Genomic DNA, 72,089 nt, shown 5'->3' with positions numbered 1-72,089 from the left:
TGTGGGGGACACACCGGCGTGGCAGGGCACTCCTTGCATGCATCAGCACTGTGCATGGGCCATCTCCACACGGGTCAAGGAGGCCCAGGATTTGAACCACAGACCTCCCATGTGATAGATGGACACCCTAACCACTGGGCCAAGTCCGCCACCAAAAAAATGCTTTTTGACCTGAATAAAAGGGGGAAATGGAAAGGACAAGGAAGTTTATATGGCTATGAGTCTCCAAAAAAGAGCTGGGAGGTTATCAGAGGGGTTGTCCTTTTGCACACCTGAGCAGAGTCCCAGAGAAAGATAAAGTAGCTACAACCCCAGGCATTGGTTCTTCTGAGGGCTACAGAGACCCACAGGTTCTATGGTCATGGCAGATGGAGCTCAGTGCCATCTCAGTTGGCCCTATTTTGGAGTTTGTGTTTCTGTGTGATGGAGCTGGAGTTAGATGTGATCTTTGTCCACAAGTCTCTCCTGTTACTTTTACCAGAACTGTAGTTGGTGCTGGGGTTTATTGTATACCCAGGGGACCTGAATCTCTGGACTGACCATGTGAGAGCCAGGCCCTGAGCCTTAACAGACTTGCAACTCCTACACTCCGGTTTATTGGACTTACCCCACTCAGCTAACATGGAGTTGAAGAAGGTCAACCACCACACCAGGGAGCCAAGAGTGCCTACAAATGAAAGCAGGAGAATTGCATCCAGCATCCATGTGGAATCTAAGCACCCTCTTGATATAGATGTGGAGTGGACACAACCATTCCAGGGTCCACAGGATGGAGGAATAGTGTATGGATTAGAGTGGACTTAGTGATATTCTATTCATGAACTATTGTGATTAGTAATCGAAGAAAATGTGGCATTGGTGTGGAGAAAGTGGCCATGGTGGCTGCTGTGGGTCGGGTAGTGGGAGGAAGAGATGTGATGTGGGGGTGTTTTGGGGACTTCGAGTTGTCCTGGGTGGTGCTGCAGGGACAGCTACTGGATAGTGTATGTCCTCCCATAGCCCACTGGGTGAGTTGTGGGAGAGTGCTATGATGTGGACCATTGACCATAAGGTGCAGTGGTGCTCAGAGATGTGTTCACCAAATGCAATGAATGTCTTATGATGATGGAGGAGGTTGTTGTTATGGGGGGAGGAGTGGGGGGTGGGGGGGAGGAGTGGGGGGTGGGGGGGAGGAGTGGGGGGTGGGGGGGAGGGGTCTATGGGGACCTCATACTTTTTGAATGTAACATTAAAAAAATAAAGACAAAAAAGAAAACTAGGGCAATATCTTCAAGATCTTATGGTAGCTGGTGGTTTCTTGGACCACACACCTAAGCATAAGCAATGAAACAAAAATAATAAATGCAACTTTCTCAGAATTAAGCCTTTATATTTCAAATGATGTTGTTAAAAAGACAAAAAGAAAGAAAGCCTAATCAATGGGAGAAAATCTTCTGAAGCCACATATCCAACAAGCATTTGATATCCATGTTGTGTAAAGAGATCACACAGCTCAATGATAAAAAGGCAAGCAAACCAATTAAAAAATGGTCATAAGAGTTGAATAGACATTTCTCCAAAGAGGAAATACAAGTCGCCAAAAAGCACATGAAAAGGTGCTCAACATCACTAGCTATTAGGGAATGCAGAGCAAAATTCTAGTGAGTATTATTTCATACATTATAGAGTGGCCATTATTTAAAAGAAAAAAAAAATACTACAAGTACTGATAGGATGTGGAGAAATAGGCACACTCGTTCAGTGTTGGTAGAACTCTAAAGTGGCTCCGTTTCTGTAGAAGACAGTTTGGTAGTTTCTCAGGAAGCTAAATACAGAAATGACATAATATCCAACAATCCCACTACTAGGAATATTTTCAGAAGAACTGAAAGCCAGGACATGAACACATGTTAGCACACTGATGTGTGCTACTGATGTAGCAGCATTATTCACAATTGCTAAGAGTTGGAAACAACCTAAAGGTCAGCCAACTGATGAACAAATAAAATATGGTATACACTATATGTTGGATTACTATTCAGCTGTAAGAAGAACTGAACTAGGAAAGCACTTGACAGTATGGAGGAACCTTGAGGCGTTAAGCTGAGTGAAATAAAGCTGATACGATAGGACAAATACTGTGAGGTCTCACTGATATGAACTAAATGTGATGAGTAGACTTAGGGAGTTAAACTATAGAATACAGGTTATTAGGACACAGAATGTGGATTGAGAAGGGGCAGCTGGTACTGAATGTGTATAGAATAATAAGGTCAATTTTATTTATTTTTTAAAAAGATTTATTTATTTTTAATTCCCCCCCTCCCCCGGTTGTCTATTCTCTGTGTCTATTTGCTGCGTCTTGTTTCTTTGTCCGCTTCTGTTGTCAGCAGCACGGGAAGTGTGGGCGGCGCCATTCCTGGGCAGGCTGCACTTTCTTTCGCGCTGGGCAGCTCTCCTTACGGGGTGCACTCCTTGCGTGTGGGGCTCCCCTACACGGGGGACACCCCTGCGTGGGGCGGCACTCCTTGCACGCATCAGCGCTGCGCATGGGCCAGCTCCACACGGGTCAAGGAGGGAGCACCCCTGCGTGGGGCGGCACTCCTTGCGCGCATCAGCGCTGTGCATGGGCCAACTCCACACGGGTCAAGGAGGCCCAGGGTTTGAACCGTGGACCTCCCATGTGGTAGACGGATGCCCTAACCACTGGGCCAAGTCCGTTTCCTAATAAGGTCAATTTTAAATGTGAGTTAATGGATGGAGTTGATGGTACCATATTATAATGCATATAACAAACATTGCTGATTTAATTCCTCATTGCCTGGGAGGCTCTTTCCCTGAAGTCATGTTCCATGCTGGAGGAAGGTAGTGAGTTTATATGCTGAGTATGGCTTAGAGTGAGGCCATATTTGAGCAACAAAGAGACTTTCAGGTGCTAACTCTTAAGCACCATATGACACTAGTCTAAGTTTCAATTTCACAAGAAAAGATTGTTCTTACCTACTTTTTTTTTTTTTAATAAGTACAGCCATCAATATCAAGGGCCTGGTGTAATGATCTGTCTTCCTTCACTAGGCACTGCCTTTGTACTTGTGGGATTCTTGCCTTTCTATTAGAGAATGTAGCAGGGCTCCCCAGAATAGAAATTCAACATTCTTTTGGTGATAGTGTGGGTCTCCACCCATCAAGACAATGCTTTTCAAACACTTGAACATATTCATATGACTGAAAGGCAGGCCCCAGCTACTTACTCATGTTTCTTTCCAGTTTGCTGGATTAGTCTATTAATGCTAGTATTTTGGTGTGGATTTTTCATTATATTCTATATTTGGGATCATATCATCAGCATGTATTACTTGCATTTCCCTTTCAAATTTGGATGCCTTTAATTTCTTTTGCTTGATTAATTGTTCCAACTAGAACTTCCAGACAATGTTAAATAACATTGGAGAGAGTGGGCAGTCTTGGCTTTTTTTCTGATTATTTATTTATTTATCCCTCTCTATCTATGGTCTGCTCTCTGTGTACATTTGTTATGTGTTCTTCTGTGTCTACTTGTCTTCTCATTAGGCTACTCTGGGAACTGATCCTTTGACCTTCTGGAGTGGGAGAGGTGATCATTCACCTGTGCCACCTCAGCTCCCTAGTCTGTTGTGTCTCTTATTGTCTCCCCTCTGAGTCTCTTTTTATTGCATCATCTTGTAATGTCAGCTCTCCACGTGGGGCAGCACTCTGTGTGGGCCAGCATTCCATGTGGGCCAGCTCACCACGTGGGCTATCTTGCCTTCACCAGGAGGCCCTGGGTATCAAACCCTGGACCTCCTATATGGTAGACAGGAGCCTAATTGCTTGAGCCATATCTGTTTCCCTTTTTCTGATATTAAGGGAAATGCGTTCAGTCTTTAAAAACTGACTATGATATTGGCTGTGGATTTTCCAAATATGTATTTTATCATGTTGTAATAGTTTCCTTCAATGCCAATTTTCCCTGTTTTTTCTGCTTAAAATGAGATGATCATGAGGTTTTTTTTTTTAAGTCCTTTGTTTTGTTAATATGGTATGTTACATTGGTTGATTTTCTTGAGTTGAATGATACTTACATATGTTACATAAATCCAACCTGGTCATGGTGTATAATTCATATAAGGAATTCTATTCAGTTTGATAGTATTTCATTGAAGATATTTTAATCATTTTTAATACAAGATATTGGCCTTGAATTTTCTCTTATTCTGCTATCTTTCTCTGCCTTTGTTATTGAAGTGATAATAGCTACATAGAAAAGTAAATAACTTTTCCCTCCTCTTTATTTTTTGGAAGTTTTTGAGTTATATTTGGTGTTAATTCTTCTTGGAACATTTCTTAATTTCACCAGTTAAACCTTATGGTCCTGGGTTTAATTTTTTGGGGTGGTTTTTGATCCTTGAGTTAATCTTTACTTGTTATTTGTCTGAGGGCATCTATTCCTTTAGAGTTTGTTTATGTGTTTCTAGAAATTTGTCCATTTCATCTAGTTTACAAAATATATTGGCAAACAATTGTTCATAGTAGTCTTTATAACATTTTAAAAAAATCTATTTATATATACCGCTTCAGTTCACTGTACAGTGTCCTTTCCTTTCAATCTTAAGAACTCCCTTTGGCATTGCTTGTATGGCAAGTGTCATAATGATGAACTCGTGTAACTTTTTATAATCTCCCCCCATTTTTGAAAGACATTCAGGCCATATATAAAATATTTGGTAGGCAAGTGTTTTCATTTAACACTTTAAATATTTTCTTCTTCTGCCTTCTTTCTTCTATGGGTTCTGATGTAAAATAACTACTTAATTTCATGGGAGATCCCTTGTACATAGAACATTACATTTCTTTTGGACTTTTCGGAACTCTTCCCAAGTCCTTGTCATTCAAGCATTTAACACAATGTGCCTGGGCCTTCTTTTCTTTGAGTATCATGCTTAGGATTCATTGGAGTCCTGAATGTGTATATACAGGCCTTTTGTAAAAATTGGGAAGTTTTCTGGCATTTTATCTTTTAATATTCTTTCTGCCACTTTCCAGCATTCTTATAATTCAGGGAACCCTATAAGGTGAATACTGGTGTGCATAATATCCCACAATTGTCTTAAGTTCTGTTCATATTTTGTCATGCTTTTTCTTTCAGAGTCTGTTTGAATCATTTTAATTGTCTTGTCTTGGGACTCACAGATGCTTTACTCTGCCATCTGTCTCTGCTATTGAAAGCCTCTGGGAACTTATTATTGCAGTTGCTTTTGCCTTCAAATATTATGTTTGTTCCCTATTATAAAATCTGCCTCTTTATTAGGTCTTTCATTTTGTTTATTCATCATTTTCCTTCTGCCCTTTAGTTCTTTCTCTAAATTTTATTTTAGAATTTTTAAGAATATTTTTATAAATCTTGACTGGTATGAACAATGTCTTGTATTTTTTCATTGACTTTCTCTGATATTTTATTTTTATCCCTTGGATGGTCCGTAATTTCCTGTTTTGCTTTTTGTCTCATAATCATTTTTTTCACACTACATTTGAATATTTTAGAGAGTTACCTCTGGAAGTTAGTCTTTGATTTGTCTTATCTTTAAGTTTGTATCCAGCTAGTAATATGATACAGATTTCCTGCCATGCCAGAAGATAAACAAAACAAACAAATCAATGCAAATAAATACCTTTCACTGTGTTGACGGGGTGGCTGGTGGTCTCCTTCAAAGTTATCCTTCTTATCAAGAGGATCAGCCTGAGGAGAAAACATGATGCCTTCTCAGTCATTTCTGAGCCTGAATCTTGTCTTGGACATGTGCTCATGCCCTTAGGAATTCCCCTGTTTTGAGAATTAGACATTCCATCTTACCTATGTGGAATAGATTCCTCCCATCACAATGGATGTTTTTAGGGGGAATCTTTGGCCCAGTGGAACTACATTTTGGTTGACTTTTACACTGCTTAGCCCTGTGAAAGCTGCTTCTGCCTGTGGGGCAAGTATTTGGAGGGATTGACAGAAATGAGTGTCCTAGTTCAATACTTCAGAATGGTCCATAGACTGGCACCAGAATACATGCACCTCAGTCTATATATAGGTGAATACCTCCCTCTGGAACATGGTCAGGGGCCCACAATGAGAGCACAGGCAAGTTTTACAGCATGCCACAGAGGAGTGCAGGAGACCAGGAAGGTCACCACCAGCCTCTACTACCATTTTTAAGTGCTAATTGTATTACTCAGTGCTCACTCAGTTAATGCATCCCCTATTTGTATTCCAGAGGAATACAAAAGTGTGGAAGTAGATGCTGCCAGTTTTTGATAGTTTTATAAGTTTCTATGGGAGAGCAGTAGGCTAGAGCTTCTTACTTTGTGCTCTTGGTTGCCTGCTCAATATATATGTTTTGGAGACAACATCTGTCAAACAACAAAGTTTGACTAGCTGTCTGTAGATTAGTAAAAACAGTTATTTAATTCCTGATATTGGTACTTTTTTTCATTCTCTTATTATTTATTAACTAGGTAGAGCTCATAAATTTGGTTGATGTACTGAAAGAAAAGCTTTTACTTCTGTCACTTTTTCCATTTGCTTCTTTAATTTGAATATCATTGATTTCTACTTCTTTCTTTATTAGTTTTCCCTTTTACTTACTTTTAGTATAACTTTGCTTTTCTTTCCCTGGTTTCCTGGATTGGAAATTAGGTAATTTGTTTTTAAATATTCTTCCTTTATAGTATAAACATTTACAATTTTAAAGTTTGCTTTATGTACTTTTTATTTCTATTCTATCACTTTCACTCTCATTCAATTTCAAATTTAAAAAAAAGTGGTAATTTATTTTGATTCGCAGATCAACTGTTTTTATTTTGCTAAACAGTTGTTGTTAATATCTAATTTAATGCTATTGTTGTCTAAAAACACACTTTGCTACATGAAATCCTTATAATCCACTGGAATTTCTTTAATGGCTTAGTATGTAGTCCTTCTTGATATATTCTGAAAGAAAATGGTAATTGAAACCAAAAGTATATTTTATTTCGCACCTGTAAAATAGATAAATGAACACATCTAACAACTAAATATAATGATGATTATGCTTAAACTAACTTTTCATGATTTTTCTTGGTACTGTTCCATCATACCCATTTTGCAAATGATGAGTAGTTTCTTATAAAGCTAAACAAAACTTATCTTTTGAAGCTGTGAATTATCTTCATTATTAAACAAACAGGACGAAAACTTATGTCCAAAGGAACTTGTACAAGAACTTCCAACAGTTTTTTTCTAAGTAACTAAAATATGGATAGGGCACAGATGCCCATTAAAGGAAAATTGATAAAGTTGGAAATGCTTACAACATTTAAAATAAGCAGACTACTGTAAACCCAACATTGGTGAATCACATAAACATCAAGTTTGAAAGAAGAGCCTTGCACAAAAGATTAAAATATGGACCAATGAATAGAGTAGTGAGGCAGACTAGTATATGAAATGAGGGAAGGCAGCTGGTCAGAATAAAACAATAACAGCAGTGTCCCTACTGATCAGAGCATAGATGCCACCCAGGAACACCCTGAGGGAAGGCAGGTGCTTGAGAACAAAGCTATGACCATTACAGCCAAAAATCCTGCCAGGACCCTGGTCATGAGGGCCCATTTGAAACTCTTGGCACAAAAGAAGTTCCAGATAACTCCAAATAGAAAGGTCTCCCTATTGTTTCCCTAAAAACTAACAAGTGAAGGTAGAAAGGCAAACAACAGAACAGCAAAGAGCTGAGATCCCTCCTTGATATGGGGAGAGGAGAGGAGGAAAGGTCTTAAAAATACCTACCCCAGGTCTCCATGTTGCATATCTTACCTTGTAGCACCCCCAAACCCATGTCTGTGGTATGTACTTTCTATTTTCTCTCATTTCTCAAGGAATTCTTTTTACTGGCTTTGTTAAACTGGCACATCTCTGAATTCTTTCTTGTAATAAAGCCAAGAACCTTGAAACCCAGAACCCAGAGTGTTCTGCTACCATACTTGGTGAGCAATCCAGGAGACAAAGAGGCAGGTAGCTCTCCCAACATCTGATAAAACCTGGTGAGTCTAGGATTTTAATTAAAGCCTGTCTGTGCCCTCTTTTGTCTTATTAGTGAAAACCCCAGACTCCCAGCCTTGGTAGTGTCCAAAGGTTGCTCCTTCCTCAGACCCCTGAAGGCCCTGAGATTCCTGTTAACCCATTACTCTGTGGGCCCCAAGGCTGTTTGCTTGCAAGCCACAGAGCAGTAATTTTATAGCTTTTTAATGTGCTTGTTAACATCTGGTTTAAATGCAAAACTTGGTCACTGGCAGTGGCCATAAAATGAGATCTGTTTCACAGCCATTTACTAAGACCACTACACAAGTAGGTCAAAAGTAATATCCTTAGCCAGTACTATTCCTAGGGAGGAAGTCCAGCTTGGTAGGACCCAGATGTCTTCTAAGACCTGTAAGGCTCTGGAAATACCCAGAGACAAGAGACACCCAATCTCCAGAACACTGGAGTGGCGAGTAGGGCTCCCAATCCTTAGGACACAGGGCAATTTCCATTCAGTCAGGTCTAGGAATGAGACTCCACTAAGACTGACCAATGCATTTATCTTCCCCTAGAATAATGGGTGGCTTCTCCAGCATCCAGCAGACTTCCCATTGGAGTGCCTTCTCGGGAATTGGGACAACCTCCCTACTGATAGTCTAAAAAGGAAGAGGTTACTATTCCCTGCCACATAACATGGATGTAATACAAATTAGAGAACAGCCAAGTGTGGCCTCTGTATGGACGATGAATTCAAGTAAACCTCCTGTATAAGAGGGAAGGAGGGGACAGGCTGATCTGAGTGCCAGAGACCATGTGGCCATGCATCTACTCAAAGGGATTATGAAGGGCACTACCAAACCAGTCAACCAAAATAAGCTCAGGAAAATTGCTAAGGAGCAGAATGAAAATATAGACTTACTTTAGAGAAAGCTGGTAGAGTCAATGAAAAAAATGCCCTCTGGTAGGTGTTGACTCTAGAGAAGAATAGATCCTCTTGGAATTTGCTTTATTAGCCAGTCTGTCTCAGATACCTGTAGGAAGCTGCAAAAACTTGTCCTGGGTCCCCAAACTTCCATGAACTTCCTTTTAGAAACAGCATTTAGAGTTTTCAACAACTGAGACCACAGTGCTGAGAAGCATGAGGAGAGGCAGGCCCAGGGCCCACGGACAGGCTCTCCTTTTAGCTATCACTGTAGAAGGCACCCTGTTACCTTGGGGCCACCAGAATCCAGGCTCCACTTTGGCAGGAACCTGCTTCAAGTGTGGAGGGTTGGGCCCCTGGTCCAAAGCTGCCTCACTGCCTGGACCTGCCAAGGCCTTGTGCCAGGGACAGATGGAAGGTGCCAAATCCAGGAGTGGCTCTCTGGTTAACACTGCAAACCATCAACCAGGAGGATCCTGAAATGACCCTCAACTTGGCAAGTTAGACTCTTAATTTCTTAATTAACTTGGGAGTCACTTAGTCCTGACCTGCCACTCTGGACCTCTCTAATCTCAGTTGGGCCTAAGTAGGGGAGTGAAAGGGGACTCAAGGTCTAGGCTGTTTCCTAAACTTCTCCCCTATAGAATAAGTAACTCCCATATGAGCCATCATTTCAGCAGTAACCCCTCAAGGAGAAAGCTGTTTAAGTCCTTTGGCCATTGATTAAAGTTTCATGGAGAGTTATGAAGTAAGTAAATAATTGGAGAACTAGACCATATTTATGGAATGGAAGATGCAATATTATAAATTGTCTGTTATGTTAATTTATTAATTGACACCTCTATAAAAATCCCTGAAGATTTTCTACAGAAAAAAAAATAGACAATTTGGTCCTAAGGTACTGATGAAATCCAAATAGTATAAACATAACTAAGGAAGAAAAATTTTAATGGATTTTCTTAATATTGTGTTTTGGTTTAAAATAATAATCAGTAAACATTGTGTCATGGGGCAAAAAACACCAGCAACAACAAAACACACAAGTAAAAAATGTGAAAGAGTAGATTTATGCTGGTTAGAAATCCCTAAGTTTATTGACTGACCTAGCCTAACTCATGAAGGGAACACTAATTAAAAAAAAAAACAAACACACACACACACACAATGACACAAAAAAACCTCAGTTAAATCAGTATAGAATTTCATAAATAAAATAAAATATAAAATTATAAAGAGACAATCAAATGGACATAGAACACTGTTAGAATTTTATCAAGATATTTAAGAATTAGAAATCAATGGATCTATATAATCTATATATTCATGATAATAACTTGGACAGTAATTTCACATATAAATATAAATTGAAATGTAAGTCTGGAGGTAGTACAAATAAAGGCATAATCCCACATGCAAAGATACAGAAATTTGTCTGTAAATATACATAACAATATGTATATAAAATATATACATTTAAATAAGTCTGTTATTGAATACGAAATTGGACAGTGCTTTTTTCCCAAAGAAATAGTTGCATCAGAGATCTGGGTAGTAATGAATTATATTGAAAAGAAACATGATGAATTCTTCAATAATTATTGAAAATAAAAGGATATAACTCTGTCATTGGAGGAATAGGGATTCATTTCAGAATTTTACCAGTATTATATTTGATGATAGACTTGTGATATTCATTCATTACTTTTCAAAAAATCTGAACAGCACACATTGAGCATAATGAGCACAGTTTTTCTGTTTACCAGTTGCAGGTTGCAACCTGATGTTATAAGAGAATTAGGTCCTTAACACTGAAAATTATCAAGATAGGGATTCTTCATCAGATTCAACTATAAAATATAAAATGATAAATTATGTTAACCATCAGAATGCTGGCTCAAATGTGAGAATCAGGGAAATAAAATTTGTTCCATAGGGCTTTTTTAATGTTTGGGTGGGGAAAATGTATCATATAATATATGAAATATATAGTATTATGCACACAAAATTCAATTCCATTGCTTTGCTATGTCTCAATCCACTCCATAACTCTTCTACATCAGGTGTAGAACTTAATGAGCTTGTCATGCACTTTTCAGCAAGATAAGAGAGAGAGAATAAGGTTCCAAATGACATTCTGTGTTGAGTGCCATGTTTTTTTATAATCTGCTTTTCAATGAGGGAACCAACTTTAGCGTGGATCTCAATGTTATATACTTATGGTGTGTCTGTAATAGTGCAGCTGTGTTGCAAGTCTAACTTCTTTATTGCTTGGCACAGATGTTTGTATAAAGGTGAATGCTGTGACTAGCAATGGAAGAAAGTATATCATTGATGCTGAAAGCAGGAAGAGGGAAAAAGAGGTGTGATATGGGGGCATTTTTGGGACTTGGAGTTGTCCTGAATGATATTGCAGGGACAGATGCATGACATTATATATCCACCATAACTCACTGGATTGGGAGAGAGTGTAAACTGCAACATAAACTATAATCCATGCTGTGTAGCAGTGCTTCAAAAACGTATTCATCAAATGCAATGAATATGCTACACTAATGAAAGAAGTTGTTGATGTAGGAGGAGTGGGGGGTGGGGAATGCGGTATATGAAAACCCCTTATATTTTTTAATGTAACATTTTGTGTGATCTATGTATCTTTTTAAAAAAGATAATAAAGTCTATTTCACCTAAAAAAATTTTTTATTTGAATTCTCTAATCCAAAACACTAAATCATCTCTTTCGGAGTGGCAGTATCCTGTACCTTGAAGTTCTCTCAAATGTACAGGCAGCTATGGAAACTCACTATTGCTTCTGAATTATTTAGGTGTCCTTTACAAGCTAGTTCAAGTTATATTTCATTCTTAGTCCTTGCACCAGCTAAATTTCTCAGTGATTTCTCTACTATTATATTTTCAATATTTAAAATTCATTCTACATAGAACATACATATCATAAGGTACCATGTTTTAAAACTAATCACCAGTAATAAAGCCAGAATCAAACATTCAGACATACCATGAGTATTTATCTATAATACGGGACAGAAATAATTAAATATAGTAATGATCTTTAGACACATCACAGCTATTATCACTATATTTTTCATTAGCCATTTTAAAGACATGCATAATGAAAACATACAGTTGGGAAGCAGACTTGGTCCAACGGATAGGGCATCTGCCTACCACATGGGAGGGTCACATTCAAACCCCGGGTCCCAATGATCCATGTGGAGCTGGCCCATGCACAGTGCTGATGCATGCAAGGAGTGCTGTGCCATGCAGGGGTGTCCCCCACATAGGGGAGCCCCAAGCACAAGGAGCACACCCCATAAGGAGAGCTGCCCAGCGCAAAAGAAAGAGCAGCCTGCCCAGAAATGGTGCCACACACACGGAGAGCTGACACAAGATGACACAACAAAAAGAAGCACAGATTCCTGGTGCCGCTGATAAGGATACAAGTGGTCACAGAAGAACACACAGTGAATGGACACAGAGAGCAGACAAGTGGGGGGAGGGGACAAAAATAAATAAAAAATAAATCTTAAAAAAAATAAGGATATATCTTCTCTAGCTCACAAAGGACACTCTTACATCTGTCCCAGCAACCACAATTCTCACCTACCTCTTGGTTTACTGTGTTTTTCAGTCCCTAGATTATTTTCTAGCTTTCTTTAATTGGATTATTTTCTAGCTTTCTTTAATTGGCATTTACATCCCTATACTACCCTTTCCAGGCACATTATCATTTATAAATCAGCTCTTACTCACTATAATGTGTTACCATCAATTCTATACAATCCCACACTTTTGCAGTAGGATTAATTAAAACTTCTACATACATTAAGCAGCAGTAATCCATCAGCCATCCTCTCATCTCTCTTATGAATCCACCAGGACTTGAGATGTTCTCCTACAATTTCTTCTAGAAGCTTTATGGTTCTGGCTTTTATATTTAGGTCTTTGATCCATTATGATATAAATAATAATGTAACAATAATAGGTTGGGTTGGGGGAAAATACACCAAACGTAAGATACTTTGGTTAGTAATAACATTTTGAGTATGTTCTCTCATCATTTGTTAAAAATGACTTACAACAATTCCAGGTAATGGTGGTAGGGTGTATTGCCAATCACTAGCTGGTGATGCAACTAGAGACAGTGAATAAAAGTGTCAACTCAGATCAGCAGAATATCTCAGCCTACATGTAGGAGCTCATGTGTTAAAAACTGCTTTTTGACCTTGAATGAAAGGGGGAAATGGCAAAGACAAATGAGTTTATATGACTAAGAGGCTTCAAAAGAGAGTTGGGAGGTCATCAGAGGGGTCATACTTATTCACACATCATCAGGACCCCAGAAAAAAAGCCAAAGTAGATACAACCCTAGGTTCTGGCTCTCCTGAAGGCTACAGAGACCCACAGGGTATATGGTCATGGTAGATGGATTTGGATTTCTGTGCCATGTCAGAGAGCCCTACTTTGGAATTTGTGCTCCTGAGTGCGGTGGAGCTGGACTCAGATGTGACCTTTCTACACATGCCTCTTCTGTCACTTTTACTGAACCTATGGTTCACACTAGGAATGGTGTATACTCAGGGGACTTGAATCTCTGGACTGCCCATGTGCCAGCTGGGCCTTGAGCCACTGCAGAGTTGCAACTCCTACTCTCTGGTTCATTAGACGTACCCAGGTCAGCTAACAGAGAGAAGATGGTCAACCACCACACCAGGGAATCAAGAGTACCTACAACTGCATGCAGAAGAAATGCATCCATCATCTATGTAGAATCTAAGCCCTCTCTTGATGTAGAGTTGGAGTGGATATAACCATCCCTGGGTCCACAGAATGGAGGAATAAAATATGGATTAGAGTGGTCTGATATTCTACTATAAAAATATTGTGACTAGTAGTAGAAGAAATTGTAGCATTGATGTTGGAGAAGTGGCCACAGTAGTTGCTGAGGGCAGGCAGAGGGAAGAAGAGATGTGATATGGGGACATTTTTGGGACTTCGAGTTGTCCTAATTGATATTGCAGGGTCAGATGCTGGACTTTATATACATCCTGCCATAACCCATTGAAAATGTACTGGGGGAGAGTGTGAAATACAGGGTAAACTATTATCCATGTGGTGCAGCAGTGCTCCAAAATATGTTCACCAAGTGCAATGAGTGTGCCATAATGATGGGGGAGGTTGTTGGTGTGGGAGGAGTGTGATGGGGAGGTGCGGGGTATATGGCAACCTCTTATTTTTTTTTTTTTTTTATTTTTTTTTTTCTTCCCTTCCCCCACCCACCCCGGTTGTCTGTTCTCTGTGTCTATTTGCTGTGTCTTCTTTGTCTGCTTCTGTTGTCATCAGCAGCATGGGAATCTGTGTTTCTTTTCCATTGCATCATCTTAGTTATTCCAAATTCTGTGACTCTGATGATGTTTTAATTTATTTCTTTCACTGATCCATATTTTACTGTTTCTTTTAATTTTTTTTGCCATATCTAGGCATCTCACTATCTTGTTGATTTTTCTGTGATAGTCAGTTTCTCTTGCATAGTCTTTTACTGGTTTTGTGTTAAGGCTCTTATTTGACACTTGGTTCAACTTATTCTAAATCTTTAAAAATGCCTTTTTAACTTATCATTTTTGTATTTTTCAATGAGGACTGCATCTCTTCTTAGGTTCCAAATTTAGTACATGTATCAGAGTTGTATTCTTAAGTTGTCCTCTGTGTGTAGTTGTGCCTCATTTCTAATTATTTTAATAATTGTCCAGAAACTCCTGCATAGGAGTGAATATAAGGAAACCAAATTAAACATTAAATTTTTCTAACCCAAAACAGTCAATATTCTCTTCTAGGACGGCAGTACACAAAAATGTCTCCAAAATGATAGGCAATTTTCAAGGTACTCATACAAAAGGCACTATCTTTTCCACATGATGTTATTCGTTGTCTTTAGTTTAAAATCATCCCATATATTTTCCAAAACATTTAAATGTGGAAATTGTTTTTCAGAAACATACATGAATTATACAATGGTGGTATTGAGTATGAAAACTACAACATATATATATGAAATTCACTATCACTTATGCAAAAAACCACGAAATATATAAAAACAACACTATATATACCCAAGAATAAGTTTAAACTGAAATGATAATATAATAATAAATTAAATACCTTTCAAATTTGATTTTTATGTATATTTGAGAAATTGTTACCAGAAAAATTGGATTAAAATTTTGGAAAGTATGAAATTTCCTTCTTATCTTGCAACCTCTGCAAAATCAAAACTAAGTGGATTATATAATTAAATTTGTAAAACAATGTTATAATTTAAAATATATCTTCAGAACCTTAAAATATAGAATAATTTATGAAGTGAACAATAGGTGGAATAAGAGTAGTAGAAGCATATGAAGAGCTGATAATTTTTCAAAGTATTGGGTTATATATATAGTTTGCTTAATATGAACTAAAAGAGAAACACAAAGAAATTATTTTAAAAATATACAGAAATGGAATTTAGTATTATGTCAATAAGCTATGTAACAAAGATAAACCATACATACACAAAAAGAAAATAATATAACAGAAAAGAGCGACAAAAAAGACATAAGACATACAAGAAATAAAGTACAGAAAGGCTTATAGTCCTGTCTTTTACATAATTAAATTGAATGCAAATAGATTAATCCCCAAACCAAAAAAATATTTTGGCAGAATGACTAAAACAACATGAGAGAACTTAATGTTGTTGACAAGTGACTAATTAAAAGATGCAAAGACACAAGCAGGTTGAAAGTGAAAGAAAGGAAAAAATATTTCATGCAAATAGAAAACAAAGACAGCTTGAGGTTCATACACCAATATCAGACAAAATAACATTTAAGTAAAAAACTGGTATGAGAGATGATTTCACTTTCTAGTATTGAAATAAGAATTCTTCATAACATAACTCATAGGATAAATCCCAATTTCTGATAAAAATGTAACTTTTTCTACAACTTCCTTTATTATCTTACAAGCAAAAGATTAATAAAGAATTTAAATAAAAAATATCTTAATGTAAAAAAATTCACAACTTCATAAACAATATGGCAAAGTTTTAAGAGTTGGAAAATATGCATTGAATAAATAAACAGAAAAAAGAGGTATAACAATGAGTATTTCATTTGAAATATATTTGTCCCTGATCACATATTTTAATCATGATATTTTAATCTAATATCTTCAATTTTATAAACATGTGGAACTGACATAATCACCATGCTTTTCAGTTTTCCGAAATTTTTTACTTTTTACTGTTTTCTGTATTACTGATTTTGAAAATATTATGCTGCTATAGAATAAAATTTAATTCATCCTTATTTTGACTCAATAATCATAGTCATCTATAAACACTTTAACATATTTATTACTTCTATATAACGATCATCTATATTTATCTAGTTATTTGTCTATTGCACATACAAATATGGATATTGAGTGAGTTTGAAAGTCTTGCATGAAGTGGCAGAGTGTATGTGCTTATGTTTTAGTAATGGATCAATTTTATTTTTCTAGACTCTGAAATGTTTTGAGAATAGAAAAGTTTAATGGAAAAAATCACTGAATATATGCTTAATATGTGGAAATAAAAAACATGTGGTGAGACATGAAATGTTTGGCAGAAGAGAATGACTTGACTATATACATGAATATTGAACGAAAGGTTAAATCTTTTAGAGGACAACTTCTCGTCTCTACATATTAGCATAAGACATGACTTCAAAATCCAAAGAGCACCAGACAATATCCTAAATAAAGGGAAAGCAAAAACTAAAAGGGAAGACTATTGTAATTTTCTATTTGTGTGTTTGTTTTCGAGTGTTTATTAGCTCTTCTCATTGGATATTTTTGGGAAACTCACCCCTACCCTCAAATCATTTCTGCTAGTTTAGAGTTTCCACATATAACTTTGCTGAAAACACAAATTCGTTATAATGTAAGTATAAAATGTATTATATTATATATATAAATTCGTTTCCATTTGGAAAGCAGATGGAAATAGATACAATCCAAAGAGAACTAATTGATAGCAGTACCAAATATGGAAAGAATCAGAAAACGGAGAAAGTGGGGAAGAATATTAAAAGCTACTTTTTGCAAAGGAGGATGGGGTATTAAAAGAAAAAATATAAAGCTACACATTTAATTTGCTGTTTCAGAGGACAAAACATAAAGCAAAGATCCTGCAGAGAAAATCTCAAACAGGAACACATGAAACTGATTGGAGGACCAAAAGAGTAAAAAATATCACACACTGGACCCTTCAACGCCCACCCGCCCTCTCTCAGGTCCCTGATGAATTAGCGGCGAGCCTCCCCTTTAGGGCGCTGGCGCGGGAGCCTCGAGGGCGCCCCGGGGCGGCTCCTGCGCGGGGCGCACCGCCCGGGCCCTGCCGCCCCCGCCCTCACCCCGCAGGAGCGAGGCGGCGCCAGAGCCGGATCTGTGCTTTTTGCAGGCACGGACCGTCCGGAGCTGACCCCCGGAAGGGCTTCCCAGCCACGTTCAAGTTCTCTCCCCAAGCCTCGGAGGCGAAGACCGGCTCCCTCAGGCCGGCGCTGACGACGCTCGGGCAGAAGGAGGCCCGCGGAGCTGAGAGGAGCGCGCGGGGGCGGGGCAGGGGGAGGGGCAAGGGGAGGGGGAGGGGGAGGAGGACGGAAGAGAGGGGAGGAGGGGGAGGAGGGGGAGGAGGGCGAGGAGGAGCGGGAGGAGGAGGGGGAGGAGGTGGCTCCCGCGCGGCGCCCGCGGGTCTCGCCGCTGGAGGCCGGGAGCAGCCGCGGCCCCTCGTGGAGCGTGTCTCCCCGGAGCCCGGGGTCGTAGTGCGCACGTCTAAGCAGCGTTTCCCTTAGGTCTAGAGGAGCGCACCTGTCAGGCCCCGGGGGTCCCCGTCGAGCTCCCCGCGGGCCGGGCTCCGACTGGGCGCAGCCTCGCGCCCAGGGCTCCAACTGCCCGCTGGAGGCCGGGCGACCGCGCGGTCCTACCGCCCGCTGCAGCGGGGCCGCTGCTTTGCCCGCACCCCCGCCCCAACCTCAGACCTGTTCTGTTCGTTTCTTTTCCTCTGAACAGGAGCAAAGTTATACTCTAGACTTCAATATTCCATTTTAAATGGGGTCTTCCCTGAGGACATCTTTTGCATTTTTTAAGAGCTCACCGCCCTCAGGAAAGCCAAATTTAAATTAGGAGCAGAGTGCCAGGATGCCTAATTTTGGGAAGTGTAAATTGTTCTTTCCTTATTAAGGATCTATTTTCACTTAGAGACCAGAAGAAAAAAACTGCAGAAAAATTATCAAGAACCGAATCCACGTTACTGCTGAACGTTGCATGTTGTTAAATATGAAATTTTACAGAGGTCTTTAATTACAGAAGAGACGTTTTAAACCAAAACACAATGATGAGCACATCTTTTAAGTATGTGTGTGAACCCCTATTAAGTGAAATTTCCAACTTCATCATTAGGACTGACTTTAACTTTTAAATACGTAATGTGCATTGAGTGGAATTGTCATTTAGAAAACACTTAAGTTTTGCTTTTAAATCTTAATGTGAAAGTTTGTTGTTGTTGATCCTAATTAGATGATCTATTCTGAGCTTTAGTGGAGTTAGGCCCTTCTTAAGGGTAGAATTTTTTTATTGTCTTCAGGAAAATGAACCTGTATATTTAGGAGCCTTTTCCTTTTGAAAAACTAAGTGGGACTAAAATGATTCTTTTAGTTTATTGCTCCAAGGTAAAGGGAGAGCTGCATCTTCCCTAAGTACTGTGGCATAATTTTTAGCACTCACTCTACTAGCTCTGTAGGGGTATTGCCCTCTACTTTCAACAATTAAGCATTTTAAATCTAGTTAAGGTCTGACCAACATAGTGAAATACAAGATGTAAAATATGTTAAGATTTTGCTGACTTTTGAATTCAAAAATTAAGTTTTAACATTATCAAACTTTAATTACTTGAAGAATTTAATTACCTAGTGAAGATTCTGGTTCTAATAAATGAGTATCCATGTTTAATATTTTTCATTTTTCCACACTTTTTAACAGTGTATGCAACAAGTAACATGCTTGCCTTAATTGAGGACATAAAAAATTTACCCAAAATGACTTAGAACTGTCTTAACTACTCAGAAAATAACTTATAACTGACCACTTCATAGATAAATGTTTTATATTATAAATGGACTTCACCAAGTTTTATTTTTTTAAAACTGATATCTCATTCTATGGGTGGCATACAAGTATATTAATTAGTTCTTATAGTTTTAATGATGCTAAATTAAAGTGATCTTTTTTTCAGTGAAAAATTTAAAAAACAGTAAAGGATGGTAGTTGTGCATAAGGTATGTAATCTCAACCTTTTGATTAGTAAAATTAGTAAAGGAAGAGTGGAAACTGTAGGAGAAAGATTATCAGGAAAATGGATTTTGATGTAATAAATAACTATAAGTTCAAGAAACATGGTAATTTGATAATAAATTAAGAGGAATGTAAAATCCTACAAAAATATTTGATATAAAAAGAAATGTTACATTTACATCAAGTAATCATTTCCTCAGGGTTCTACATGGATTAAAATTAGAGTATTAAATATAGTAATCCTTGACATAGCTAAGTAGAAATATTAGAAGATCATTACCATGGAGGCAGAAAATATTTCTATTACAGTAAAATACTCACTCATGATGAAAATTTTTTCACAAAGATAAGAACTGGTCAGTCCTTTCTGTGAGGAAATGTAACACTAAAAATGCAGTATTCCTAAGTCAAACAACACAGATCTTAAAATATGGATGCTGGAACCTTTTGTTGCTGGAGATCCAGACAGGTAAGACCACTTACATCACCTTTATAGAGCAATGTTGTGAGGCAAGAAAAGGAAAATAGTATGTACCAGAATTTCAAGAGGAAAACTCATTGCCATTAGCAGCAAATAAAATTGGTAATAGGGAGGATTATAAAAATCTACACAAATAATATGAGAACATTGTTTAAATAGGGTTTGAGAAGGCAATTATTTGAATCAATACAACAAAGAAATATCAAACATATTAAAAGAGAAATAAAATGAAACTTTAGAAGAAATGCAATAGTATGATTTAGCATGTATAAATATATGTGTGTACAGATATGTAGAATAGATATATCATAACTTGTGGAGAAAATTAAAAATTGTGCAAGGTTTAAAAAGCTAAATAAATGGAGAGACAGACTACATTTATAGATTTGTTTGAAGACTCAGTTGTATAAAGATGCCAATTACATATTTTATTAAATATAACGCATAAACAATTTCAGCATATCTTTTGTAGAAATTAACAGTTTCGCTCTAATATTCGTATAAACCCAAATAACATAAACACATCTTAAAAGGACAAAAAGCAATTTCCTTAATAGACATCATGCTATAAAAATTAGAAAGTATACATTTGGTGTGGGCTATGGGTGGGAGGCTATTTATCTCTTCGTAGATAACCTGAGTTGTGCATGTGAGACAGTGAGAAGCTGCAGCCCTGCCCTTGGTAACAATGGCAATGACTCCAGTCCTGGGAAACAATTTAGCAATGCAAACTCTGTATACATACCAGTCAGTCCACAGAGACTGATAATAGTGGTGCCAAAGCTTAAATAAACTCAAACTTGGCCTCAAGGGGAAATATAATTTAGCCTGTGCATGAATTCCAAATTATCTAATTTTGTATCCAAGCGTGCCTAGAAGTTCAATTAAGTAATATAGGCCCTTTAGACTTTTAATGTTCAGAAAGGATGTGTATTCAAGGTTGCATCCAGATGGAATGTGGGCGATATATTAATTCAAAACCTATCTGGTACTCAGACAAACACTTAACTAACAAAGAAAGTCATTTTCTTTCATAAAAGCACCATTTGACTCCCCACCCTGTATAAAAGGAACTTGAAAATCTTGTTCGGGGCTCGGGTTTTGAACAGAAAGCTCCCGAGTCCAGCCAGCTGTAAATAAATCTTTCTCCTTCCCAAAATTATTCCTGAGTCCTGACCTTCTATATGCAAATAATTGAACGTCTCTCCACTTCTACAACACATTGAAGCATGTGGCAAAACACACAAAGAAAGCAACAGAATATATAGTACATAGGACTATTCAAAAATAACATATGCATTTTGGTACTACTTTGAAACAGCATGAAGATTTCAGTAAATGTTACCAGAAAAATTGGTTTATAATAATATTCACATAAAATATGAAATTTTATTTCTATTTTGCAACCTACATAAAATCAAAAGGAGAGCACTATACATTATTGAATAATATAAGAATACTTCACTAGAGTTGGGATCATAGCATTTAGTCATTAAAAGGAAAGAATGTGGTTAAGAGGAAGAGAAAAGATACTGAATGCCAGAGGGTTAATATAGGGTCAGGGAATTCAGAATAGGTGGATATTCCCTGTTAAAAAGAACACAAGTAAATGTTTTCTTCAGACTAGGGACTGTTTTGGGGAAGTAATATTTGGGAAGAATGCACAGAGTTGGAGAATATCATGAAGAAAATTTTACATTGTTGCTGCCTTAAAATTGTGAATTACATAAGCAGTGGTCCTGAGAGAAACTTTTGGATTTCTAGAGGTGACAGGATGAGAAAAGTAAGTTAGAATGGTGAGTAATACACATCAGAATTGACAACTTTCTATTCACACTGAATTCAAGTGCTGAGCTTCAAGAAGCAGCAAGGCTAATTTCAGTGATTAATCTGGTAAATTAGAAAAAAGCAAAGCAACAAAAATACAGGGTACCTGATAAGAGTTGTGTCTGTGAGTGTGTGGTAGTAGAGGAGATGAAACTTGTAGTTGTGAACACGCTGACTTTATCATAATAATCAATGTTAAAAGGAATTAGATATAAAAAATCGGAGATACAGAAAATTAGTACTCCATTTGGAGGGACATAATCATTTAAATAAAACATTAATAAAACATTTAAATAAAACATTTAATAAAAATATTAATGTGTATATTTTAATGCAAATTAAATTTGGCTTATGTAATGTTAATAAATCCTAGTTCTTAGTATCTGAGTGTGACACCATAAACATATTTGCATATATATTCATTTTTCCACTTGAAATGTACATATTTGACCATATGAAATTTCAAATTTATATACGCTAGCACTTATTGGTTTTATTTACTCTTGTTTAAATTTGTATTATAATTCAATATAATAGCCCACATCATCGCAATGTTTATGATTATTTACAATAATAACTAATTGAGGTCGGCAAATTGATTTGTAATTAGTTTTTTCTGACACTTCACAAACTAATTCCTTCTGTTTTTAAAAATACCACATGTGCATGATAGAAATTTTTTTTGAAGTGAAAACAGAAAAGCGGGGTTGACTTAAAGGAACATAGTGGAATGGACCTGGAACGGGCTCCTGACCCTCCAGGGGGCCCGTAGGGCTCACCCCGGCCGGCCGGGCAGTCCCCGGCCGGGGACGCAGGGTCGAGCTGCCCCGGGCGGCAGGCGCGGGCTCCCACCCTCTCCCTGGGTGGCTGGGGACGCAGAGCAGGCTCCCACCGCGTCCAGCGTCCCGGCTGGGCTGCGGGGCCAGGGCCCCCTGAGCCTGCTCTGCCGGGGTAACCCCACTCCATCACGCGTGAGGAGGTGGCCCGTGCCCAGGTGCCCCCTCCAGCAGGGCTTGTGGCTGGACCGAGGCCCAGCCCGGCGCTGGACAAAGCCCCGCAGCTGGGGACCTACGCGGGGGCTGCTCCCCGCCGACGGGAGAGGGGCGGGGAGGAGCCGGGAGGGGGGTCGGGGAGGCCTGCAGCCCCCCTCCCACCCCGACCTGTCCCAGGAGAGACCCCCCCAGCCCGCGGAGCCCTGCCCTGGGGAGGGGACCACCCCGCCCCCGCCCTCTCTTCTCCGCCCTCCTGCCCTCCCTCTGCTTCCTGCTTAATCCTGCTTTTCTTTCTCTGGGGCTATCCCTTTCATCAAGTGGGGTTTATTGTTTCTGGGTTTTCAAATAAAGTCTAAAAAACGACACAAGTTGCAGGTGGCTTTAAACAAGAAAGTAAATCGTCTGGCGTCACGGGGTGGTGGAGGAAGCAGGGCAGTGGGGGATCAGCCTCTGCTCGGAAAGGGCTGGATTCTTGGTGGCCCAGGCTGTGTGACCCCGGGCAGCTCTCACACCCTCTCTATACCCTGCTCTGGAAAGTGAGATGTCCAGCTCTAGGGGTTGCTGGGAGATAAAGGCGAAGTGGGCTTTCATCAAATCCCAGCTTGCCTCCCTCCCTGACCCCCTCCCTCCACCCCCCAGGCTCACCCGATCCAGCACTGCCTGCCCCAGGAAGCCCACCAGTGTCCAGCCTGCTCCTACCTCAGGGCCTCGCACGGCTGCTCTCTCAGCCTGGGACAGTCCGCCCTCAAACTGACCCGCGGTGGCTCCAGAGCATTCTTCCCTCGGCCTCATCTCCTGCAGAGCCCTCCCAGGTTACCCGACTATAATGTGCCCCCCACCCCCCCACCGACTTATCCTCCTCCAGTGGGCTGGGCTGCCTCCCCCTCAGACTGTGACCCTTGAGTGTAAACACCATTTGTCCTGTTCTCCTGTTCTCCAACCCCCGGCTCACAGTAGGTGCTCAATCAGTGTTGAATGAATAAATGAGTTATCCCTAGTTTATTTCACAGTTGATGGGTTTAGGCTCCCCCTTGCCCTGGTAGGCCTCAGGCGCACCCGCGAGGAGCCCCCAGCCTGAGGGGACAGAACAGGACACAGCTGCCCCCAGCCCCCAACTTGCTGGGGTCAAGGCTGAGCCAACTGGGAGGGGCTGGGAGGAGGACTCTTGCCCCTTGAGGAGGAGGGGGTGGGGAAGGGCAGCAGGACGAGGGGAGCAGCCAGGGCAGAGGCTGTGGAGGAGGAAGAGGAGGAAACTGAGGCTCACACACAGAAGTGACTGGCTCGAAGTCACACAGCCAGGAAGTGGCAGAGAACTGAGGTAGGTTTTCAGGGCCGAAACCCCAAGGGCAGCGCAGCGCCTGCCGCCCACTCGCCCTCCCACCTCCAGGAGAGACACGGTCGAGCAGACACGCGGACCCACCAGGACAGATGCCCTCACGGGTACACACGCGCACAGAAAACCCTCCTGCAAACTCACACGTGGACAAACGTGCACCGGGACCTACACACGTGAACAAGGTGGACACGCAGACACACGGGGCCCAAAGCCCCCTGCCCCACAGGCAGGTGCAGACACAGCCCCTACCTGTCTGGTTGCAAACCAAGCCCGCACCCCCACCCCTCTGCCCTCCAGCCTTCCCCCTAACACAGTGCCCTCCTGTGCCCCCCCAGGCCCAAGAGTCCCAGGGACCCGCCCTCTGGGCCACAGATCTTCTCCGAAGCACCTGGCAGGGCAGAGGGTAGTGGGTGCAAAGGCCCTGGGGCCAGGACGAGCTGGAAGTTCAGCCGGGAGGCCATGGATTGGGGGGGGGGGGGAGGGGGATCGGGGGCACACAGGACTCAGGGGAGGAGCTGGGGTTCCTCCTGGTAAGACGTCAGACCCCGGATCCCGAGGATCTCAGGGGTTTCTCGAGGAGGAGGGCGGCCCCTCCCTCCCACTTCCACTCCTCCCCACACCCCTCCCAACCTGAACCAGGGCTCCTTTAGCCCTGGGAGCCAGGACACTGAACTAAGCAGGTATTAATTACAGCTGGGGTTCCTGCCTCGCTGCCCAGCTGGAGACGGCGGGGCAAGGCGGGCCCAGACAGGGGGCCCCCAGCGCGGGGGCCAGGGCAGGCGCTGGCAGAGCCAGGGTGCGCGCGCGGCGCCGGAAGGACGTGGCTGCCCAAGGGTCCGGACGCCCGGGTTTCCCCGGGTGGTTAGGAGCTCAGGCTTAGTCCCCGCTGCGGCCCAGCTGCCCTGTGGCAAGTCGCCCCACCTAGCTGGGCCTCAGTTTCTCCACTGCAAGACAGGAAGGTGGGCTCTGCGCACCCAACCCCGCCCAGCCCCAACCCAGCAAGAACCAGCAGGACTTCCGGCAACCTCCGCTCCGCTCCAGGTCTCTCTGAGCTTTCCACCACCTCCGGGAGGCACCAGGGCTGTGATTGAAATTTTGAAGAGGAAACATATTTAGGAAATAAAATGCAAAACTAAATTTCTATAGTTTGCCTATGCCGACTCTCCACACCTCATTGCTTATACCTGCTGGAAATTGCTAATGATGTCATTATTCAATTCAAATGCGCAGCATAAAAAATCCAAAGGGTATGTAATTGTTTCTTTAAACCAAAGAAATTATCATTTTCTGCCAAGTTATTTCATCCGGAAAGATTTAAATGAGACTCGCTGAGATTAACTGGAAGATATTTTTATTCTTTCCTTAAAAGCGCTATGTATATTTCAGTTCTTTCTTTCCCTTAAATAGCACCAGTTCTATGACATAATTGAAAAAAATAAACTTTAATCAGTGGTGTTCTCTAAATAATGAAATTTTTGAAGGAAACTTTTATATTGGCACAAAATGCTTTGATAGCATTATTCTTTATTCAGTGAGAAAAATTTTTGTTAAATATCTAGTGATAAATCTCAAGTTCTCAAATATTCAAAATGATATGAAGTATTAAATATTAATACTTTGAAAAAATAGTGGATAGAAAAGCTCAAAGTCACTTTTAATTACAAGAAATATTAATATTTTGAAATATTAAATATTAAATTTTATACTCAAAACTCATTTTCCTTTTTGCCCATACTAATTTTACTTATTTTTTCTTAAAATTGATTATGAGACATACCTTCTGATAAAAACATCTAAATGGATTCCACATCAAACTACATGACCAATGTGCATCATAAAGAAATTATAATGAATTTACTAAATTTTGCCCTTGAAATAAGTCAAACTTTGGTCTTGACACATACACCAAAAAAAAAAAAAAAAAAAAAACCCACACAATTTGTTCATGTTTGAGAGAATTTATATTAACCAACGCTTCTTTTTTGAAACAAACTTAAATAAATCCCAAGTATCTGTCCTTATAATTAGAAAAATAGAACTGATATTTTTAAATAATATATTGTTGAGGTAAATATCTATAATCTTCCTTCTTAATTCATTGGTTCAATAGCTTATATGCTCTAGAATCAGAAAAGTCCTTAAGAAGTTCAATCTCCCAACCTGCTTGGTGAGATTCCTCAGTGTAAATATAAGTATATGAGTACATGTATCATATCTTCTGAAATCAACTTTATTCATAGTCATAAACAGTCAATCATCTATGAGGGTCAAGAGCAAGGAACATATGGCTAGGATTATTCCTACATTGGAAATCCAGCAGAAATTAGTCTTCTTATTTCCGTGACTTACAATTTTATATATGGTCAGAGGCAAATATATCATACATAAAGATGCTCTTTGTAGCAAATGTTTACTTCAAGTTTCCATAATATAAAGAAAAAGAAAACAAGTTCATTAAGAAAAATTATCAGTTATTGTCTTAGATCCTAAGATGAGTCAAAATTTATAATAGCTTTTTTTGGGGGCGGGAGAGGGCGCAGGCTGCAGCTGCTCTGGCTGCTGCCTCTGCTGGTCTCAAAAACAGCTTTTTGAGCGTTAGAAATTCTTCAGGACCAGGCTGTTTCGGGATTTTGCAGGGCAGGAAGTGTCTGGACATCGATTTCGTGGGAAGGTAATAGAGAAAATTCATGTTAACGATAAAATTGAGGCTCTCTTAAACGGAGGTGGGGGCTGCGCAATGGGAGCTCCCTCCTGGGGTGGGCGGAGCAGCAGCACCCGCTCGGGCTGCGATTCCTGGAGGCTCTGCGGTACTGGGGAATTCGTAAGCCCTGAGTGGCTTTTGGGGGGTTAACAGGGCAGGAGGCCTTCCCAGACCGATTTGGGGAGATAGATGGGAGTTTTATTGCGAGGCGGGGAATTTTTGATTGCAGACACAAATAATAACGCTTCTGGCTAGAGCCACGCCCCCAAGGCCGCCTGCCATCTGCAGAGGCCTTAAATCAGGGCAGCAAAGAGAAGTCACCAGGAGGCTATTTCAGGAGACGGGCAGGGTGGGAGGTGGCTGGAAGCCGATTAGGGGAATTTTTTGAGAGGCGAGGGATTTTTGATTCCGGACACTCCTACGGTGCTTCCGGCTACAGCCCCGCCCCCTAAGCCTAGCTGTGGATCTACTGAATCCTTAAATTGGCTGCAATACAAAGGCGCCCCCAACTGGCTGTTTCGGAGGCCTGCAGGGCGGGAGGTGTCCTGAAGTCGAATTGGAGATACAGCCACAGAAGAGACCCTAGTGAAGGGGGGAATTGCAGGTTTCGGAAACATAGGTCAGAGTTTGTGGACGTGACCGCTCCCATAGAGCTGGCACCCAGCTGCGGTCATCCCTGAAGGCTGTGTTGCAGTGCGGAGCTCCCAGATTTGAGGTTGCCAGGTCTGTGTCCCTTAAACCCTGGTGGCCCACACCCCAGAAACTCACACCTCTTGAGTCTGCAATATCACAGACTTTCCATCCCTGAATCCACCACACCCTGAGGCCCGTCTGAGGTCCTGGATTGTCCTAGCCCTCAAAGTTTGCGTTTTTTTTTTTAATTTAAATTTTTAATTTTTAATTTTTTATTGTCTTGGTTGCTAATATTGCATTATTTCCTAGTCTTTTCTCCCATTGTATCCCCCAAGGTCTTTTTCTTTTTTCATTTATTTAGGGTTTTTTTTTGTTGTTGTTGCTGCTGTTGGTGTTCTATACCTCCTTTTCTTTTCCTTACTTGTTCTCCTCCCTTTTCTTTACCCACCCTCCCTTTTTCTTTCTTTCTTTCTTCTCTCTTTTTTTTTCTCTCTTTTCTCTTGTCCCTCATTTTCTTCTTATTTTATTTTATCTTAATTATACAATAGGTGCTGCAGGGAACACCTCACATTTGCTGGGTTTCCTCATCCTCTGTTGCCTCATTTCTGTGTGAATTGATTTTGGCTACCTACACTATCCCCTTTCCCCCACATCTTGATATCCTCCATTATCTATGGTCTCTCCTATATTCCACCTCCCTTTCTTTGACCCCCAAATCGTCTAACTCTTAATTTCTAATACCTTTGTATTGTTTCCTGTCTTTTATCCACTCTTGAAACTATTGCCTTTCTTTTCTCTTTCCCTCTCTCACGAAAACACTAGCTTATTAATTCATACCACATTCCTCCCATATTCAGTCAACTACCTCATTATAGGTACTCTACTTACTGCTATAACTCTACACAACTTACATGAATCTAGTATCCATCTCCCAGATCTCATATTGTTGCTCTGTTAACATTTATCACACAATACTACTTTACACTTTTTCCTTGCTTACATAATTGCCTTTCCCTGGCCCTAATACTTTCCTTTAAAGTGAACACAATGAGCAATAAGAAATTAGAATAAGAAAAATGAAGTGACAAAGAGAAGATATAACAGTTATGCAAAAACAACAGCTAATTAATCCCCAAGACGAGACAAAGAAGCTAAGGAACTGATTAAACCCGTCAAGATAAAATGATGAACAGACAGCAACAAAAATCTACAAACCAAACCAGTAATCAGGAAAACATGGCTGAATCCAATGAACAAACTAAAAACCAGGAAGGGGGGCAGAACTTCGCACAAGTAATTAAAGATCTCAGAATATATATCACAGACAAATTTAATGAAGTAAAGGAAGAAGTTAACAATATGAAGACAATACTTGGAGGGGAAATTGCAGACAGACGCAAAAAGATAACAGATATGATGGGAATGAACACCACAGTTCAAGAAATCAAAAACACACTCACAGCAAATAGCAGAATAGAAGAGGCAGAGCAGAGAATTAGTGATGTGGAAGACAGTACATCGGAAATCAAACAGATAGTAGAATTGATTGATAAAAAGGTAGAAAAAATCTAGCTAGGACTTAGCAACCTGAATGACAATGCAAAATGCACAAACATATGTATTATAGGCATCCCAAAAGGAGAAGAGGAGGGAAAGGGATCAGAAGGAGTGTTGCAGGAAATAATGGCTGAAAACTTCCCAAATCTACTGAGAGAGACAGATATACATATCCAAGAGGCACAACGCACCCCAAACATCATAAACCCAACAGGCCCACTCCAAGACATATACTTGTTAAATTATCCAACACTCAAGACAAAGAGAAAATTCTAAAAGCAGCAAGAGAAAAGAAAACCATCACATATAAGGGCAGCTCCATAAGATTAAGTGCTGATTTCTCATCTGAAATCATGGAGGCAAGAAGATAGTTGTATGATATAGTCAAGGTACTAAAATAAAAAAATTCCAACCAAGAATACTCTATCCAGCTAAACTAGCATGCAAAAATGTTGGAGAGTTCAAAATATTCACAGATAAACAGAAATTGAAAGAGAATGCCAACAAGAAACCTCCCTTTCAAGAAATTCTAATGGGGGTTCTGCAGGAAGAAAGGAAAAAACAGGACAGACAGAGTTGGAGGAGAGTGTAAGAGCAACAAAAAAGACAAAAAGAGAGGAAAAAACAAAATATGACAAACACAAGTCCAATCAAAATATGGCTAACATAAATAATTCCTTGAAAGTAATAACACTGAATGTCAATGGATTAAACTCACCTATCAAAAGATTCAGACTGGGACATTGGATAAGGAAATATGACCCATCTATATTCTGTCTACAAGAGACACATCTTAGACCCAGAGATTCATGGAGGCTGAAAGTGAATGGTTGGAAAATAATCTTACAAGCAAACAATAACCAAAAAAAGGCAGGAGTAGCAATATTAATATCAGGCAAAATAGACTTTAAATGCAAAACAATTGTGAGAGACAAAGAAGGATACTACATATTAGAGAAAGGGCCAATCTCTCAAGAAGAATGAACAATCATAAATATTTATGCTCCTAACAAGGGTGCCTCTAAATACATGAGGCAAACGCTGGAAAAACTAAGTGAAAGAACAGATGCATCTACAATTATAGTGGGGGATTTTAATACACCACTATCAACTCTGGACAGAACATCTCCAAAGAGAATCACTAAAGAAACAAAATATTTGAACAGTATATTAGAGGAGCTGGATCTAATAGACAAATACAGATCATTATACCCAAACACAGCAGGATATACATTTTTCTCAAGCACACATGGAACATTCTCCAAGATAGGCCATATGCTAGGCCACAAAGAAAGGCTTAATGAATTCAGAAAGATCAAAATCATACAAAATAATATCTCTGACCACAGTGGAGTGAAACTGGAAATCTGCAAGGGCCAGAGGCCCAGATTTCACACCAATATATGGAAATTAAACAGCACACTCTTAGAAAAACAGTGGGTCAAAGAGGAAATCTCAAAAGAAATCAATGACTACCTTGAAACAAATGATAATGATAACACAACATACCAAAATTAATGGGATGCAGCAAAAGCAGTACTGAGAGGGAAATTTATAGCCATAAATTCATACATCAAAAAAGAAGAAGGGCAAAAATTGAAGAACTGACTCCTCATTTGGAGGAATTAGAAAAAACAACAACAAAGTAATCCCACAGGAAGAAGGAAGGAAATAACAAAGATAAGAGCAGAACTAAATGAAATAGAAAATAAGAAAGCACTTGAAAAGATAAACAAGACCAAGAGCTAGTTTTTTGAGAAGATCAATAAAATTGACAAACCTTTAGTGAGACTAACAAAGAAAAAAAGAGAGAAGATGCAAATACACAAAATAAGAAATGAGAAAGTAGATATCACCACTGACCCCAGAGAAATAAAGACTATCATAAGAGGATACTTTGAAAAACTATATTCCAAAAAACAACAATTCAGAGGAAATGGACAAATTCCTAGAAACACATAAGCAGCCTATATTGACAAAAGCAGAAGTTAAAGATCTCAACAAACCAATCACTAGTAAAGAGATAGACTCAGTCATTAAAAACCTCCCAAATAAGAAGAGCCTAGGGCCAGATGGCTACATCAGTAAATTCTACAAAACATTCCAGAAAGAACTAACACCAATCCTGCTAAACTCTTCCAAAAAATCAAAACAGAAGGAACATTGCCTAACTCATTCTATGATGCCAACATTACCCTAGTACCAAAGCCAAACAAAGACACCACAAGAAAAGAAAATTACAGACCAATTTCTCTAATGAACCTAGATGCAAAAATACTTAACAAAATACTTGCTAATCATATTCAACAACACATTAAATGAATTATACACCACGACCAAGTGGGATTCATTCCAGGTATGCAAGGATGGTTCAAAATAAGAAAATCAATTAATGTAATACACCATATAAACAGATTGAAGGAACAAAATCACATGATTATATCTATAGATGCAGAAAAAGCATTTGACAAAATACAGCACCCTTTCTTGAGAAAAACACTCCAAAAGATCGGAATACAAGGAAATTTTTTGAACATGATAAAGAGTATGTATGAAAACCCACAGCCAACATCGTTTACAATGGAGAAATCTTAAAATCCTTCCCTCTAGATCAGGAACAAGACAAGGATGCCCACCCTCACCCCTTCTGTTTAACATTGACTTAGAAGTACTTGCTCGAGCATTGTGGCAAGAACCAGATATAAAAGGCATTCAGATTGAAAGGAAAAAGTCAAAATTTCATTATTTACAGATGACATGATCCTGTACATAGAAAACCCTGAGAGGTCTACAACAAAGCTTCTAGAACTCATAAATGAGTTTAGTAAAGTCATGGGTTATAAGATCAATGCTCAAAAATCAGTAGCATTTCTGTACACCAATAATGAGCAAGATCAGGAGGAAATCAAGAAACAAATACCATTCATAATAGTAAATAAAAAAATGAAATATTTAGGAATAAATTTAACTAAAGATGTAAAAAACTTATACACCAAGAACTATACAAGACTGTTCAATGAAATCAAAGAAGACCTAAATAAATGGAAGAATATTCCCTGTTCATGGATAGGAAGACTAAATATTATTAAGATGTCTATCCTACCATAGCTGATCTACACATTCAATGCAATCCCAATAAAAATCAACACAGCATTCTTTAAGGAACTAGAAAAACTAAGTATGAAATTTATTTGGAAAGAAAAGTGGCCCCGAATAGCCAAAGACAAATTGAAAAAGAAAAACGAAATTGGATAAATCACACTACTGGACTTCAAAACATACTACAAAGCTACAGTAGTGAAAACAGCATGGTATTGGCATAAGGAGAGACACACAGACCAATGGAATCGAATTGAAAGTTCTGATATAGAACCTCATATATATAGCCATATAATATTCGATAAAGCCACCAAACCCTCTCAACTGGGAGAGAATGGCCTATTCAACAAATGGTGCCTGGAGAACTCGATATCCATATGTAGAAGAATGAAAAAGGATTACCATCTCACACCTTATACAAAGATCAACTCAAGATGGATCAAAGACCTAAATATAAGAGCCAAGACCATAAAGACCTTGGAAAGCAGTGTAGGAAAACATCTACAGGACCTTGTAATAGGAAATGGCTTCATGAACTTCACACCAAAAGCACGAGCAGCAAAAGAACAAATAGAAAAATGGGACTTGCTCAAAATTAAACCCTTCTGCACCTCAAAGGAGTTTGTCAAGAAAGTAAAAAGAGAACCTACACAATGGGAGAAAATATTTGGCAACCATATATCCGATAAGAGACTTATAACTTGCATATATAAAGAACTCCTATACCTTGAAAATAAAAAAGATAAACAACCCATTTAAAAAATGGAAAAAAGATTTAAACAGACACTTCTTCAAAGAAGAAATACAAATGGCTAAAAAGCACATGAAAAAATGCTTCAAGTCATTAGCTATCAGGGAAATGCAAATCAAAGCTACAATGAGATACCATCTTACTCCCATAAGAATGACAGCTATGAAAAAAACAGAATACAAATGCTGGAGAGGATGTGAAGAAATGGGAACACTCATCCATTGCTGGTGGGAATGCAGAAGGATCCAACCATTCTGGAGGACAGTTTGGTTGTTTATCAAAAAACTAACCATAGATTTTCCATATGACCCAGTAATACCACTGCTGGGTATATACCCAGCAGAACTGAAGGCAGGGACACAAACCGATATATGCACACCAATGTTCATAGCAGCATTGTTCACTATCGCCAAAAGTTGGAATCGACCCAAATGCCCATCAACAGATGAGTGGATCAATAAAATGTGGTATATACATAGAATGGAATACTACTCGGCTTTAAGAACAAATACACTACAAACACACGTGATAACATGGATGAATCTTGAGAACCTTATGTTGAGTGAAGCAACCCAGGCATTGAAGGACAAATACTACATGACCTCAATGATATGAAATAAGCAAGCTGCCTCAGAGAGCTAGAGACTGGAAGATAGGCTTACAGGAAATCGGGGGGTAGAGGAAGAATATAAGCTGATAACTACATGGGTGAAATCTATGATAAGCTGGAGGTAAGTATGTGTACAAGGAAGGGATAAAATGGGGGCATAGGGTTACCTTTGGGTGGGGCTTTGGGGGTTTGAGGGGGCCTAGGGATGGGCAGGTGGGTAATATTGCCCAAGAAATTGGGGGGAGATTGGGGCAACACATGAACATAGGAGATTGTCAGGTGTTGGTTGAGAGTATAATGCTGAGAAAACATTTTCAAAATATAATTAGGAAAGTTACCTGTTTAAGACACTCAAAGGGGATAATCTGATGCAGGACAGACTCCTAGGGAATATGTGAATGCTCATTTTGCCAGAGTGGGTTATACCATTGGGTAGAGACCCATATAATGAGAGTGAAGGTAGACCCACAACCTGGGGAGGACTAATGCTATCAAATAGAGGGAACTGTATCTATCAAGAGAAATGTTGGCTCCCAGGGCATTAGGGCAGTTGAGCGGGTCAGGCGCTCAGCACTGTTGCAAGTATCTCTGAACGTGGCTCCTCAGGAAATGAAGATTTACTGTCACTGTGGGCCCCAAGGGGAGGGGGAAATAGATATTGAATAGATGGAACCAGAGTAAATGTGAGGGCAAGGGAAGTGTTTCACAAGAGTACACAAGGATGGATATAAAACATGTAATATTACACCAAAAACATATAGGGGATGACAGACTAATAATGTAAACCATAATGTAAAACATAGGATAAGTAAAAAATTTAGAAAACTGTATAGCCTAGAGTATAAACCACAATGTAAACACAAATGTTGCCTTCTTTGAAAGCTATTGTCTCAATATCTGTACATCAGTTTCAGTAAATATGAATAAGCTAAAAGATTATCTCTGTGGAAGGGAAAAGGTTTTATAATGGATATGTGGGACTACTGTATATTGTATATTTGAATTACTGTGATCTAAAACTCTTGTGAAGAGAAGCTCAATAATTAGGGGAAAAAGAAAAGAAAAAGATAGGATGCAGAATTTTTCCAAATCAATATATATTCTATATCTAACCTTTAAACTCACTGTTATATTCCATTTTACTAGTAAGGGAACCTGACATTATATTGGGCTTCACTTTTCAGGAAGTTTTGGATCACAGAGTGGTTCAACAATCACAGCAGAGGGATACTGGTATGGGATGTTATTGACAGGGGACATATGGTTGACAGGGAGTTAGTTATACAGGGCATGTGTCCATGTTGCATGGAAATGTTTGGATATACTCATAGTGGAAACAAAAACAACAGCTGGGCAGGTACTGGGTTCCTAGCTGGGGGGCGGGCTCTGTCGTGGTCCCTAGGGGAGCAGTGGCAGTCCCCCAAGTGCAATGGCAAGGACCAGGAAGGAATGAGGATCCAACAGTGAGCCCCTGATACTAATGACTATGCTTGTGAGCCTAGACACCTGAAATAAGAACAAGGCCTAGAGCAGCACTGTGCCTAAGAGTTCCCTCCTGACAGCCTCCGTGTTACTCAAATGTGGCCAGTCTCCAGACAGGCTGGAGGGCTGCCCTAGAAGGCAGGGAGGGGAAGGCTGGGCAGGCTGGCAGGCAGGAGAAAATGCTGAACATCTGTGCTGCCCCTAACTGCACGCAGAGGCACACAGTTCAATATGGTCTTCTTCGGGTTCCCAAGGCACCCAGCCAAATACCAGAATTGAGTCAAGAATTGCAGGAGAGCAGCCTTAGATGATAAAACAGTTATGTTCTAAGCACTTTGAGGCCTCTGTGATCTGTAGAACTGATCCATATAGGACAGTTATTCAAGATAATGCTACACCAACAATACTTGATCTTACCAGTCATTTGATCAATTCACATAGTAGGCACAGAAAATAATAAAAGAATTAAGTGAAGAGAAATCAGGACACTGAAATAGAAAAATTGATGGAGTTTCTGAACACGAACAAAAACACATACTACCATCCCCACTGGTGTAGGACACGACTCCTGAGATAAGCCTCTCTGACAGTAAGTGATTATTCCCAAGTGCAAACTAGCAATACATCTGGAAAAAGGCCTTGACAAAAAGGGGGAAATATTAAACACAAATGAGTTTTAAGGCTAAGAGATTTCAAAGTGAGTTGTGAGGTCATTCCAGAGGTTACACTTATGCCTGTCTCAGAAGGATCTCATTGACTGCCAAAGTAAACAGTGCCTCAAAGAGTGTGGCTTCTGAGGGCTATGGAGACATGTAGACACTAGAAGCAGGGCAGACAAGCTCAGGAATTTGGCACCCTGTCAGTGGGCTTACTTTGCAATTTATGCTCCCCAGTGTAACAGACTCATTTATAGTTTTCCTACACACGGGTCTTCTGCCACTTTTACTTGAAACTATAATCAGCAGTATGCTTGTTAAACATATGTCCCATTGACTTAAATCTTTGGACTATTCATGTGCCAACTGAGGCCTGAATTTCAGCAGAGTTGCCATACCTACGCTGCAGTTCATTGACTCACCCAGGACAACGGAGAAGGAGATGAGGAAGGACAACAACCATCCCAAGGAACTGAGAGTGTCTTCATCTGCAAGCAAGACAGTTCCAACCATCTGCTTGATGGGATCCAAGCCCCCTCTCAATTATAAACAGAGTGGGAATCACCAGCCTAAAATCCTCAAGACTGGGCATTGAACAATGGACTAAAGTAGACATTATTATTTTATTACAGACATTATTCTTCTAACAATGAAGAATTTTCATCATTGAAATAAAGTCAATGGCCACCAGAAATTCTGAAAAGAGGAAGAGGGAAGAATAGATATAACATGGGAGCATTTTCAGGACATTGGAGTTGTCCTGAATGGCATTGCAATGATGGATACAGGTCATTACACATTTTGTTATAACCCATTTGCAGAGTGTAAACTATAATGGAAACTATAATCCATGGTTAGTACCAATGTTTCAATATGTGTTCATCAATTTTAGCAAATTTACCACAGTAATGAAAATTGTTGTTAATGTTGGAAAGTGTGGAAAGGGGAAGGGAGGGAAAATATGGGAATCCCCTATGCTTTTTATGTAACATTTATGTCATCTAAAGCTTCTTTAAAAAAAAAATTAAAAAGAAGAATCAAACAACAGCAAGACTCAGAACACTGATGTAGAAGAAGGAAGTGAAGTACAAGATGAAGACATTTAAACATTAACCATTGAGGAGAAGGAAAACAAAGAATATCTAAAATCTTTATTTGAAATTTTGATTCTTATGGGAAAACAAAACATACCTCTGAATGGACATAAAGCTGTTGAACTTCCCAAAGGTCTCTTTACTGGTGATAACTTTCAAGCACTGCTAGAGTGCTGAATAAATTCTAGTGAAGAGGCTCTGAGAAAATACTTTCAGACAACAGCTGTTAACATGTTGTTCAGTTTGAAAACACAGCAGAAACAAATGCTAGAGATAAGCAAAAGCTGCATTAGGGAAGAAACTGTTAGGCAAGTGAGAGACTCACAGTCCTTTACCATCATGACTGATGATGTGATGGACATAGCAGGGGAAGAACACCTGTCTGTGTTGCAGAAGTATGTTGATGAATCACATAATCAGGAATTTGTGGGCTTCCTGCCTTATGAAGCTGATGCAGAAATTTTGGCTGTGAAATTTAATGCTACAATCACTGAGAAGTGGGGACTAAGCATGAGTACTGTTGTGGATAGGATTACATTGTGCCCAGTAGATTTTCTTCCAAAATGAAAGGTGTTGCTTCTTGGCTTCTAGAGAAGCTGTCAATACACTCTGTTCTTCCTGTGCCTTAAATGTACTTTTAGCAACCTCAGTGACTATGATGGGAGTATCTGTTGCATTGGAAATGATTGAGGAAGTTTCTTCTTTTTTCCTTTGATCACCATAACTTTTTATTTTTTTAATTTTTTTATTTTTTTAAAGATTTATTTATTTATTTATTTAATTTCCCCCCCTCCCCTGGTTGTCTGTTCTTGGTGTCTATTTGTTGCGTCTTGTTTCTTTGTCTGCTTTTTTTTTGTTTCTTTGTCTGCTTCTGTTGTCGTCAGCGGCACAGGAAGTGTGGGCGGCGCCATTCCTGGGCAGGCTGCTCTTTCTTTTCACGCTGGGCGGCTCTCCTCACGGGCACACTCCTTGCGCGTGGGGCTCCCCCACGCGGGGGACACCCTTGCGTGGCACGGCACTCCTTGCGCGCATCAGCGCTGCGCATGGCCAGCTCCACACGGGTCGAGGAGGCCCGGGGTTTGAACCGCGGACCTCCCATATGGTAGACGGACGCCCTAACCACTGGGCCAAAGTCCGTTTCCCCACCATAACTTTTTAAAAATATACTTTTTATATTTTTTAAAAGATACTTAGATTACAAAAATGTTACATGAAAAATATAGGAGATTTCCATATGACCCTCTCCCTGCCCCTCCCACACTTTCCCACATTAACAGCATCCTTCATTAGTGAGGTACTTATGTTACAATTGATTAACATGTATTGGAGCATTGCCACTAAGTGTGGATTATAATTCATATTATATTTTAAACTCTCACACACAATTTTGTAAGTTTTGACAAGATATATAATGTCCTGGATCTGGTATTTCAATGTCATTCAGGACAATTCCAATGTTCCAAAAATGCACTCATATTATACCTATTTTTCCCTCTCCCTCACCTCAGAACTTTCAATGGCCGCTGCTTCCACATAAATGATAAAAGTTTTTCCATTGCCAGAATCACATTGTCTATAATATAATAGCAGTGTATATTCTACTCCTTCATTCATTCCCCAAGCCTGAGGATTCTGGGATGGTGAGGCCCACTCTGCCTCTAACTGAGAGGGGGCTTAGATCCCCTGGGTCAGGTGGATGGGACTATCTTGTCTGCAGATGCAGACACTCTCTGTTCCTTGGAATGGTCATTGTCCATCATCATGTCCTGATTAGTTGTCCTGGGTGAGTCCAATGAACTGGAAAGTAGGTGCTGCAACTCTGTTGAGATTTAGCAACTACTTTTAGAACTTGACAATGCAATTTCTGTCCTTCTTCAGAGAAACAAAGAAAGAGGGAATGAACTGAAGGAAATTTGCCATTCTCAGTGGAAAGGCAGGTGTGATGCTTTTGAAATTTTAGTGGACCTCCTGCAAGCACCTGTTTTACTTTTAGGTGGTATAAATATTGACATAAATGTTGGATGGAATAACTGTACAGCTGGCTGAACATTTGTAATCTGTAATGCAGTAACAGCTTTTTATTTCATTTTTTTTTTTTTTAAACCAACCAATTTCTGGTATTTTTTTTTTTTAAGATTTATTTTTTATTTAATTCCCCTCCCCTCTCCCGGTTGTCTGTTTTCTGTGTCTTTTTGCTGCGTCTTGTTTCTTTGTCGGCTTCTGTTGTTGTCAGCGGCACGGGAAGTGTGGGCGGTGCCATTCCTGGGCAGGCTGTACTTTCCTTTGCGCTGGGTGGCTCTCCTTATGGGTGCACTCCTTGCGCGTGGGGCTCCCCTACGTGGGGGACACCCCTGTGTGGCAGGGCGTGGGGCTCCCCTATGAGGGGGCACCCCTGTGTGGCAGGGCACTCCCTGCACGCATCAGCACTGCGCATGGGCCAGCTCCACATGGGTCAAGGAGGCCCGGGGTTTGAACCGCGGACCTCCCATGTGGTAGACGGACGCCCTAACCACTGGGCCAAAGTCCGTTTCCCTTAATTTCATTGTTAACATTAGAATGCCCTATCTTTTACAAGAGCCTTTGGGGAAAATCTCCAGGCACAAACTTTTGAGGTTTTCTTTGCAACCAGCAGCTTCACCACAGTGCTGCATTCACTCAGTGAGGTGATGGAAAATGTTGAAGTTTGTCACAAATTTTGGTTTGAGGAAGCTATGAATTTGGCAATCAAACTTGATATTCAAATGAAACTCTTCAGCAAATTATGCATGGCTCAGCAAGGTAACCAGGAATCTCAACTATTCTCTGAGAATGACTATGAAGAAACCCTAAGTGTTCCAACAGTGGAATGCATTAACCAGGAACATTCTCTGAACATCACCTCAAAGCTACTAAAATTCTTATTTCTGGTGCCTTCTGTCATGGGACAGCTCAAACTCAATACCTTGGAGCTACACTATGCTGACATGTATAGAAGTGACTTACCCAATCCTGATACACTCTCAGGTGAGCTTCATTGTTGAAGGATCAAGTGGAAACACAGAGAAAGATGTAGAGCTTCCACCCACTATTTATGAAGCCCTCCATCAGCCAGACATAAGGTTTTCCCCCTAATGTTCATGCATTGTCAAAGATCTTATGCATTCTTCCTAGGATGAAGGTTGAGAATTAACACTATGAAAATGGAAGAAAATATCTCAAAACATATCTGAGGAACTCTTTGACAGATTAAAGGTCAAGTAACTTGGATTTGCTTAATATAAATTTTGATCTAAATTATGATATAGACTTAATGGTGCACACATATATCAAGCTATATACAACTGTGTCAGAGCTTCCTACAAGAAAATCAGAAACCATTGAAAATTCCTAAGAGACTTTTAAAATAGGTTTTTTCTTCTATTTGGAGGGAAAACTGTAAGGCTAATCACTGCTTAGTCACTGAATATCTTCAATGATTAATCATTCCTTAATCACTGAATATCTTTACCTATAGGTCTTCCATTGAATACATTTAGTCATTAACAATCTACCTATCTAAAGTACCCCTGTTTGAACTCTCATGCTTTCAAGACCCATCTATTCTCCCCAAAGAGAGCATTGAAAGTGCCACATTTCATTTCTGTGTGATCTCTGTTAGTGGCACACTGGGATTATTTCAGTTGTCATTTTAGAAATAACTTTTATCTTCATTGTGGATCCAATTGTCAGTTTATTAGTCCAGTTATCAGTACTTTGAAGAAATAAATTTTGAGGCAATATGGAAGGAAAGGAATACATCTTGTAAAATGTTACAATGAGGCTTACAATTGTCTTTTAACTATTAAGAATTTTAAGTATATTGTTAAAAATTTGTATTGTACATTTAAAGGAATTACCAGAGAGTGAAAAAAAATCTGTGCTTGCTAAGCAAGGATTTCAGTGTAGAGTTTGTCTTTATCAAATGAAGGTAAAAGAGAAAGTTACAGTTAGAAAACTTTTTCCCCCACATCTTGTTGTTTTTTACATGCTTTGATGAGCCTACCCCCTCATAAGCTTTGTAGCAGGTATGTGTTTCATGTTTAAGACAGAATCAAGAGGCTGTGGATACTAACAACTGCTTTGTCTCTCACTTCTGTCTATTTCCATGACTATCTACTGCCTCATCTTCATTTATAAGCAAAACCTAGAAAGCCTACAAAAATAAGTGTTTTGTGGTTTATCTAGGAATAATACAAAAATATTGCTATTATTTTTGGTGAAGAAAATAAATTTTATACAGTTTATTTTAATCTAAATAAAATATGAATTTTGTTTAAGAAAGAATGATCCCACCAACAAAAATGCAACAGTTAAGAAAAACAAGCTCCTCACTTACACATGGAAATCATAGGAAATTATTGTAAAATTTACATTATGCCCTCTTTTGCCTTGGAAAAAGCAACAATTAAGACTCTAGAGGCCATATGCATCTCTTCTTGACAAAACTGAATTACTCTCAACATAATAAAAAGCACAAATTTCATAAGCAATCAACTAAATATGCTGAAAAAATCTAAATTGTAGAAGAGTGACAATTTTGTTTCTTTAAAATTCTAGAGTGAGATGGAACTAAAGTTTCCTTCTAGGAATTATATTGCCAGAGAAATATAAATATTAAATTGATGACTTTAGGATATTGTGGGGTTTTTTTGGTAGCTAGAAAAAATAATTCCCATAAAACATGATTATACAATCAATTTGCTATGAATTTGCATTTGGAATATACACTGGTGTAATAATAGGATAGAAGATGCTGAGGCATAGATACTCCTGCTAAATCCCCTGAGATAGCTACAGAAGTAGGAAAAAAGAAATTGGTGTTTAATAAACTACAAAATAAAATCCTGGGAAAAAGTCTTCATAGAAGAAAAGTTATGTTTCATGACTAATATAACCTACCTCATGATGAACAAGATAATTAAAAACACACACTCATAAATATCCATGTGCAGCTTCAAAAATCCATAAAATGCATTATCAATGTGTAGAGAGAAAATGAGAAAGAAGAACAACATGAACAGCAATAAATTCCAATCATGACCCTGTGATCAGAAATTAATGAACCAACATATTCAATATCTGGTGGAGAATAACTTGGATGTAATTCTACATGTAATGTAAATTTCAAATTACATTAATAATGTAATTTCAAGTTACATAAATAATGAGATGGTGATAATTAAAGGCATATTTCCTCAAGCAAATTTACAGAAATGGAACCCCCAAATTTTGTAAGAATATTACCTGATATAAATTGGTGCAATGATATATCTTCCCAATAAATAGCTGTGAAGATGATCCACATAGGAACAAACCAACTTAAAAAAAAATTAACATGAGTCATCAATTTTAAAGTATTGAAAATACATGAATATATTTCAGATAATGGAACAATATGAACAAAATTTAGACTTTTACTGGGCTTATTACTTTTGAATAACAAAACACATAGAGTAATAATGAGCTACGTCTTCTATTTTGAAAAGAAGTTTCTAAGTCATAATGAACTTAGTAGTTCTCTTGGACCAGTTACAGGTTGAAGTGGAAGTTAAATGGGGGTAAGTTCTTTGAGGCAGAAATTATCTAAATAGGGATTTTAAAGAAAAAAGGAGTCTTCATGAATTTTAATTCTGAGATATTAAAATGTGATGTTTTCTTTAAGCATCAAAATTTTGGCTTACCTTTTGAGAATCAGGAAGATAAATCTCTTCCCATCTGGAGAGAGTAATTTTTTAATATCTATGGTACAATCTGTTTCACATCATATAAATAAAATCTGGTGTTCTGCATGCAAAAATCAATTCCATTTATTACTACTTCTTTATCCTGTAACTACTGATTTTTGTACTTAATAATGCAGGAAGTTTGAATAAAGGGAGCATGAAATGTATATTTTTTCATCCATATCTCATGTAAAGACCAATATTTCTTATTGGTCTTATTCTGTGTTGAAGGCTAGGTTTATTATATAGCCCACCTTTCAATAAGGAAAGCAAATTTTCAAGATTTGCCATTTTAATAGGTCTTTCAGTGTTATATCGTTATAATTTCCTCAAATCCCCAGTTTTCTTTCAGTTCTAATTACTTTACTATTTACCCCAGACAATTGAAGAGTAGACTTCTGTAGTGCAATCCAATAAATATTTCCTTTAAGGCTGGCCATATCTAGTACCTTGAATTATTTTCATGTATATGGGCTCATGTTGAAGTAGTTGATACATACAGTATGGTCTTTTCCATAGGATGCCATTCTTTGTTTTTTGTTCAAAACCATTCTAAACATTTTACAAAATGTTTTGACAATATGGAAAGTATTTTCAGGAAGAAAGTGTGAATTACAAGATGGTATTCTGTGAGAAAAACTGGGCCACAGTGTTGCATACTTCACTATCAGATATGGAAATAAACAAAAATATATAGAAAACAGATTGACTCTAAGGACATACCTTACTTGAAAGGTAAATGAAATTTATTCTAAATTATGTTTTTAATAATTTTTTAATCAGGAAAATCCATTCTTGGGAAATTAGAACTGTATTAACCATTCTCTTTAGATCAGTGTTAATCTCCCTGTACAGCAAGTTATTGATTATTGGGTTTATGAATAGATGCACCATGGAAGAGAACATTCCCATGAGGATATTTTTAAAAGATTATCTCTTTGGAATTGTAACTAAGACATCAGGCATACAGAAATAAAAATGACAAATATCGATTGTGGTGTACATGGGATAAAAATTTGTTACAGGTTTCCACAGATTGAATCCTTCACAGCTTAAAATAAATTAATACAGGAAATAAACCTAAATGAATAACATAATAAGACTTTGATTAGTATGTTTTGATTGCTGGGTTCCAGCTCTGAGAGCACCTCTGAGGGTTTCAACACACCCCAAAAAAAGGTGGCAGCAGCCATTGTTTCACCTCTCCCTCTACAGTGCAGAGGCAGTGGAGATTGAAGATCAGCATTTACTGAGGGCTACAGGGTCATTTACCTGAAGGACTTTGTTTCATGAGCAGGAAAGCTCAGGTTTGAGGAGGAGTCAGAGAAGCTTTTGGTGCCCATCTTTATCTCCTCCCCAGCTTTGGAGTTGTCCTGCTATCAATTTGGGTCCTTGACCTTTTTTGTCTGGGAAAGACTGGCATGGGAAAATCTTCAGGGTGACACTCTTCCCAGAATTCACTCTCTAGGCAAAATCCTCATGAGACAATGAAAGGAGTGTAAAACCTATGGAGGCAGACAGCCTGAAACAAATGCCTGCTGACTTCAAATACCCAGGAAAGCTGGGGTCTGTCTCCTGGTCAACTAAGGGGACAACCAAACCCCTGTAAATAGGTGACCTACAAAACAACTAGCATTCAAAATCCCAGGATAAGACAGAGTCACAGAAAAACAGACAAAAGTCTGTACACTATCTTCACCTGGGGCAAACTTTCCTAGAGGATATCTAAAACCCAAAGAAATCTCTGTCTTACCACCAGCTGATTGCAACCCCTACACACACACATACAGACATCCCATGGACTAAATCCCAGAGTTAATATTTTACAATATTAAAATATAAAATGTGCAACAAAAGAGTATAAGACAAAGAAAAAATAAATGAAAGATTATCCAAAAAGGAGATGAAAATATAGAAAACAACAAATAAGAAGATGAGAATGTGGAAATACTGAATAAAGCCTTTAAAAATGATCCTAAGAATTCTAGGAGATGAAAGAAAGTACAGAGAAAGGGGGAAAGGACATCAGGAAAAATGAATGAAAAATGAACTGATGCAACAAAAGGATGCAACTAGCAGACACAACAAGCAAGGAGTAGATGTGGCTCAAGGTGCTGGGTATCCACCTTCCACATAAGAGGTCCTGGATTCATTTCCCAGTGCCTTCTAAAGAAGGTGAGCAGACACAAGCAGCAAACACAATGAGAAGACACAGTGAGCAGACTAAGTGAGCAGACAAGCAAGCAGACAAGTGGAAACAATAAGCAGGCATAGAAGAAAGCTATCTCAGGGGAAGGAAAGAGAAAGATAAAGTGTATAATCAATGGCTTTTACAAATCATGTTTTTTTTTAAAAAAAAGAATAGATTGAAGCTGGCAGAAGAAAGAATCAATGAACTTGAAGACAAGACATTTGAAATGACTCTGGCTGAGGATCAGAGAGAAAAAGAAATATTAAAAGTGAAAATATTCCTGAGACAGTTATGGGATATGATCAAGTACACCAATATATGTAATAAAGGAGTCCCAGAAGGAGAAGAAAGAGGCAGAAGGAATAGTCAAAGAAATAATGATAAAAAACCTACCAAAGTCAGATTAAGTGCCAATATTTCATCAGAAACTATAGAGGTGAGAAGGCAATGGGTTAAAATACAGAAAATTTTAAAGGAAAACAACTGTCAGTCATGAATTTAATATCTAGATGGACTCTCTTTCAAAAATGAAGGAGAGACTAAGACTTTCCCAGACAAACAAAGGCTGCGGAAATTCATCACCACTAGACCTGAATGCAGACTTTCCTTTGGATTAAATGGAAACATCACTAGACAGTGGTTAAAAGCAGCATGAAGAAAATGAAAACAACAACAACTGTGGTTAAGGTAATCATTTGGGTAATTATAAATGCCAGTTTTATTATATTGTATTTTTTTGGCATGTAACTCTACATGTTACTTCATATAGGTGCTAAAATGCAAATACACAAAAAGTGCTGATAGATATAAAAACATACAAGGCTTTTGGGCATGCAATGTACACTGATATATGTGGTAACAAATCAATCTCAGTCTGCGGTCACCCCTCGGGCTGAAGTGTGGTTTGCTGGCCTGGCAGGGGAGCGGCCGCGGTAGGCCTAATTCCGCTGCCCCCATAATAGGGTGGTTGGTCGGGCCCACCGCCACCCCTGAAGGAAGCTCGGCATGGGCGCAGAGTGCCCTCGGGTCTCCCCTTCTCGGCAGCCATGCTTCCGCGGCTGCCCCTCCTCCCAGATGGCGCCACCCGATGCCTTGTGGGGCGGCACCCTTCTTCTTCCTTCTCCCTGCGCAGGCGCAGGGCAGAAAATTCCAGTCTGCCCTTTTCCCCTCCCCCGACAGCAGCAACAGCCAGGCATGGGCGGAGAAATCCAGTCTGCCCTTTTCCCCTCCCCTGACAGCAGCAACAGCCAGGCGTGGGCGGAAAAATCCAGTCTGCCCTTTTCCCTCCCCCCGACAGCAGCAACAGCCAGGCGTGGGCGGGAAACTCAAGTCTGCCCTCCACCCCAGCAACAGCAGCCACCAATCCCTAAACCCTGCCCCTTCCCCCAGCAACAGCGACAGCCAATCCCTAACCACCACCCCTCCCCCATCCAGTACCGCCCACTGACCTTTCGCCGGCAACCAATCAGAACAGGGCGTGGCTTCGACCAATCAGCCTTCCCCAGCCCCTATAAAACTGTTGCCTCTCCCTCAGTAAAGTGGACTTGCATGTTTACCTTGTCTCCGCGGTAGTTCTTCTGCCGTGCGCCCTCCAGTCCTGAGAGCCCCCGACAAGGGCCTGGCCTCCCTTGTCCCCAGTTCGTCGCCTGCTTCTCCGGGCGACCCCTTCGTCGCCAGCTTCGCCGGGTGACCCCGTCAGCCGAACCGCGCAACCCCTTGTGAGACCGACCCCTTGTCTGCTGCCGGACCGACCCCTCGTCCCAAGTGGGACCGACCCCTCGTCCCAAGCGGAACCGACCCCTCATCCAGAGCTGGACCGACCCCTCGTCCGCAGCCAGACCCCACCTCTACCGACCGAGCAAGCCGCCGCATCAGTCAAAATCCCAAAAATCTTCTTTGCAGAAATGGAAAAGCCAAACATCAAATTTATATGGAATGATAAGTGGTCTTGAATAGCTAAAGATATCTTGAAAAAGAAGAATGAAATTGCAGGATTCACACTTCCCAATTTTAAAATTTACTAGAAAGTCACAGTTTTCAAAATACCATGATACTGACACAACAACAGACATATAGACCAATGGAAGAGAGCTGAAATTTCAAAAATCAACCCTTATATTTTATGACTAATTGATTTTTCACAAGTTAGCAAAGAATACTCAGTTGGGAAATAATAGTCTAATCAACAAAAGATGCTGGGAAACCTGGATCTCCTTTGCAAAGATATAGGAGAACCTCTACCTAACACCATATTAAAAATTAACTCAAAATAGATCAAATGCCTTGGTATTATTAGAGTTAGCTCTATTAAACTCCTAGAAGAAAATGTGGGGAAGCATTATTTTAGGGAGTGCTTCCTTAGCCTTTACCACAAATCAACCAAAAAAAAAAAAAAAAAAAGAGTAAGTAGATAAATGAGACTTCAGAATCATAAAAAAAAAAACTTTGAACATAGAGGGAACATAGAGGAATCCTTAGGAATCAATAAACCCTCCAAAACAGCTAGTATACTGGCAATAACTGTATGAAACCATACTTCTGGGGCTCTATAGGGCAGAACAACACTGTACAGCATCCAGGGAAGAGTGGCACTGACAAACTGACATAAATAACTATGACATAAATAACTATGAATAGAACTCTCTATGTACCAGTTGACAGTGCCCATTCCACACTCTTAAAGCAAGCCACATTGGAATCCAGTCCCTGGCTATCCACAACAGTCAAAAAGAGACATAAGAGCCATGTTCCCCAGGAACAGAGGGGAGCACAGTGGAGCACTGATCACAGCCTTTGATTATTAAAGTTGGATTGCTGTGTCCCAGATGTGAACTAATGTTTCAACCTACCCTTAGCAAAGGCAGCTGTCAGTCCTTGTATCAACCCAGCCCCCAAAAGGGGAGGTGGCAGTGGTGACTTAAAAGCATAGTACTTCCCTTCTGTTCTCATCCACCATAAGATGGGTGAGAACTGAAAGATAAATTTTAAAGAACTGAAACTGCCAAATGCTCCTAGGAGAGTTTACAATTTTTCATTGCTTCTTAAAATTGACATACATTGAAATTCACTTTCTTAGTTGTTTACTTCTAGGGCTTTTGCCAAATGTATAGTCATGTAGACATTATCTCAATCCATATACAAAAGAGTTCTCTCACTCAAACATTCCCTCATACAATCTCTTTGTAGTAAACCAGGCTGCCCATTCCCAGTCCCTGGTAACCACTTATTATTTTTATGACCCTTTAGTTTTGGATCATCCAGAATGCCAGCCTATTGAAATTGGTGCCTTTTTAGCAAAATACATTTGAGATTTATATATGCTCTGGCTCTAGAGTCCTATTGTATGGACACCCCATATTTTATTTATTCTTTCTGCAGTTGGAAAACACTTTGTTACTAATAAAGTGCTATAAGAATTTTTTTAAAAAACAAACAGTACCTCCTACAGCTGTGGGAAACAATTTACTGCTGAGCACCATCTCCTGGGCAGATTAGGATAGCGCAGCTTCAGGAAACCCTTAAAGAGACATAAAGCATCTTTCTTGGCCCCCTCTTCAGGGAATTTTGGAAACTGTCCATGTCCCCTTCGTAGATCCCTGGCCCTGTTATGGTGAGAAAATACTGACTTGAGAAAGTCCTCTCTGGAGTAACTCACCTCCCAGAATTTGCCCTCTAGGTAAAATCACCTGAGAAAATTAAAAGACTGTTAAAAAAAACAACTGCTGAAGCAAAAAAGAAACAAACTATCAAGATACTCAGAGAAGGAAATGAAGAAAGGAAATTTTCGACTGCAGTTAAAACTATTCCAAAAATAATGCAATCTTAAAAATTATAGCACATACCCAGGGCAAGAATCAGATGAAGAATTGCTGAAAAAGTCAGATCAATTAAACATGGGGTATTCTAAATGTCTAGAATAAGTTGAATGATGTGTCAAAGTAGAGCCTTAACCAAAACTAACCAACCAGAAAATGGTAGACGAGAGAGAAACTAATTCTGAGACTAAATTCACCAAAATAATCAGATGTCTAAATATCAGGAAAAAATTATGAGCTATACTAAGAAGCAAGATATAGCACAGAGGAAAAAATAAAAATTTCAGAGGAGAGACAGAATTTGGAACAACTGTTCAAAGGTTTTCAAACAACTCAACTAAATAAATTCAAGGAGATGAACAAAAGATTAAATAAAAAAGGATATTAAAAAGACAGTGTATGAGCATAAAGAAGAAGTTGAAAGGATAAAAAAGAAACATAACATAAATTATGGAAATGAAAGGCACAGTAGAAGTGATAAAAATATCCTAGAGGCACACAACAGCAGATTTGAACAAGCAGAAGAAAGAATCAGTAAACCAGAAGAAATAACAAATGAAATCATATGCACAGAAGAACAGATGGAGAAAAGAATGGAAAAATTGTGAAAGTCTCAGAGATTTGAATCACAGCATGAAGAAAACAAGCAAACACATCATGAGTGCCCCAGAAGTAAAAGCAAAGGGAAAAAAAGCAGAAAGTGTATTTGAAGAAATAATGGCACAATATTTCCACCTCTTATGAAAGACATAAATAAACATGTTCAAGAAGCACAACAAAATCCAAATAGAATAAATCCAAATAAACTTACTCTGAGAAACATATTAATCAGAATGTCAAATTCCATAGATAAAGAGAAAATACTCTAAGTAGCAAGAGTATGTAATTTGACCAAAACAAAGAGACCACAATAAGACTATATGAGGAATTCTCATCAGATGTCATGGAGTTAAGAAGACAATGTATGGTAAAATTAAGAATCTGAAAGATTAAAATATGAAACAAAAGGCCTTTATCCTGAAAAACAGTCCTAAAAAGGAGAGTTTAAAATATCTACAGATAAACAGAAACCAAGAGAGCTTGAAAGCAAATGACCAGACCTACAATAAATACTAAAGGGAGTTCTGCAGGCAGAAAGGAAAGGGGAAGAGAAAAAGGCTCAGAAAAGAATGTAAAATTAAAGATTAATATCGAGTGTAACTAAAAGCAAAATAGACAAAAAAGGATTTGGCATATAAAAAGCAAAGGAAAAAATGGCTAAATTAAGTACTGCATTTACCTTAGTAATATTGAATGCTAATTGATTAAATCCCTAATCAAAATATGAATTGGCAGAATGAATGAAAAAATATGTTCATTGTTGTTTCCAGGAGACTCAACTTAGACACAAAGTCACAAATAGATTGAAAGCATAAGGCGGAAAAAATATATTCCACAAAACTAGTAACCAAGAGAGAGCTGTGCTAGCTATATTAATATTATATAAAATATACTTTAAATGAAAACCTGTTATAAGAGACAAAGGAAGATGCTATATATTAATAAAAGCTGCATTCCACCAAGAAGAAATAACAACAAAAATCTTTATGCACCAATCCATGGTGCCCCAAAATACATGAGATAAACACTGACAAAAGTGAAAGGAAAAAGAGACTTCTCTACAAAAAGTTGGAGACATCAATACACCAATCTCTTCAATAGATAGGACATCTAGACAGAAGATAATACAGAAACAGAGAGCTTAAATAATAATAATAAGCCTCATGAATGAGGCTTAACAACAATAGGCAGAGCATTGCACCCCAAAACAGCAGGATATATATTCTTCTCAAGGGCCCATGGATCATTCTCTGGGATATAGAACAAATTGGGTCACAAAACAAGTCTTAATGAATTTAAAATGATTAAAATTACAGAAAGCACTTTTCTGTAATGGAATGAAGCTGAAAATGAATGACAGGAAGAAAACTGGCAAATTCTCAGATATCTGAAAGTTAAAAACACACTCAGTCAATGGGTCAAAGAACAAATAAGAAGACAAATCAGTAAATATCCAGCATGAATTAAAACAAGAGCACAACAAATGAAAACTTATGGAATGCAGTGAAAGGAGGGAAGATTATAGTAGTAAACATCTATGTTTAAAAAAAAAGAAAGACCTTAAATCAAAGATCTAACTGAACATATGAGGGAACTAGAAAAAGAAAGTGGATGTATTCCAAAGAAAGCAGAAAGAAAGAAATAGCAATGATTAGAGGAGAACAAAACAAAATTGAGAATAGAAAACAATAGAGAGAATTAAAAAAACAAAATCTAGTATGTGGAAAAGAGCAATAAAATTTACAGACTTTTAGTTAAATGGAAAGAAAAAAGAGCAAATTCAAATAAATAAAATCAGAAATGAGAGGTGGGACATTACTCCTGAACCAACAGAAATAAAAAATGGTCTGAAGAGGATACTATGAGCTAGTGTATTCCAACAAATTAGAAAACTTTGATGAAATGGACAAATTTCTAGAAACTGTTAAACTGCCTACACTGACTCTAGAAAAAAAAAGTTCAACATAACAATCACAAGTAATGAGATTGAGTCAGTCATCAAAAACCTGCCAACACTATGTTTGAGGTGAATCTTTGGATTGCAGAAGGGTCTCGACTGTGGCAGGGGAGGTGATGCAAGGTGTCAGTGATAGGGGGATGTGTGGGAAGGGGTACAACTGGGGCATGCCTTTATAGAATGAGAGTATGTTCAAAAGGTCATGGGGTATTGTTTCAGTGGGCAGACCCACACAATAAAGAAAAGAATACTGAATTCCCATCCTCGGAAGTTATGCTACATTCTCTAATAGAGTGACAAGATTCCCTAGAGTAAATAGGAAGGGGCCTAGGGAAAGAGGACAGATGAATATACCAGGCCCTTGGCAATGATGGTTGTCCTTGCAGACCTTGTTCTTGTGAAATTGAAGTTTAGTTTAGTATTATATATTGCCTAAGAATTACTACCTGAAAACCTCCTTGTTTCTCAAACATGGTCTCTCAATTAACAAAAAGCAGCATATAAATTCATTACCTTTCCCCTGGCATGAGACATGGCTCCCAGGGATAACCTACCTGGCATTTAGGTATTATTACCAAGCACTGACTAGTGATATATTTGGAAAAAGACCTTGATCAAAAGGGGGAAATAATAAATACAGGTGAGTTTTTATATTTAAGACATTTAAGTGTGTCAGGAGTTCATTCCAGATGTAACGCTTATACAAGCCTTGGGAGGATCTCATTGAATGCCATAGTGGACAGTGCCTCAAGCAGGGGTGCTCCTGTAGGCTCTTGCAACATCTAGGCACTATTGGCAGGGCACACAATCTAAGGAAGTTGGCACCCTATTGGTAGGCCTTATATTGGAACATATTTTCCCTAACATAACAGAGTTAGACTCATTTATAACTTCTCTAAACTTGGTTCTTCTGCCTCATTTTTTTTTTTTTGGTCTTTATTTTTTTAACATTACTTTAAAAAAATATGAGGTCCCCATATACCCCCCACCCACCCCACCCCACTCCTCCCCCCATAGCAACAATCTCCTCCATCATCATGAGACATTCATTGCATTTGGTGAATACATGTCTGAGCACTGCTGCACCTCATGGTCAATGGTCCATATCATAGCCCACACTCTCCCACGTTCCACAAAGTGGGCCATGAGAGGACATACACTGTCCAGTAACTGTCCCTGCAGCATCACCCAGGACAACTCCAAGTCCCAAAAACACCTCCACATCTCATCTCTTCCTCCCATTCCCCACCCCCAGCAGCCACCATGGCCACTTTCTCCACACCAATTCCACATTTTCTTCAATTACTAAGCACAATAGTTCGTGAATAGAATATCAGTAAGTCCACTCTAATCCATATCCTATTCCTTCATCCTGTGGACCTTGGAATGGTTGTGTCCACTCCACATCTATATCAAGAGGGGGCTTAGATTCCACATGGATGCTGGATGCAATCCTCCTGCTTTCAGTTGTAGGCACTCTTGGCTCCATGGTGTGATGGTTGACCTTCTTCAACTCAATGTTAGCTGAGTGGGGTAAGTCCAATAAACCAGAGTATAGGAGCTGAAGTCTGTTGAGGCTCAGGGCCTGGCTATCATATGGTCAGTCTAGAGATACAGGTTGCCTGGGTGTATTTTAAATCCCAGCACCAACTACAGTTCTGGTAAAAGTAGCAGGAGAGGCTTGTGAAAAAAGATCACACCTGAGTCCAGCTCCATCACACAGAAACACAAACTCCAAAGAAGGGACAACTGACATGACACTGAACTCCATCTGCCATGACCATAGAACTTGTGGGTCTTTGTAGCCCTCAGAAGAATCAATACCTGGGGTTGTATCTACTTTATCTGTCTCTGGAGCTCTGCTGAGGTGTGCATAAGGGCAACTCCTCTGATAACCTCCCAGCTCTTTTTTGGAGACTCAAAGCCATATAAACTCATTTGTCCTTTCCATTTCCCCCTTGATTCAGGTCAAAAAGCATTTTTAACTCCTGTTATTATATGTAGACTGAGATATTCTGCTGGTTCGAGTTGACCCTTTTATTCAAGGTCATTTTCTAGTTACATCATTAGCTGGTACTTGGTAGTAATCCCTCAACACCAGGGAGGCTCATCCCCAGGAGTCATGTCCCATGCTGGGGGGAAGGCAATGCATATACATGCTGAGTTTGGCTTTGAGACTGGCCACATTTGAGCAACACGGAGCCTCTCATGAGGTAACTCTTAGGCACCCTGCAGCTCTAGGCCTTGTTCTTATTTCAGGTGCACAGGCTCACAAACATAGTCATTAGTATCAAGGGCTCATTGTTGGACCTTCATTCTTTTTTGGTCTTCGCTGTTGCACTTGGGGATTGTTGCTGTTCCTTTAGAGATTGTGATAGAGCTCCCCTGGCTAGGAACTCAGCACTCCCTCAGTTGTTGTTTTTAATTGTATCCACTATAAAAATATTCAAACATTTTTATGTACCCTGGATATATGCCCTGTAGAACTCCCTGCCAACCATGTGTCCCCTGTCAATAACATCCCACATCTGTATTCCTCCACTGCCATTGTTGAACCACTCTGTGATCCAAAACTTCCTGAAAAGTGAAGCCCAATATATTGCCAGGTTTCCTTAATAGTAAAATGGAATATAGCAATGAGTACAAAGGTTAGATATAGAATACATATTAATTTGGAAAAATTATGGTAAAAATAAATTGGGGTATCAAAAAATTTAAAAATGCAAAAGCTTTGTTTTTGATGTTTTGCCTTCCATCACTGCAATAAGTGTTGCCCTGTATGCAAATTGGCAAGGCAACTACTTCTGTCTTTTCCTCAGTGTCTATGTCCTATCTTTTTCTTTTCTTTATTCTAATTATTAAGCTTATCTTCACAAGAGTTTTAGATCACAGTAATTCCTATATACAATATACAGTACTCCCACATATCCAACATAACACCTTTTCCCTTCCACAGCAATAATCTTTTTACATATTCATATTATATTTACTGAAACTGATATACAGATATTGAGATGATAGCTTTCAAACAAGGTAATATTTGTGTTTACATTGTGGTTTATATGTTAGACTATACAATTTTCTAAATTTTTAGTTATCTTATGTTTTACATTATGATTTACATTTGCTTCCTTTATTTCAAACCATAATTAACTTCCTAATCAGTAAGCATATGTGCAAGAGATTTATCATATGCTTGTAGAGCCCTGAATCTCAGCAGAGTAGCAACAACCACTCTCCAGTTCATCAAACTTGCTGAGGAGAGTTAAAAATGATGATGATGGATAACATCCAAAATCAGAGAGTATCTATGACTGCAAGCAAGACAGCTCCATCCATCTGCCCCATGGGATCTAAGCTCCTTCTCAATCAGAGACAGAGTGAGCATCTGTATCCTAAAATCCTCACTATTGAAGAATAAGCAATTGTAAAGGGAGAATGCAACTATGAGCTTAAGTAGATTTATTATTATTCTAGCAATGAAAGAAAATGTAACATTAATATAAAGGCAGTGGTCACCAGAGATTTTGAGGGGAGTGAGAAGGAAGAATATGCATAATGGGGCATTTGGGGGACATTGGAATTGTTCTGCATGACATTGCAATGATGGATATAGGCTATTATATATTTTTCCAAAACCTATAATAATGCCCAGTTGCAAGTGTAATCTATAATGTAAATATTGACCTTGGTTAGTATCAGTGCTTCAGAATGTTTTCATCAATTGTAACAAATGTACCACACTAATCAGAGGTGTTTTCAATAATAAAACATTGTGAGAAGGGGTGGGTGGGATATATGGAATCCCCCATATTTTCAATGAATTATTTATGTAATCTAAAGCTTCATTTAAAAAAAAAGAAAAAAAATTTTTTTAAAAACCTGTCAACAAAGAAAAAAGTGGAACTGGATGATTCCATAGAGGAATTCTACAATCATTCCAAGAATTAATTATATTTCTGCTCAAACTCTTAAAAATTGAAGAGGTGGGAGCGCCATCTCACTCATTTGATTAGACCAACTTCACAGTAATACCAAAGCTAGATTCAGATACTACAAGAAATGAAATTTAAAGATCAATTTCTCTATGAATATGGAAGCATAAATCCTCAACAAAATAGTTGCAAATCACCTCTAACAGCACATTGAAAGAATTATACACTATGATCAACTGTTCCCCAGGTATGTGGGGTTCTTCAATATAAGAAAATCATTTACTGTAGAACAACACCTTAACTCACAGATAATCTGATTGATACAGAAGGAAAAAAAAAAACATTTGACACAATCCTGCATTCTTTCTTGATAAAAACACTTATAAAAATGGGAGTAGAAGGAAACTTCCTCAACATGATAAAGGGCATATTTGAGAAACCCACAACTAACATAATTATCAATGTTGAAAACTTTGTTTTCCCTCAAAGGGAAACTTTGTTTTCCCTTGTTACGAAACAAGACAAGAATACCACAGTCACCACTGTTATTCAACATTGTGATATAAATTTTAGACAGAGCAATTAAGCAAGAATAAAAAATAAAAAGCATCCAATTGGAAAGGAAGATAAACTTTTCTATTTGCATTTGGCATAATCTTCAAATATATTTGTATATACTTTGCCATAATCTACAATAAATGTACTGGAGTTAAAAAAATGAACTCAAGAATGTGGTAGAGTACAAGACCAACATTAAAAAGTCATTAGTGTTTCTATGCACTAGGAATGAGAAATATGAGGAGGGAATTAAAAAATTCCATTTACAATAGCAACTAAAAGAACCAAATATCTAGGAATAAACTTAACCAAGTACTTGTATGCAAAAAACTACAAAACATTGCTAAAAGAAATAAAAGACGTAAATACATTTAAGGGCATTCCATAATCATGGATTGGAAGACTAAATATCATTAAGATGTATTTAGTTGAGATGTCAATTCTACCCCAAATGATTTACAAATTCAATGCAATCCCAATCAAAATTCCAATAACCTACTATGCAGAAATGGAAAAACCAATTATCAAATTTATTTGGAAATTAAAAATCCTTAAATATCCAAAAACTTATTGAAAATTAAGAACTACTTTTACAGAATCACACTTCTTGACTAAACTATATTACACAGCTGGGACTTTGGGAGATGGCATTGGAGTAGGAAGGCAGGGCTCAACTCTTCTACAAAAACAATGGAGAAAGGGAAAAAGCTGACCAGGAGACCTACTTTGGAGGTTAGCATACCGGGACAGTGTTGCAGAACTCCTAGGAGGGTGAGGGACAGAGAAACAAAGAACCTGAAGTGACAAATCACAAGTTAATAAAACCCACAGCAGCTTGGAAGGGCTGCCATTCCCACTCACAACACATTAAGCTTGGATAAAGCCACTGTCTCACTGTGACTGATCCCTTCACTGAGAGCAGATCAGACTTCTTCCCTCTCAGTTAATACAAGGGAAGAAAGAAGGTGAGTCAGAGGGATTCTCTTTAGTGAATTTGGACAGTATATCCTTATTTGAACCTCTGCCATTTCTAAATCCAAACACAGGAAAGTGAAGGTTGAAGGAAGCACTTTTCTGGAAGGTTTGCTGATGTGCACCATCTGTTGGCCAACTAGGAAATTGCAAAGAGAAAAAAACAGTTCTTTCCTTAGGCCTACCCCTAGGAGAAAATCTTTGTCCCATTCAAAAGTCCCTGGTCCAATTTTGAAAATTTAAGTTTGGAAATCTTAGACTTAAGATAAGTTGAACAAAATATGAAAGAAGACCTGTGTGGGGGGAGGAAACAGTTAAGAGAGAGAAATTGACCATTAGAGTAAATTCACCAACATATTCAGATGTATAGACATCAGCAAAATTTCAGAAGCCATACAAGAAACAAGAGATGGCCTAGCCCAGCCAAAGGAACTAACCAAATACCCTGATGAAATATAGGACTTAAGACAGCTAATAATAATAATTCACAGAAATCTCATAAGGCCATTCAAAGAATTGAAGGAAAATATGACTAAAGAGATAAACTATATTAAGAAGACAAAAGATGAGCATAAAGAACAATCTGAAAGTCTGCAAGAAAAGTAGCAGAACTTATGGGAATGAAAGACAACATAGATGAGATTAAAAATATACTAGACTGGCCCATGTGCAGTGCTGATGCATGCAAGGAGTGCTCTTCCAGGCAGGGGTGTCCCTCACCTAGGGGAACCCCATATGCAAGGAGTACACCCCATAAGGAGAGCCACCTGTGTGAAAGAACATCCAGCCTGCCCAGGAGAAGTGTTGCACACATGGAGAGCTGATGCCACAAGATGATGCAACAAAAAGAGACACAGATTCCCCATGCTGCTGACAAGAATACAAGTGCACACAGAAGAACACACAACGAATGGACACAGAGAGCAGATAACTGGAGGAGTGGAGGAAAGGGGAGGGAAATAAAAATAAATCATTAAAAATATATTAGAGGTGTTTAAGAAAACTTTGCTTGATAGTATAAATAAAAGAATGTCATTCTATGACTAGAACAAATTACATCTCTATTGCGAGGTGATAAGTGTATGGAGAAGTATGGGGAAAAAACAATTAATGTAACCTGTGGACTAGAGTTAACAGCAATACTGTAATATTCTTACATCAATGCCAAAGATATACTGTGTTAATAATGGGAGGTATGGAAAAATATACCAAATGTAAACTATAGATCATAGCTAGTGGTAAAAATCTGATGCTATTATTTCATAATCTGTAGCAAATATTCCGCAACATATAGTATATTGGAAGAGGGGTGTTGTATGGGAATTCCACACATATGCATGAATTTTTTGTAAGTTCCCAACTTTTAAAATAAAAATATAATTTAAGAAACACATTTAAGGCACACATCAGCAAATTTTAATTGCTCAAAGACAGAATTAATGATGCTGAGGACAGAACATCCAAAATTGTAAAGGCAGGAGAACAGAAAGACAAAATAATTGGAAAAATGAACAGGATCTCTGTGAATTGAATGACAATGCAAAACACAAAAGCCTATGTAAAATTTGTACCCCAGAAGAAGAGAATGGAAAAGGGCAAAAAAAATTTTTTTGAGGAAATAATGATTGAAAACTTCCCAAACCTTATGAAAGCTATGAATATTAAGGTCCAAGAAGGCCATTACACACCCAAACAGAATTAATCCAAATAGACCTTCTCCCAAACAAATACTATTTTAATTGACAAATATTGGAGATAAAGAGAGAATTCCAAAAGGAACAAAAAGAAAAGCAAATCATCACATACAAGGGAACCTCAAAAAGATTAAGTGCTAACATTTCATCAGAAACCATAAAGTCTAAAAGAAAGTGGTATGATATAGTTAAGGTACTAAAAGAGAAAAATTGCCAGCCAACTATTCTGTATCCAGCAAAAGTGTCATTCAAAAATGAGGGTAAGTTTAAAGTATTCATAGACAAGCAAACCTGAGAAAGCATGTTATCAAAAGACCATAATTACAAGAGATACTAAAGGGAGTATTGCAGCCTGAAAAGAACAAAAAGAGTGTGAGAATCTTGGAAAAGAATGTAGAAAAGAAGATTATTAGGAAGGTTAAATTAAAAGATAAAAAGACAGACAATAATAAGATATGACATTGGAAAGCCAAAGGATAAAATGGATTAAGTAATACCTTTACAATATTAACATTGTATGTTAATGTCTTGGATTTCCAATCAAAAGACATAGACTGATAGAATAGATTTTAAAAAATGAGACATGTATATGCTGTCTACATGAGCCTCACCTCAGATATAAGGTCACAACCAAGTTGTAAGTGAAAGGTTGGAAAGCGTAATTCCATGCAAATAGTAATGGACAAGAGCTGTTGAACCAAAACTATTGTTGGGCAAAATAGATTTTAAATGCAAAACTGTTATAAGGGATGGAGAAAGTCATTATATATTAATAAATAGGACAATTCACTAAGAAGAAATAACTATAATAAATATTTACACATCTAATTTGGGCACTTCATGATACATGAGGTTCACACTGGCAAAACTGAAGGGAGAAAGAGATTTCACCACAATCATACTTCAGTACTTCAATAAAGCACTCGCAGAACACTGGGAGAGAGGACAAATAAAGAAACAGAGGTCTTGAATACTATGATAAATGAATTAGACCTAGCAGAAATTTATAAAGCATTCAACCTGAAAACAGTAGGACATACATTATTTTCAAGACTCCTGGATCTTTTTCCAGGATAGAACATATGTTGGTTCACAAGACAGATTTCAATAAATATTTTTAAATATGAAATTTTACAAAAAAATTTTCTGATTATAACAGAATGAAGCTGTAAATCAATAATGAATGGGAAAAGGGAAAATTCAAAAACATATGGAGATTAAACAACACACTCAAATAATCAGTGTGTCACAGAAGAATTGCAAGAGAATTCAGTAAATATCTTGGGATGAATGAAAATGAGGAAACAGTGTATCAAAACCTAAGGGAGGGAAACGGACTTTGGCCCAGCGGTTAGGGCGTCCGTCTACCATATGGGAGGTCCGCGGTTCAAACCCCGGGCCTCCTTGACCCGTGTGGAGCTGGCCATGCGCAGTGCTGATGCGCGCAAGGAGTGCCCTGCCACGCAATGTGTCCCCGCGTGGGGGAGCCCCACGCGCAAGGAGTGCGCCCATGAGGAAAGCCACCCAGCGTGAAAAGAAAGAGCAGCCTGCCCAGGAATGGCGCCGCCCACACTTCCCGTGCTGCTGACGACAACAGAAGCAGACAAAGAAACAAGACGCAGCAAATAGACACCAAGAACAGACAACCAGGGGAGGGGGGGAATTAAATAAATAAATAAATCTTTTTTAAAAAAAAAAAACCTAAGGGACACTGCGAAGACAGTGCTATGGGGAACAAATAGCCTTTGCTATTTACATTAAAAAAGGAGAAAGCTAAATTTGGAGATCTAAGGCAACACCTGCAGGAACTTAAGAAAAGAGCAACAAACTAATCCCAAACCAAGCTGAAGAAAACAAAAAGGAATGATGTGAGAAGAAATAATTGAATTCAAGAACAATAAAACAATAAAAAGAAGTAACAAAACCAAAAGTTCAGTAAATAAAAAAATAAATGATCGAAAAAGTTGACATCCCTTAGCTAGAGTGACAAAAGAAAAAAGAAAAGCAATGAAAATAAATAAAATCAGAAATGAGAGTTGAGATATTATCTCTGACCCCACAGAAATAAAGTTCATATGAGGATACTATGAACAACTGTATGCCGAAACAAAAAACAAAAAAACTAGACAAAGTAGATGAAAGAGACAAATTCTTAGAAACACACAAGCCACCTACACTGACCCAAGAAGAAATAGAAGACAGCAACAAACCAATTGCAAATAAAGAGATCGAAACCATCACCAAAAATGTGCTAAAGATGAAAAACCGAGGAACAGATGGCTTCACACATGAATTCTATCAATCATTCAATGACTCTCAAATACCAATCTTCCTATATCTCTTTCAAAAACTTAACTTAAACAGGGTCAAACATTTCCAAACTCATACTATGAATTCAGTATTTCCTTAAGAAAAAATTACATACAAATTCAAAAAAGGAAAATTACAGGCCAATATCTATAATGAACATAGATGAAAAAGTCCTTAAAAAATACAGGCAAAATGAATCCAAATCCACATTAAAAGAATTATACATGACAATCAAGTGTACTTTATCTGAGATATGCAAGGGTGGTTCAAGATAAGAAAATCAGTTAGGGTAATAATATTAATAAATTGAAGATGAAAAATCACATGATCTTCTTGATTGATGCAGAAAAAGCATGAGACAAAATACAGCATCATTTCTTGATAAAAACATTTCAGAAGATATGAATAGAAAGAATCTCAATATGGTAAAATGCATAAATGAAAAATCCACCACTGGCATTGTACTCGATGACATACTGAAAGCATTCCTGCTAAGATTGGGAACAAGACAGGATGCCCAGTGTCACCACAGATATTCAACATTATGCTAGAAGTTCTAGCTAGAGCATTTCAGCTAGATAAAGAAATAAAGTCACCCAAACAAGAAAGGAAGGAAGAAGTAAAACTTACACTATTCTCTGAGAAAAACCTAAAAAATCCACAACAAAGCTACTAGAACTAATAGATGAGTTCAGCAAAGTGGCAGGATCCAAGATTAACATGCAAAAATCAATAGCATTTATATACACTACTGATGAGCATGAAATTGGAAAAATCCTGTTTATAATAGCAACAAAAAGAAACAAATATTTAGGAATAAACTTAATCAAGGACATAAAAGACCTGTATTAAGAAAAGTATGGGGAAACGGACTTTGGCCCAGTGGTTAGGGCATCCGTCTACCACATGGGAGGTCCGCGGTTCAAACCCCGGGCCTCCTTGACCCGTGTGGAGCTGGCCATGCGCAGCGCTGATGCGCGCAAGGAGTGCCCTGCCACGCAAGGGTGTCCCCCGCGTGGGGGAGCCCCACGCGCAAGGAGTGCGCCCGTGAGGAAAGCCGCCCAGCTGTGAAAAGAAAGTGCAGCCTGCCCAGGAATAGCGCCGCCCACACTTCCCGTGCTGCTGACGACAACAGAAGCGGACAAAGAAACAAGACGCAGCAAATAGACACCAAGAACAGACAACCAGGGGAGGGGGGGGAATTAAAATAAATAAATAAATCTTTAAAAAAAAAAAAAGAAAAGTATGAAACATTGTTAAGGGAAACTAAAGGAGACTTAAATAAATGGAAGAACACTCTGTCTTCATGAATTGGAAGACTAAACCTTGTTAAGATGTCAAGCCTACCCTAAATGATTTACAAATTCAACACAATCCCAATATAAATCTCAACAATCAATTTCTGCAGAAATGGAAAAGCCAATTACCAAATTTAATTGAAAGGGTAAGAGGTCCTGAATAGCCAAAAATACATTTTAAAAAAGAATAATGAAGTTGGAGGACTATCATATCCTGACTTTTAAGCATATTACTTAGCTACAGTAGTAAAAAACAGCATGGTACAGGCATAAAGATGGATGTATAGATCAAAGGAACCGAATTGAGAACTCAGAAATAGTACCTCACACATACAGTCAATTGATTTTTCACAAGGCTGTCAAGTCCTCCCAGCTGGGAGAGAACAGTCTAGTCAACAGTGATGCTTGGTCAACTGGGTATTCATATCCAAAAAAAGAAAGAGGACCCCTACTTCACACTTTATTCAAAATTAATTTAAAGTGGATCAATGACATAAACATAAAAGTGACATAAAACTTAAAGAAATTTTCTTCTAGAAGTTTTATTGTTCTCAGTTTTCAAGATCTTCTGGTAGGCAGTAGTTTCTTACACACAAACACAAACAAACAATAAATAAAAGGGACCTCCTCAAAATTAAACACTTTTGCATCTCAAAAGATTTTGTCAAAAAGCTGAAAAGGTGGTTGACCCAATGGGAGAAAATATTTAGAAATCACATATCCAATAAGCATTTAATATCAATGTTATATTAAGAGATGCAACCACTCAACAATAAAAAGTCAAACAGCCTGATTAAAAAGTTGGAAAAAGACTTGAGTAGACAATTGTCCAAAGAAGAAACACAAATACAAATACACACACACACACAAACCTACATGAAAAAAATGTCCAACATCATCAGTGATTAGGGAAATGCAAAATAAAACTGCAATAAAATATCTTTTCATACCTATTAATATGGCTATTATTAAAGTCAGAAAAAGAGAGGACATGGCAAGATAGTAAAACTTATTCACTGTTGGAATGTAGAAAGGTGACAGCCACTGTGGAGGACTGTTTGGCATTTCCTAAGAAAGTTGAATATAGACTTGCCATTTGATGCAGCAATACCATTTCCAGGTATATATCCAGAAGAACCAAGAGCAGGGACATGAACAGACATCTGCGCACCAATGTTCATGGCGGTGCTATTCACAATTACCAGAAGATGTAAACTACCCAGGTGGCCATCAACAAATGAATGGATAAACAAATTGAGGTGTATATACACCATGGAATTTTATACAGCTGTAAGAAGAAATAAAGTTTTAAAGCATTTGAAAACATGGATGAACCTGGAGGACATTGTGTTGAGTGAAGCAAGCTGGACACAAAGGGACAAATACTATATGATTGTGCTATTATGAACTAAGTATATTATGTAAATTCATTCAGTTAATAATTAGAATATGGGTCATCAGAAAATAGAATGAAGTTAGAGAATAAAAAACTGAGGTTTAATCTGTGCAGAATTAGTAAAATTGTTATTTGTAAATCTTTGGTAATGAATATAAATTTTGAAAGCACATCATAGTGTTCATAACTAGCAGAGCTATTATATCAGTATGACAGGGATTGAAAGGAAAGTCTAAAAAACTGCATATTACTTGAAGGAAAGCTGGAAAATGTACCATGGGACTGTACAACATAGTGAAACCTCAGGTTAAATGTGAGTATGGGTAATATTGCATATATGATTGTTTTTATAAAATGTAAATACAAACAAACTAGATAGATGGAAACAGAATATCAGCTATGTACAGCAGGGGGCAAATAGAAAGACTGAGATTGAGACCTAATGAGGTTTTTTGGTTTGTTTATTATTATTATTACTATTGGAATAATGAAAATTTTCTAGCAATGACTGAATTGATGAATGTACAGCTTTGTGAATATAAGAAGTACCATTGATTATAACTTTGGATGGATTTATGCTTTATTAATATTTATCAATAAAATTGATTTGTTAAAAAAGCATACTACAAAGCTACAGTTTTCAAAATATCATGATACTGGCACAAAAATAGATATATTAACAAAGGGAATCAAATTGAGGTTTCAAGACACAGACCTTCATATCTATGGCCAATTAATTTTTAACAAGGCTGTCAAATCCACCTAACTGGGAAAGAATAGACTTTTCACCTAATGGTTATGGTTGAACTGGATATTTATATGCAAAAGAATGAAAGAGGAACACTATCTCACACCATATACAAAAATTTACTCAAAATGGATCAAAATGCTAATTATAAGAATAAGGTTTTGGGAAGCAGACTTGGCCCAGTGGTTAGGGTGACCATCTACCACATGGGACATCTGTGGTTCAAACCCCAGGCCTCCTTGACCCATGTGGAGCTGGCCCACACGCAGTGCTGATGCGTGCAAGGAGTGCCCTGCCATGCAGGGGTGTCCCCTGCATAGGGCAGCCCCACACCATAAGGAGAGCCACCCAGCACCAAAGAAAGTGCAGTCTGCCCAGGAATGGCACTGCACACACGGAGAGTTGACATGAAAAGAAACACACGGACAAAGAACATGCAGCAAATAGACACAGAGAACAGACAACTGGGGCGGCGGGGGAGGGAAGGGGAGAGAAATAAATAAATCTTTAAAAAAAAGAATCACGGTTTTAAAACTCTAGAAAAAATGTAGGAAATCTCTTCAAGGTCTTGTGTTAGGCAATGATTTCTTAGACTTTACAGTCATATCACAAGCAAAGAAAGAAAAAAACGATAAATCGACATACCTAAAAATTTTTGAAAATCAAAAGACTTTTTGTCGCAAAAGTGAAAAGAAGACCTACTCAATGAGAAAAAATATTTGGAAATCACATATCTGATAAGATTTAATATTCAGAATATATAAAGAAATCATACAACTCAGCTATAAAAAGACTTAACGGGGACGGACTTGGCCCAGTGGTTAGGACCTCCGCCTACCACATGGGAGGTTTGCGTTTCAAACCCTGGGCCTCCTTGACCTGTGTGGAGCTGGCCCATGTACAGTGCTGATGCATGCAAGGAGTGCCCTGCCACACAGGGGTGTCCCCTGCATAGGGGAGTGCCACCCACAAGGAGTGCGCCCCATAAGGAGAGCCACCCAAAGTGAAAGAAAGTGCAGCCTGCACAGGAATGGTGCCACACACATGGAGAACTGATGCAGCAAGATGACACAACTAAAAGAGACACAGATTCCCATGCCGCTGACAACTACAGAAGTGGACCAAAAAGAACACACAGCAAATAGACACAGAGAACAGACAACTGCGCGGGGGAGGGGGGGGGGAGAAGGGGAGAGAAATTAAAAAAAAAAAATCTTAAAAAAAAAAAAAGACAATTCAATTTTAAAATTGGCAAAATACTTGAATGGATATTTTCCAAAGAAGACATACAAATAGCTAAATAGCACATTAAATGATGCTGTACATCACCAGCTGGTTTTTAAAAAATTTTTTATTGAAGAATATCATTTATACATGAACATATATAATCAATAAGTATATAGTAAAAGTTATGAACTTATGAAATAAACATTCATAACCTCATACAGGGATCCCATGCATCACCCCTCTACAAACACCTTGAATTGTTGTGAAACATTTGTTACAAATTATGTAAAATTATTGTCAAAATAGTACTTATTATAGTCCATATTTTACATTTGGCATATTATTTCCCCCCAAAACCACCCTATTATTTTTATATACTTTTAAAAATTGAAGTATATCATTCTTTCATGAATACACATAAACAATAAGTATATAGTAAAGATCGTGAACTTACAAAATAAACATACATAACATCACACAGGGGTCTCATACATCACCCTTCCATCAACTTTTTGCATTGGTGTGAAACATTTGTTATAAACTATGCAAGAGCATTGTCAAAATATTACTACCAACTATATTCTTTATTTTACTTTTGGTGTATTTTTCCCCACCCATATTATTTTTTTAAGTATTTTTAAAAATATATTTTATTACAGTTTGTGAACTTATGAAACAGTCATGCACATGATTAGAGTTTGCATACAACACCCTTTGCCAACACACCACACTATGGTGGAATATTTGTTACAGATTATGAGATAAAATCATCAGACTATTAGAACCAACCATGGTCCATAGCATATATTTACACACTTTTCCCATACCACCTCCCCCATTATAAACACAGTACATTTTGGCATTGATGAAATAATACAACAATATTGCTGTTAACCACAGTCCATATGTCACACCAATTGTATTTTTCCCATACTTCCCCACATTCCCACTACGCTGCCATAGTGATGTACATCCACTCTAGCTCACAGAAGGACACTTGCATCTGTGCCATCAACCAAAATTCTCATTCACCTTTGGATTCACTTTGTTATTCAGTCCCTAGATTATTCTATAGATTTCTTTCAACGGACACTTACATCCTTAGACTACCCTTTTCAGCCATAATCCCATGTATAAACCAGCTGCTACTCATTTTAATGTGTTGCCATCAACTCTATCCAGTTCCAAAATTTTACAGTCAGGTTAACTAAAACTTCTACATGTGTTAGTCATCAGTACTTCACAGCCCTCCTCTTGTCTCCTAATAACCTATAATCAATCTTTAATTCCATGTGTTTATTCTTCATATTTGGTTCTATTGATGAGACCATGTAATATTTGTCCTTTTGTGTCTGGCTTCCTTCAATTAGCATAATGTTTTCAAGATTCATCCATGTTATCATATGTGTCCCAATTTCATTTCTTCTTACTGTGGCATAGTTTTCCATTTTCCATTGTATGTATATACCACAGTTTATTTATCCATTCATTGGTTGATGCACATTTGGGTTTTTTCCATCTTTTGGCAATTGTGAATAACACCACTATAAACATTAGTGTGCAGATGTCTGTTTGTGTCACAGTTTGCAGTTATTCTGGATATAATCCTAGTAGAGAAATTGCTGGATCATATCACAGTTCTTTATTTAGCTTCCTGAGGAACCACCAAACTGTCTTCCACAGAGACACCACCATTTTATAATCCCATCAAAAGTGAAGGAATGTTCTTATTTCTCCACATCCTCTCCAGCACTTACTGATTTCCAGTGTTTTTTTTTTTTTTTAAATAATGGCCATTCCATGCAGCATGAGATGATATCTCATTGTCATTTTGATTTGCATTTCTCCAATAGCTAATCATATGGAACAGGTTTTCATGAGCTTGTGGGCCATTCATATTTTCTCTTTGGAGAACTCTATATATAAATTTTTTTGCACATTTTTTATTGGACTGCATGCTACTTTGTTTTTGAGTTGTATGATCTCTTTATGTACAATGGAAATCAAACCCTTATTGGATATGTTTTTCAAATAGTTTCTCCCATTAAATGGGTTGCCTTTTCCCCTTCTTGAGAAAGTCCTTTGAAACATAAAAGTGGGCAAGTGTGAGAAAGTCCTGTTCTTTTATGTGTTTTCTTTCATTGCTCTTGCCTTTAGTGTAATGTTTAAGAAACCATCACCTACCACCAGGTCTTGAATATGTTTTCCTACATTTTCTTCCAGGAGCTTTACGATTCTTGATTTTATATTCAGGTCTTTGATCCATTTTGAGTTAATTTTTTTATAACGTGTGAGATGGAGTCCTTTTTCTTTTGGCTATGGTTTCTTCCAGCACCAATTACAGACTGTTCTTCCATAGATGGGTGGGTTTGACAGTCTTGTCAAATTTCACAAGACCATAGATATAAGGGTCTGTTTCTGAAACATGAGTTTGGTTCAATTGGTCTGTGTCTATCTTCATGACAATGCCATGCTGTTTTTTAACATCCTAGCCAGGTAATATGATTTAAAGTCAGAAAACATGAGTCCTCTAACTTTGCTTTTCCTTTTAAAGATGTTTCTGGCTATGTGGGACCACTTACCTTTCCAAATAAATTTGATAATTGTGTTTTCCATTTGTTTAAAAAATGCTGGTTAAATATTTTATTGGGATTGCCTTGAATCTATATATCAGTTTGGGTAGAAATGACCCCTTAATGACATTTAGTCTTCCAATCCAGAGTTGAATGTTCTTCCAATTATTTAGGACATTTTTATTTCTTTTAACAATGCACTGTAGTTTTCTGAATACAAGTGTTTTATATCCTTGGTTAAGTTTATTCCTAAATGTTTGATTCTTTGGGTTGCTATTTTAAATGGAATTTTTCTAGATTTCCTCCTCAGATTGTGCATTTTGATTGCATAAAAACACACTGATTTTTGCATAATTATCTTATATCCTGACACTTTACTGAAACCAATTATTAGCTCTAGTAGCTTTGTTGTAGAATTTTTGGGACTTTATAGATGAATACCAAAAATGTTACTTCTTCCATACCAATTTGGATGCTTTATTTCTTATTCTTGCCTGATTAATCTAGCTAGAACCACTAGCACTATATTGAACAACAGTTGTGACAGTGGGCATCCTGGTCTTGTTCCTGATCTCAATGGAAAAGCTTTCAGTCTTTCACCATTCAATACAATGTTAGCTGTTGGTTTTTCATATATGGCCTTTATTACTTTGAGAAATTTTCCTTCAATTCCTATTTTTGTAGCATTTTTATCTAGAAAGGATGCTGTATTTTGACAAATGTCTTTTTTCAGACATTAATAGGATGATATGATTTTTCTTCTTTGATTTATTAATGTGGTGTATTACATTGATTGATTTTTATTCTGGAACAACTCTTGTATACCTGGTATAAAACCTGCTTGATCATGGTGAATAATCCTTTTAATGGGTTGTTGGATTTGATTAGCAAGTATTTTGTTCAGGATTTTTGTAACTGTATTCATTAGACAAATGCATCTGTAATTTTTTTGTCATGTCTTTTTCTGGCTTTGCTATTAGAGTGATATTGACTTCATAGAATGAGTTTGGTAGCATTACTTCTTGTTCAATTTTTCAGAAGAGCTTGAGTAAGATTGGTATTAAACCTTCTTTGAAAACTCGGTATAATTCATGTGGGAAACCATCTGGCCTTAGGCTTTTGAATTTGGGGAATTGTTTGATGACAGTTTCAATCTCTTCTGATTGGTTTGTTGAGATCTTCTATGTCTTCTAAGGTCAGTGTAGGTTACTTGTATGTTCTTAGGATTTTTTCTATTTCATATACATTTTCTAGTTTTTTCATTACAGTTATTCATTTTATCCTCTTATAATCTGTTTTAGTTCTGTAGGGTCAGTAGTAACATCCCCATTTTCATTTTTTATTTCATTAATTTACATCTTCTCTCCTTTTTTCTTTGTCATCTAGCTAAGGGTTTGTTAATTTTGGTAATGTTCCCAAATAACCAACTTTTGAATTTGTTAATTCTCTCTATTGTTTTTTGTTCTCAATTTCATTTATTTGTACTCTGCTCTTTGTTACTTTATTCCTTCTACTTCTTTTGGGATTAGTTTGCTCTTCTTTTTCTTGTTGCTGTAGCTGTGTAGTAAGATCATGGACTTTAACACTTTTTTTTTTTAATGTAAGCACTGAGGGCTATACATTTCCCTCTCTGCACTGCCTTAACTGCATCCTGTATGTTCTGATAGGTTGAGTCCTCATTTTCATTTGTCTCAAGAGATTTTTTTTTGAAATTTCCTCTTTGACCCACTCATTATTTTACTGTTTGTTTAATCTCCATATATTTGTGAATTTTCCCTTTTTCTGCCTGTTGTTGATTTCCAACTTTATTCCATTCTGATCTGAGAAAGTGCTTTATATAATTTAGATCTTCTTGAATTTAAGATGTGCTTTGTGACCCAACATATGGTCTGTCCTGGAGAAAGCTCTATGAACACTTGAGAAGAATGTATATCCTGCTGTTTTGGGGTGTAATGTTCTGCATATGCCTATTAAATTTTGTCCATTTATCATATTATTCAAGCTCTCTGTTTCTTTATTGATCCTCCTTCTAGATTGTCTATCCATGCTGAGAGTGGTGAAATGAGTCTCTTGCAGTTATTTTGGAGTTATCTATTTCTCCCTTCATTTTCCCCGGTAGTTGCCTTGCATATCTTGGGACATCCTGGTTAGGTGCATATACTTTTATGGTTGTTATTTCTTCCTAGTGAATTGCCCTTTTATTAATATACACATACATATATGGTCTTTTCTTGTCTCTAATAAGTCTGGCTTTTAAAGTCCATTTTATCTGATACAAGTATAGCTAATCCATCTTTATTTGGTTACTGCATGTGTGGAATATCCTTTTCCAACATTTCACTTTGGTCTAAGATGAGTCTCTTGCAGACAGAATATAGGTGGCTCATATTTTCTTATCCATTCTGCCAGTTGGTGACTATTGATTAGGGATTTTAATCCATTAACCTTCAGTGTTATTTCTATATCAGCAGTTCTTAATTCACCCACTTTGACCTTTGGCTTTTATCTGTCATTGTATTTTCACCATGTTTTGATACTTTTAGTTACTGTTATTGATACAATCTTCATTTCTAGATTGTCTTCCAATCCTCTCCCTCCTGTCTTTTCTTTTCATACTGCAACTCTCCCTTCAGTATTTTTTTTCTGCAAAGCCAGTCTCTTTGATATAAACTCTCTCAGTTTCTGTTTATCTATAAATATTCTATTTTGCCCTCATGTTTTGAAAGACAAACTTAATTTATTTTATAAAAGATTCTTGCTGAAAGTTTTTGTCTTGTGGTATCTTAAATATATCATATCACTGCCTCCTTGCCTCCATGGTTTTTGATGAGAAATCAGCACTTAATCTTTTTGGATATCCCTAATATGTTATGCATCACTTTTCTTTGATGCTTTCAGAATTTTCTTTGTCTTTGGCATTTGACATTCTGGTTAGTATGTGTCTTAGAGCTGGTTTATTTGGATTTACTCAGATGGGAGGACATCATTCTTCTTGGATATGGATATGTATGTCTTTTAATAGGGTTGGGAAATTATCTACCATTATTTCATCAAATGTTTCTTTTCCCTTCCCTTTTCCTTCTTGGGCTCCATGACATGTATGTTTGTCCATCTCTTGCTGTCATTTATCTCCTTGAGAACTTATTTAATTTTTTCCAGTCTTTTCTTCATCTTTTTTTTTGTATGTTTGCTTTCAGAGGCAGGGTCTTCATGCTCACTGATCCTTCTGCTGCCTCACATCTGCTGTTATGTTCCTCCAGTGTATTTTTTATTTCATTTATTGCATCTTCCATTCCCATAAGATCTGCTATGTTTCTATGTATGCCTTCGTATTCTTCTCTGCTCTCACCCAGTGTCGTCTTTATATTCTTAAGCTCTTTAGTCTTCTCATTGACTTTATTGAGGAGATTTATTTGAACATCTACAATTAGTTGTCTTAACTCCCTTTTGTCATCTGAAGGCTTATCTTGTGCTTTTGACTGGCCCATATCTTCCTGTTTCTTGGTATGTATTGTAATTTTGGGGGGGGGGGGTGCTGTGGCATTTGGCTTACTAGATATATTTCTTCTAGGTGTAGTTTCTCTCTTTAGTGCAGAATTTTTGCCTTTTCCCATGCTGGTTGTGTAGTAGAAGCCAAGGATGTAGTTGGTAAAGAAATCTGTGGAGCCTGAAGCTGCTCACACTACCTCAGGAATTCATAAAGCTTCTCCCACCTTTCTCTCCTGCCAGGGGTAAGGATGTGTAATAATCCAAGTTGCATAGGACAAGACTGTAGAGAGACTGATGAAGCATCATACCCCTTCCTACTCTGTCTGGGACAGAGATGGAACTGCAGGTATGGGCAGAAATATATGCCATATGGGTACAAAATCACTGCAGTTGCCTGGTAGTCTGACATAGCACCATCCCCTTTCCCTGACAGGCATGGAGATGGACCCTCTGGAGTGCCCAAAAATCAAATATATGCTGTCCAAATACACATGCAATTACCCTAAGAGGCTGAGTGAGCACTGTCCCATCTGAATGGAACCACTGATACCCAGCAGTTCAGTTTTTGTAGGCCAAAAGTGTCTGCTGTTGCCCTGAGAGACTGAGGAAACACCAGCTCCCTCCTATATTATTAGGAGGTAGTGGTGGATGCACAGGCACTCAACAGTTCAGTCCCTGTGGGCTGAATGAACCAGTTATTGCCCAGAGAGACTGTGGAGAAACCAGATCTCTTTTATCCTATTTGGGGCTGGGTGTGGACCCATAAGCACCTAATAGTCCAGAACATGCAGGCCAAACATCACCAGCTATTTTAGTTTTCAAAAGATTTCCAAGGCAATATACTAGAAAAGGGTTTGCTTTTAAAGTGGGGATTTATTAACTAAAAAGCTTTCAGTTTTGAATCTGAGAAAAATGTTGAAATCAAGGCATCAGGTGAAGTTCTCTCCCTGAAGATCAGCTGCCAGAGATCCTGGTTTCATGTCACATGACAGGGCACAGTGGCAACATCTGCCAGTC

At 38.3% G+C, this 72,089-nt stretch overlaps 1 pseudogene; it reads left to right on the top strand.

The window, feature by feature from the left end:
- The first annotated feature begins 34,997 nt into the window (after window positions 1–34,997).
- LOC101439652 (52 kDa repressor of the inhibitor of the protein kinase-like) lies at window positions 34,998–39,938 on the top strand (annotated as a pseudogene).
- The last annotated feature ends 32,151 nt before the right edge of the window (window positions 39,939–72,089 follow it).

This window comes from Dasypus novemcinctus, chromosome 27, assembly GCF_030445035.2.
Source record: "Dasypus novemcinctus isolate mDasNov1 chromosome 27, mDasNov1.1.hap2, whole genome shotgun sequence".
NCBI classification, from domain to species: Eukaryota; Metazoa; Chordata; class Mammalia; order Cingulata; family Dasypodidae; genus Dasypus; species Dasypus novemcinctus.
The sequence above is the reverse complement of the archived record's forward strand: the minus strand, read 5'-3'. Positions and strand labels throughout refer to the sequence as shown.